This window comes from Salvia miltiorrhiza, chromosome 3, assembly GCF_028751815.1.
Source record: "Salvia miltiorrhiza cultivar Shanhuang (shh) chromosome 3, IMPLAD_Smil_shh, whole genome shotgun sequence".
Lineage (NCBI taxonomy): Eukaryota > Viridiplantae > Streptophyta > Magnoliopsida > Lamiales > Lamiaceae > Salvia > Salvia miltiorrhiza.
The window spans coordinates 50,303,899-50,373,538 of NC_080389.1; the positions used below are offsets into that span (position 1 = coordinate 50,303,899).

Consider the following 69,640-nt stretch of genomic DNA (forward strand, 5'->3'; position numbering starts at 1 on the left):
TTCAAGTGGGACAACCCAAAAAGGAAAACAGGACATTTCAGCTGGGACAGAGGGAGTATTAATTAGAAAAGTGGACTATCTTTTTGGGATATCTCAAAATGGAATAAGGGACTAAAATGGTGGGACGGAGTATAATTTAACCATTGTATTGTCCAATAAATGTATTATAAAAATACTAATTATTATTAAATATATGGATGACACGTGTCATCATCCTAAAATCCTCATGCATTGCATGTCATTCATGGTGGCCTCTATGCTTTTAAGTTTTAAGTCTAATTATTCCCAGTTTACAACAGTAAATCAAGCACTCATTCAAAGATTATCCAGTTCAAATCGGTGAAAATCATCTAAGATGAATAATCAAGCTTATATCTCATCCGTTCGATCAATAATTTTGTGGATCAATATACCAGGTTAAGATTTTTTAGTTGATTTAATGTGTTGAATGAGATTCGTGAATTCAAGGTTTAAAACTTAAATTCACGTACAATTAGAAATATTGTTAGTTGTGAATTCAAAGTTTAAAACTCAATTCACGATCAACATTATTTCTAGTTGTGAATTCAAACTTTAAAATTTGAATTAATAACCGACAATAGAGTTGGTTGTGAATTCGAGCTTTAAAATTTGAATTCACAACTAACACTAGCAATTTAGTTGTGAATTTATCAAATTAGTTGTGAATTCTAGTTTTAAAATTCGAATTCACAAACAAAACAACTAGTTGTGAATTCAAACTCTTAAACTTTAATTCACAACCAACACTAACATTCAGTTGTGTAGACACGATACGATGTTAAAAAAAATGAAAGCGAATTGAAGGAGAATGTGTAGATAAATTTGTGTAGAAATAATCTCCAAATATTGAAAGCAAATTATTAATCTGTGTAATAAATGGTTGAATTCAAACAATTCAACTCTAGAAAGAAACAGAGAGAGAGAGATGAAATGTGCTGCGAAGATAGTTGTAAATGATATGGCCAATTTTTTATTTTTTGTCTTAAGAATAATTTTGTACTTTTACATAAAAAGTAGCCAATTTTTAAAAAAATTATTAGATAGACTAATTTTTGAATTTACCATATAAAAGTGGTCAATTTCATATATTACCTCTAATAGATTATTCTTTAAAATTAAATCGAATTTCCATAGTTTGAATTTTCAGAACCAGAGGGTGCAAGTAAAATAAGAAATTAGTTCATTGTTTTCTTCAGACTAAATTATTGTATCAGATGTTCTCATGAAATAATATTATCAGTATGAAGGCAAATGTTATTTATCATGATTTCGCATATAAGATAATCCTGTAGTAGAAACTGGAAACATGCTGAAATCAATAATATCGAAGAGATTTGCTAATTATATCGAAGCAAGAAATAGAGATAAGGGAAACAATGAATATTTGCAATTGATATCATGGTCTAATGTATTTGTACAACATCATGATTCATCTACATAAAGTGCTGGAAAAACGTCATCAGCTCCGCTGGGCAGCTCGTCAGATACAGCCAAGAAAAGTATTCAAACAAAGCAACCCTGCCAACAAATTAAAACTATTCAAACAATTTTCCTATAATAAAAAAAAACATGACAAAAAATGTTATGTTAATTACCTAAATGCTTCTCTGTTTTCCTTTTCCTTGGGATCCAAGACGAAGGCAATGGATGCCAAGTGGTACCTCTTCAAAAACCACAAACAACACAAACATAAACACCTACACTTGGCATTATTTATTAGGTGATCAAATGCCATGATATATACCTTGAACAGTTGCCATGATATACCATGATCTCCGACAGAGTAGTGAGGTTTGGGGCAGGGGCACGATTGCGGTTTCAGTTTAATGGATTGCTCAGCATCGTGCAAAGCTAGCATGCCTTTACCCACACGCGCATAGCACATGCTTCGGAGTGATAGCCACTTTGGGTTGGTTGGATCGATATAAGTAGCCTACGCATGGCATCACACCAACATTGTTGCAAAACAATCTCAATTTGAAATAAAAGTGCAGCACAAATTAGTGTTACCTCACTGTACCAGTCGACTGCAGATTTGTAATCCTGAGTATCCAATGCAGTCTGGCCTAAATCGTTACTATCTTCAAGTAACGGCATTTGTCTGCCTCTCTCTGCAAGACATGTCATAGTGAGTGAGAGTCCAAATAAGTTAAAAGAGTAATTGGAAAAAGTGGTTTGAGACCTTTGCTTTGCCTGCTGCAGAACGAACGTGCTTCATTATGCCATCACAGTCCATTTTGAATAGCCTGGAACAGGTTTAGTGAGTGGAAGCAAAATCCGAACAGCTTCAACATTTTCAGCGATAGCAGCAATCTCAATTGCTGTAACCGCGACCATGAAAATTATCAGGCTTTGCTCCAGCATCAAGCAAACTCAGCAGATATCTTGTGTCGCGTTCTTTTGCTGCATGTGACAAAGGAGTTAACCCATATAAACACTTCTCTGGGTTAGCCTTAGCCTACAACCAAAAAGGAATACAGAATAAGTTATCATAAATGGGATGGATAATCACTTAAAGTATGTTTCAACCAAACATACCTTAAGTAGACACTTGACACATTCAAATGAGCGAGCCTTGATTGCGCTTATAAGAGGGGACCCCATAATTGATGAAGTATCTGAACTAGGCTGCAAAACAGAAAGCAGAGCACCATTCATAAGCTGCTAATCACAAAATTAGCACAACTAAATTTATGAGATTTCCAACCGTCGCCCCATTTCTCAGCAGCAACTTCACAGCCTTGAGATTTCCAAGAGATGCTGCAATTTGTAAAGGTGTTCCATCCACAGAATCTATCTCCGTAGGAGCACCGTTTGCCAGCAAGATCTCCATAAGCTGCTTGTTCCCTGAAACAAAACCCAATCATTTAGCATACAACAGACATCACAATCTTCTAAACAACAAGTCACGGACCTTTTAGAACTGCATAATGCAACGCTGTGAATCCCTTTTTATTCGGCACCTGATGTAGAGCATTATGGTTGATCAGATATTCCACAACTTTAACATGTTCCCCTTTGGCAGCTTCTAGCAGAGGAGTATCCCCTGAAGCAGTTTATAGTCTTAGTACACCAAGATTAACTGAGGGATGAATGAATAAGAAAAATTCAAGAATCATGTCAAATTAATAAAAGTATCAGAAGCACACAATCCCAAATTATTTCAAAATAACATAAGCAGGTTATAGCGTAAGTATATCAAGATTGACAATTAATTAAACCAAACCCCAGAAGGAAAAAATCAAGAATCATATCAAATCAAGATTATTTGAACAAAAAGAAGCAGGAGAGAGAGAGAGAGAGAGAACCGCTGTAAGACGGGATATCAACAAAGGCTCTGAACTTGTCAACCAAGATTTCGCAAATCACCAAATTTCCCATTTCAGCCGCGTAGTGCAAGGCTCTCCGGCCCGTAGCGAAGTCACTGTATACATCGCAGATTTGCTTTAAGTCTCTGACTGCCTCAAACTTCTTTCTGATCTCTGCGATCACACAACAAAAACGAACATCTTAGAATTAATTAGGCACATAAATCAGGAGAAAGGTCAAGAAAAAAGACTTCACCCCTGAGTTGTTTAGGGTCTCCCTCAGCTGCAGCCTTCGAATCAGAGCACCTGCCATTTTCATCAACTCAAAAATTACTTCTCAATAAACTCAAAACCTAGAAATCATCACACACACAACCATGCGCGAAGAAATCAAGCGTACAAAAAATCGACAATGAAAGTGAAAAAGGAAAAGGATTTTGAAATCAAAAACCCATACACAGATCACGCATGAACAGTTAATCCAGGAAGATATATTTGGAGAAAGTGAAAAACGTGAAGGATTTTCAAAACATACCAATGTCGGAGGGAGAAAGAGAATCCATGGCATTCAAGTCTTGAAAATGTGAGAGAGTAACCGCTCCAGCTAGTTTATATAGCGCCAAAAAAGAGCCGTAAGGAGTTGTTTGGAAAATATAATTTGGAGTAAACAAACAGAGCAAATTGAATAGTGAGTTTCTTTTTTCTTTTTTAATTAAATAAAGACTAAGGCGCGAAGAGGAAGGGCACGTGTCTTCTGTTATGAAGCAAACGGTCTTTTAACAAACTCCTGAGATTTTTTTACTTCTCCACCGGTTATGATGACGTGGCACTTATAGTTCAGAGATACTGAAATTAAACAAATCAAAGAGTGGTGTTCATAATTGCATGGTTCAAATTTAATGTCTAACTTATAGTAGGGCTCTTTTACCCCAATACAAATCAAATGAAACTTCAATGATATATTTAATTTGCTTGATTTTTCGATAATTGTATTTAGTGAAATTTAAAAGAGTTATTGATGCATTAACTTCGAACTAATTTTGGTTTTTAATACGATCTTTAAAAAATGTAAAAAAGTACATTAATTTATTGATTGTAATAATTTTAACATGAATTCGATTTTTACTCAGATTGAATTGATGTGGTATGTCGGAAGGTCGATTGTGGATAAATCGAACGTTTACAAAAAACAACATCGTGGACACATTATCTCAACATCATCGTTTCTTCAATAAATATATTTATCTGTTCAGTTAGATAGGTACCAGGAGATGTCGGCGTTGAGGTCAATTAATTTCATTTATTTTGATCGTACGTGATTGAATTGTGTGTGGGCTTAATATATAGGTGTACGTTGTGATGTTGCCATGCTTGGTATTTGTGATATATTACCACCGCAGGAAGGATGTTTATGATCTGCACCATGCTGTTCTTGGTAATTATATGTGTGTGTGTGAAATGGATCGAAGAAGAGAAGAGAATATGTTTAGCTAAGTAATTGTGATTTGTGATGGTGTTAGGACTTGCTTATTCTGTTCTGGTCACAGCAGTCATAACTGATTCAATAAAAGATGCTGTTGGACGACCCCGCCCAAACTTCTATTTCCGCTGCTTCCCCGATGACTGATGAGGAGTAAATCCTACATCAGCCTATCAAATCCCATCTTTCAAAATAAATATTTAAAGTTTAAAGTTAAAAAGAATTTTAGGATGTCAAAAAGGGAGTAAGAGAAGCTAAGAAGTATTCCTCTGCCACGATGGAAGGGTCAAGACCGGGTCACACAAACTTGCCACGGTGGAGCATGAGCTTCACAAAATGGGGTTTTCTCTCTCTGTCATAATGGAGCCTTCTTTGCCACGATTGGAGCTACATTATTAGACCCTACTTGGCACGGTGGAATGATAAAGAAGGTAATTCTCAATTAGGATCTTGGTCCTGGCAAGGTAGTTCTCTACTAGGATCTTGGTCCTGACCAAGATAGTTCTCAATCGGGATCTTGGTCCTGGTAAGGTAGTTCTCTACCAAGATCTTGGTCCTGGCCTAGGTAGTTCTCTACCAGGATCTTGGTTCTGGCAAGGTAGTTCTCTACCAGGATCTTAGCCCTGGCTGAGGTAGTTCTCAACCAGGATCTTGGTCCTGGCCATGAGTGAAGTCCCTCGCTATAATCTAGCCAGGAAGGAAAGGACTTTATCTTCTTGCCACAGTGGCACTTGAGTTCGAAAATTGAGAGGACCTACTCGGTCTCGGTCTCATAATGCTGCGGTCACATTCCAAATCTGATATATATTCTATTAGGATTTATACTGTTCTTCCACAGGATAAGAAGTCGTTGACTCGCTTCTCAGCCAAGACCATTAGAGGACCAGAGACAAGATTGATGCTATGCTTTAGGACTTGCAGAATCAGTTGGAAGAGGAATGTGAAGGCCGATTAGGGTGCGGAAGCCAGGAGTACATGCGGAGTGCGTGAAGATAGATTTTACTTTTATACCCTTCTTGTAATTTATCCTTATAAATAGAGGAACCATCGTCATTTGTAACACACTATCTCTATCTGAAAAATCAATACAAGTTAAATTCTGGCTTTTCTGCTTTGTGATACTCAGGTCTTAGCTCCATTCTTCTTCTTATTCATATTTTTTCCTTGATGTGTTGAGCGTTTACTCATCAGACGTTAGTGTTGTTGTTGTCCAATATGGATGGTATGAAATTTCATTGTATTTACTACTAAGGTCATTCCAAAGGTGAAAATTTTAGAATTGTGTTTGAATTAATTCATATCATTAATTTCGAAGTTAATTTTAAAATTAATTCATTCAAGTCAGCTATTAATATGACCAAAAATAAAATTTATGTTAAAATTACTTCAATCAATAAATTGGTGTATTTTTTAACACTTGAAAAAGTTAATATTGAAATCAGAATTAATCTAAAATTGATGTATTGCGGTGATTGAGTTATTGAAATCAGAATTAATCTAAAATTGATGTATTGCGGTGATAACTCAATCTAAAATCTTTAGCATCAAATTCACATTCAATCATGACAATTAAATGCAGTTCAGTATGTAAGACGATTTCCTTCAAACTATTAATTTCAGTATTCGAGTCACCACAAAAATGGGAACCATTATTAAATTTAACTTAAGATAGTCTATTTGTTATTTTAAGATAAAATATATTTAATTAAGGAGTAAAGGTTAAATATAATAATTATATTATATTATAAATAAAGATTGTTGTAATAGTTCATTGTAAACTGCTACGCGATTTCACGAAATTAATTAGACTGAAATTATTTAATATTGTTACAAACTTTTATAAATTTGAAATTACTAATAAAATCGTGTTCCATTTTAATTTGAACTGTTACACTATTTCACTGTTTCAACTTTCAAATTCCCTTCAAAATCAAAAATCATGTAATAGTTTCAAATTTCCTTCGAATTCGGATTGCCGCGAATTGTAATTGTATTTTTGAGAGGGGAGGACAAGGTTGATTGTTGAACTAAATAAAATCGATTTGGATCATCTTTCATGTTTCATTTCCTATTGTATTCATGCATAAACTAGTAGGTAATCTGTCAAAATTCGACCATATCTTTTAGCATAATAATTTTAAAGTTTTAATATAGTAAATAAATTTTTAAATAATACAATATTATAAAGTGATAATGTTAATAAATTTAATTAGAATAGGAATTATCATAAATGAAATTATTATTGAAAAATAAATTCACAGTATATTCACGTTTCATTTCCTATTGTATTCATGTATGAGTGTAGAATGTTATGTGTCAATTATATTATTTGCACTTAAATGAGTTAACTATTAGAATGCATTCTCTTCGATGGAAAAGAGTGTAATACAAATATTTTCTCACTTTTTTATTTTTTTCACACATTCTCTTAGTTGAAAAATTTCCCCGGGCAACCCCTTTTTTTATCTTTTTCAATCCAATTCATGATAATATTTTCTCATATTGTATATTTATATGGTCTTTCAATTTAACTCATCTCTCTACATTTCTCTTTCTTTCTCTCTTTTTCACTCTCTATTTTCTTTCTTTTCATAATATTTTTCTATATTTCTATCAGATTAATTTTTCCATCAAAGAGAACATGAGATAAAAGAGTGGGGACTGTGAAAATATGATAAAAAAAAATTCCTTCTTTTCGAATGACTAGCAGAAAGAACGTACGTTGTAGTGTAATTAATGTTATTTTATTTGATAATTTATTATTTTAAAAAATCTATTAATTCATTATTTTTATTAGATGATTTATTTAATGGATATATTTATTTATAAGTCTTATCAATAGCTATAGAAATATATCACATAGATTTAGTGTAATATCTAATGAATTAATATATTCTTATAAATATATAATATATAAAATAATTTTAAAATAAAATACTAATAGGGATAAAATAGACAATCCATAAATTATGCCTTAAGCTCTTTTCCTATTAATATAGATAAACTTACAATCAAAGAGAACACATTCTAAGGGGATTGTGTTGGCGCCCTACGTAAAATTTCCTGCTCCTATTCTGATTCGTCAATTATATTATATTTTATAAACAACGATAGACTAATAAGACAATGGTTTGAAAAGCAGAATTCGTCAAACAATCATTCAATTATAATGTTTATTTTCAAATACCATCGATTGCATATAATATACATGAAGAATATTACCTTGTAGGTAGGAAAGATAAAATAATAATATCTACAATTATTTAATATTATTATATAACTTAAAATATTGATCCATGTATCTGTCACTGAGCATTATGACGAAAACATTGAAAAATAGAACACCTACTAGTTAGATTTGGTATGTTCCTTGACCATGCACAGTTGCACACATACTAGTTAGATTTTTCAGGGCTTATTATGTATTTTAGTCTGTTTAGAGTAACAAATCAAAGATGAAATCAGGGGAGGAAATACTGCTGCACTTTGGTTTTGACATGTATGAAGTGAACCTGTCGACAAGACCAGAGAGATTTGTAGGAACCTTCACCTCTCGCTCATCATACAAGAAGCAGAAGGATATTGACAATGACATTCATCTATAGCTATAGAATAGAAAATCAAGCATGAATGTGCAATTCGAAATAAAAGTGTGCATATAGTAGTATCTGAGAATAAAAGTGCATGTGGTAGTAGGGTGTATTCCTCTACATAAAGTGCTGGAAAAAGATCATCATCTCCGCAGAGCAGCTCGACATATACAGCAACGAGAAGTATTCAAACAAAGCAACCCTGCCACCAAAAAACACAGCATACTTACAACTTCCCTATAATCAAAAAAATATGACAAAATTTGTTAATTACCTAAATGCATCCCTGTTTTTCTCTTCCCGGGGAGCCAAGATGAAGTGAATGGTTGCCAAGTGGTACCTCTTCAAAAACACAATTTTACATTTTCATTATTAGCTACATGTTTTGAGTTTTGTATTATGGTGATCATATTTCATACCTTGAATAGTTGCCATACATCAGCCCCATCATTTTTTACTTTATAGTGAGGTCTGGGGCAGGGGCATACGTGTGGATTCAGTTTCATGGCTTCCCTAGCATCGCGTAGAGCTTGCACACCATTCCCCGTACGCGAATAACACATGCTCCGGATCGATAGCCATTTCGGGTTGCTTGGATCCATAAAGGTAGCCTACGCATCACACCACCAACAATCTCAGTAACTTACTACAGATTAACAATATGCGAGTAGGGAAAAATAGGAGTTACCTCGCTATACCATTCCGCTGCAGCCACGTAATCATCCTTGCTCATTGCAGTCTCGCCTAAATTTTCTAGTATCTCCACGTAACGGATCCTATGCTCCTCCCTCTGTAAGGTATGAGAGAGAGAGAGAGAACAGTCCACAAAAGTAAGCAAAGTAGCACATTATCTAAACTTGTCACCATAAGCAAAGACCTTAATAATTATTGATTCAATTTCCTCCACGATGCAACTCTTCATTCTCACTCTCAACTACATCAATGTGTCTGGATTTTCACGATTAGTTAAGGATATTCTGCCCAACTCAATCTCACAAATTTCGATGGAAGTTGATAGTGTTGCTTAACAGACAAAAAGATCATTGTATGAAAATGTGTACCATCAAAACTTAATGACAGAAAGAAGTGGCTTGAGACCTTTTTCTTAGATATTGCAGAACGATTGTACTTCATTATGCCATCGACAGTCCATTTCTTATACTCATCAATTGGTTTAGTCACTGGAAACAGAATTTCAACAGCTTCAAGATTATCTGCCAAAGCTGCATCCTCAATAGGTTTATTGTTACCCTGAAAGTCATCATCACCAATACAATCAGTGTTTGGTGAGAGCTAGAGAAAGTAAAATCGCATAATTAGAGAGCAATATATTTTAATAAAAATTTGCACCAAATTTGCATTCTTCATGATTCAACCAAAAAGAGAACAGTTAAAAAAGCTAGCTAATCATAGGATGTCTGCAACAAGATTTGGTTCAGTTTAGATAATAAACGACAATGAAGATAAACTCCGGGGTAGTAGATAGAATAAGGTTTGTTTCCAACAAATAGCAGTAAAGAAAAGAGAAACATAGAAACTAACTGTGCTACGTATATCAGCACTTGCTCCAGCATCAAGCAAACACTTGAGAAATTTTGTGTCGGCTTCTTTTGCTGCATATGCCAAAGGAGTTAACCCATATGTAAACCTTTCTGGGTCAGCCTTAGCCTAAAAAGAAAAGGGTGGATATTGTTGAGAAGCAATGCAAAATATCCCAATACAGAATAAGATATCAGAGATATAGTTACAGATGCTAATAATATGAAAAAGCAGGGACGAATCTGATTACACTACTACAGATATAGAGATGAAATAGTACTTCTTCCAGTGAAAAGTTTATTAAACAAAGCACAAGCATGAGCATACCACTAGGTGTTCTTCCACCGCATGCATTTTAGGAAACCATGTAATACGAAATTGGAAACAATTTATCGAACATAATGTGCATGTAGTCATAATCTAACATGCATAAATGGGATGGTAGGATTATCACTAGAGTTCCAACCAAGTAGTAACAAAGTTGTACATAATGGGGGCATTCACACAATCTCAAAATTCGCATGCATTAAGCTCCAATAGTAAATAAGACGAGAAATGATCCTCCGTTTCACCAGCATACCTCAAGCAGGCACTCCATGCATTCAAGCGAGCGTGACTTGATTGCGCCTATAAGAGGGGAGCTAGCAACTACTGAAGTTATTGAATTTGGCTGCACAACAGAAAGCACCATAAGAAACCTAAGTTTTTCATAAGCTTTCCAAGCTGCTGCATCAAAATCATTCACATACTATACCAGTGGCAAATAGTTGCATTAGTTAGTCTATTAATCTTACAAGATCATGTCAATATGATTGGCTTCATTTACCGAATTTGACATGCTAAACTTATGAAACTCTTTTCCACATTCCAAACTTTTAATGATTTAAGATACCACTGATTCACAGAGAATTATATTTCTCCAAAGCCCAACTGGAATCAGTTCAACCTAGGACAAGAAACAGCAACTGAAATGCTAATATGACAAGTGACACCATGGCAAAATGAACAATGATCTAGACAAGAAACTTTTATCAGCAAAGAATTCAAATTATGCAATGATCTAGACAAGAAACTCAAGGTTGTGCTTGCCAACCTCTGCGCCATGTTCCAACAGCAACTTCACAGCCTCAACATTTCCACGAGATGCAGCAATTTGTAAAGGTGTTCCATCCACAGAATCTATCTCCAGAGGAGCATCATTTTTCAGCAACAGTTCCATAAGCGCCATGTTATCTGAAATGAAACCAATCATTTAGCATACAACATAATAAGGATCCTGGCAAAGTGTTCCGCAACATTACAATCTTCTAAATAAAAGTAGGCTTAAAGTAACCTACAGAAACCACTGACCTCCTAGAGCTGCATAATGCAATGCAGTGAATCCTTTATGATCCGACACCTGAATTAGAGCAGTTTTGCGGATGAGATACTCCACAACTTGGACATGTTGCCCTTTCGCAGCTAGTATCATAGGAGTCTCCCCTGAAGCAAGTTATAATGTTAGTATACCAAGATTAATTAATGGATGAATGATGAAACTTGAAAAAACATACATTAATCGAAAAAATTGTATACATAAGAAAACAATTCCAATTAGAAGTATCGAAGGCATACAATTCCACAAATCTACTTTAACGAAACTTGGAGTCACAATTCCAAACAACGTACAAACATACTTAAATGAAATTTGGAGTCACAAAGAAACTTAAAACCCACCACAAAAAATTCAAGAATCATCTCGAATTTAAGAGAAGTATCGCAAAAAGAAGCAGGAGAGAGAGAGAGAGAGAGAACCGCTGAAACTCGGGACATCAACAAAGGTTCCGATGTGCTCAACCAAGAATTCGCAAACCTCCAAATTTCCCATTGAAGCCGCGAGATGCAAGACTCTCCATCCCGTAGAGACGTCACTGTATATATCACAGATAAGCTTGAAGGTTTTGAGATTACCTCCAAAACTCTGTTTGATCTCTGCAATCACACAACAAAAATGAAGATCTCAGAATTAGATACCCAATAAACAAGAAATAGGTCGAGAAATAACAAGACAAAATAGTTCACCCTTAAGTTTTTCAAGGTCTCCATTAGCCCCAGCCTTCAAAATCTGAGCGCCTGCCAATTTTACCAACTGAAAAATGAGTTATCGAAGCCCCACGCATAAACTCAAAAGGTACTTAAGTTGCGCAGCAGGAACTAGAAATCATCAGAAACCCCCCACACACATCCATGCGTGAAGAATTAATAAAGCGCATACGAAAAATCGAGTAGATATGCTTCGATAAAGTGAAAAACGAAAAGAATTTTCCGATCAGCATAGCAATTTCAGAAGGAGAATCCATTGCATTCAAGTTTAGATTAACTGAGAAACACAACCATGCGTGAAGAAATCAAGCGTACAACAAGTCGAAGGATACACATAGAGATATGCTTCGATGAAATGAAAAACGAAAAGGCTTTTGCGATCAACATACCAATTTCAGTAAGAGAATCCTTGTCATTCAAGCTTAGATTAGCTGAAAAACACAACCATGCATTAATAAATCAAGCGTGCAACAAATGGAAGGATATAGACATAGAGATATGCTCGGATAAAGTGATAAACGAAAAGGCTTTTGCGATCAACATACCAATTTCAGGAGGAGAATCCTCGTCATTCAAGCTTGGATTAGCTGAAAAACACAACCATGCATGAATAAATCAAGCGTGCAATAATCAAAGGATATACACATAGAGATATGCTTGGATAAAGAGATAAACGAAAAGGAATTTCCGATCAACATACCAAATTCAGAAGGAGATGCCATGGTATTCAAGCTTTGATTATAGTTGAAAATGTGAAGAGAGTAACCGCTCCAGCTTATTTATATAGCGCCAGAAAATAGCCGTGAGGGGTTGTTTGGAAACCCAGAAAAGGGTGAAAATTTAATTCAAGGAAAAGAAAATTTGTTTTAACTAAAGGCGCCAAGGGAAAGGGGCGGGATGGAAAGTCGAGACACGTGTCTTTCCGTTATGACGCAAACGGCAAACTCCCATTTCTTGATTTTTCACTTCTCCACCGGTTATGATGACGTGACCAAAAAGCTTCACTCTTTTTTCTCTTTGAGAAACAAATTTTACTCAATTTCAACAATATTTATTAGCATAAAAAAGCATTATATACAGTGACGTAACCAGGATTTTGTTTCGAGGGACCCATCCACCCGTGGAGCTCCGCCTCATTCTCCGGTCATCGTCGCTTCGTTCGGAAACCACCGCGAACCGCCGCTACCCCCTTCATTTGTACAAGGCCACGTCGCCTTTAAGGGAGTACCGCCGGTCCCGAACGCAAAGTGGCAGGAACTCCCGCGAGCAATCCCATCGCCTTTCCGCGATCATGATCGCCGGAGCAACAGCAGCCGCCCCTCAGGGATGCCCCACCTCAATTTTTTGGCAAGAGCGGCGGAGCTAAACATCCGGCGAAAGAGGGGAAATTGTGGGCTGAGAAGTATACCAACTAAAATTTGGGTCACCAATGCCACTAATTGATTACTAGCCCACGAAATGGGTTAAATTTTTTGTAAGTTTGAGCCAAGTTAATTAGGCTATGGGCCATTAAATCGTGAAGCTCAAATTAATGGGTGATTGTATTCATAGCCCCTTTTTACTTTTCGGCTTTCCCAATTTTAAAATATTAATAATAAATTAATTAAAATTTTATTATTTTACCCTATGTTATATAGCCCTCAAATTATATTAAATTTTAAATTAATTCATCATTTTAATTTCTTTTTACTAATATCGTGTATTAATTCGTAGTCCCCATTTGCCCCAATCCCTAAGCCCCTCCGCCGCCAGTAATGGCGCCGCCGATCAACGAAGGTATCGCGAACCTCTGCATGCAAAAACACCAAATTGTTTTTTATAAAAAAACATTATATACACCACCTTAATTTTAGATTCTATATGACGTTTTCTTATATCTTTATTCATATTTTTTTAAATTCACAACCTTTGCTTTTAATAGTTCTCTAAATTTAAGTTTCTTATTTTTCTTTTTCTTTTTTTCTTATTTAATGATTAGTTGATAAATTAGAATCAATCAATTATAAAAAAGACAGTTTTAAAGATTATTTTTATTTTTACTGCAGCCTATTTTAGTAAGCATGCAAATTCAGTTTATCGTTCCACTCCACTCTCCTTCTACTCCATTTTTTTTTTTTTTTTATTTCTTTATTCTTTTTCTTATCTTTTTCTTATTTCTAAAAATTATGTAGTTTGACTAATGATAAATTATTCCATATGACTCAAACTGAACTTTTATCTTTCGGTTTATTTTATTTTCTATATTTTCTTTTATATTTTTATTTTATTTAAGTAGCTTTATTTTCTTTTGTTTTTTAAATTTTAATTTCTTTTGTTCATAGCAAAAATTTGACATTAATCTATATCTATATAATAAAATGACAGTTTTAACTGGTATTGTTTAGTGTCATTTATAATGCATATTTTTCTTCCACAATTCACACTCAATACTATATTATGTTTTTTTTCTTTTCAAATATAATATAATATGACTAATGATTAAATATTTAATATATAGATCAAATTAAAGATTATGACAATAATTTTAATTTAATACATATTATATAAAAATCAATTTAAGATTAAAAAGATATAGCAGTTAGATATTTTAAACAAAATTATTTTCTTAATTCTCCCTCCTATTCTTTTTGCATTCTGTCTTTTTTATTCTATTTTGTTTATTTTTTATTATATACCATGATATAAAAATAATAATCCTATAGTTTTTATATTCATCAAACATATTTTAAAAAAATTAAATAAGGGTCTTCCTGATTTTATTAATGAAAATTTAGTTTATTATATCGTTTTATTTTAAATTTTAAATTGGTGTAATCTAATGAAAAATCAACGTGAGATTCAAAATTTGTTAAAATAGACTGCATAATATATAGATTGTGAAGTTACTATATACAGAAAGAGAATTGTCTAAATAAGTTAAATTATAAATTTTGTAGATTAATTAAAAATGATTAGAATATAATTGTAATTATTATTAGAAATAAAATATAAAATTAAAAGCAATAAATAAAGTATGTGTATAAATAAAAATACAGGATTATGGAAATGTCATATAAGGCTCCAAATAAAGCTCCAATCAGTAATCGTATTATATAGAAGATAATACTCTATCCGTCCCACGAATCTTGACACGTTTGGTTTCGGCACGAGAATTAAGAAGTTATAAATTAGTGTTTTAAGTGTGTATGCAATAAAGTATAAAAGTGATAAAGTAGGAGAGATAAGGTGATAAAAACATCCACATTGCCATTGGGGTTACATGATAGCCTACATGATAGCTTACTTGATGAGGGGGGATCACATTGTGTAAAGAGGTTGCATTGGGATTACATGATAGCCTACATGATTTTTTTAGTTTTGATTTTTATGCTTTTCACTTAACTTTAATTGCTCAAATTTAAATAACACATTTTACTAATAATTAAAATTCCATTAAAATAAAAAACCTAAAAATTACATAAAAACATAATTAAAATTACATAAATTAAAATCATAGTCTAGATAAGTCCACGACGCTTGAGCATTTCTTGGACCATGTGGTCGTGGGCCATCCTTTGTGCATCGCTCATATGCGTCGTATCCAAACTGATGAGTTGCATATCGAGCTCCCTCTCTTTGAGCTCGTTTTTCTTGGCATACTCGGCTGTGATATTTTTCAAGTTCTGGGCGGACCGCTCCAATGCCTATTTGTACTCCGATGATTGCTCGGAGCTTGCCGTCTTCCACTTCCCCTTCGCTTTCGCTGCCGCCTTCGCCGCCTTGTTCCCAATCGGTCGGGCAGACGAGATCTCCTCGCCCGACGCCGAGGTGGTGAAGGCGCCCTCCTCTGTAGTCTTTGTCTTCTTGGAGGAATGCACGTCTCCCTCGAGGTACATCGACTTGAACTTGTGGTTGTGCCGGAGAATTTTCCACGCGTTCCAGTAGTTGAAGGAGGCCTTATTTGCGGTCCGACTTTTGAAAAGGATTTGGGCCTTGCCCCGGAGCATATCGTCAGAATGGCCGGAAGGCCACCGGGTGCGCGTCTCCACCCAAATACTCCCCCAGAGTCGCACATCTTGGGCCACTCGGGTCCAGTGCCCTTGAATCTGGCGATGCTTGAGGTTGGCGCCGATGAGGGGGTTGACACGAGCGACAATCCTCTTCCAGTATTCGTGCCCCTTTTGATTTGTCCCACGGATGGCGTCTTTTGTCTCCTCCGTCCAAATTTGGACAATGAGGTCCGTCTCCTCAGGGGTGTAGGTATGACGGACAGTCTTTCCTCCGTCATCTTACTCCTCCTCCTCCTCCGCCACTGGCGCCTGCCTGTCATGCCGGATCTTGTGGGCGATTTCCTTCCTCCGACTGCCTTTCTTCGGTTTGGCGGCACTATGGACTGCCGAAGGCATCTCCTCGCCGGTTGGAGGAGCATCCTCCAAGTTACATCCCGACAAATCGGGATGATAGTCGTCGGATAGATCGGGGCATCAATTTAGGTCATAGGAATTTGGGTTGTGTAAATCCATGGAAATTGTAGAGAGAGAAAGAAAGTGAGGAAGATGAAGAAGGTGAAGGAAGAAAGTGAGGAAGAAGAAGAAGAAGAAGAAGAAGAAAAAGAGAAGATAAAGAAGAGAAAAAAATAAAAATAAAAAATAGAAAGAAAAAAACGGTCAAAAATTGCACGGTCGAGGCAATCAAAGCTGCATATTCAAATTCAATTTTTTTAATGGCGCATGTGAAACACGCGCCTAAATTAAAGGGTCGAGCGGGCTACACGTTAGAACGTGTAGCCCTCGTGTAAGGGAGGGCTGCATCGCCTTACACGATGCGAGCTCTACACGAGTAGGCCGCCATCGTGTAAGCGATGCGGATGCTCTAAAGTAGGAGATAGAAGGTAATAAAGTGATAAAGTAGAAGAGAGAAAGGTAATTAGAGCATCTACATTGAGGTTACATGATAGCTTACTTGATGAGGGGGGGACCACATTGTGTAAGGAGGCCGCACTGGGGTGACATGATAGCCTACTTGATTTTTTTAATTTTGATTTTTATGCTTTTCATTTAAATTTAATTGCTCAAATTTGAATAACACATTTTACTAATAATTAAATTTCCATTGAAATAAAAAGCCTAAAAATTACATTAAAAAAAACTTAAAAACTTAATTAAAATTACATAAATTAAAATTCTACTCTAGATAAGTCCACGACGCTTGAGCATTTCTTGGACCATGTACTCGTGTCCCCTCCTTTGTGCATCGTTCATATGCGTCGTATCCAAGCTGAGGAGTTGCATATCGAGCTCCTTCTACTTGAGCTCGTTCTTCTTGGCGTACTCGGCGGTGATTTTTTTCAAGTTCTGGTTGGACCGCTCCAATGCCTCTTTGTATTCCGATGATTGCTCGGAGCTTGCCGCCTGCCCCTTCCCCTTCACCTTCGCCGCTCTCGCCGCCGTCTTCGCCGCCTTGTTCCCAATTGGCCGAGAAGATATCTCTCCTCGCCCGACACCGAGGTGGTGAAGCCCCCCTCCTCTGTAGTCTTTGTTCTCTTGGAGGAATGCATGTCTCCTTCGAGGTACATCGACTTGAACTTGTGGTTGTGCCGGAGAATTTTCCACGCGTTCCAATAGTTGAAGGAGGCCTTATTTGCGCTCCGACTTTTGAAGAGGATTTGGACCTTGTCCCAGAGCATATCGTCAGAATGGTCGGAAGGCCACCGGGTGCGCGTCACCACCCAAATACTCTCCTAGAGCCGCACATCTTGGGCCACTCGGGTCTAGTGCCCTTGAATTTGGCGGTACTTGAGGTTGGCGCCGATGAGTGGGTTGACACGGGCGACAATCCTCTTCCAGTACGCCTCCCCCTTTTGACTGGTCCCACGGATGGCGTCGTTGGTCTCCTCCGTCCAAATTTGGACGATGAGGTCCGTCTCCTCAGGGGTGTAGGTATGACGGATAGTATTTCCTTCCTCCTCCGTTGCCAGCGCCGACTTGTCATGCTTGATCTTGTGGGCGATTTCCTTCCTCCGGCTGCCTTTCTTCGATTTGACGGCACTATGGGTTGCTGGTGGCGTCTCCTCGCCGGTTGGAGGATCATCCCCCAAGTTACATCCCTCCATATCAGGATGATAGTCGCCGGATAGATCGGGGCACCAATTTAGATCATAGTAATTTGGGTTGTGTGGATCCATGAAAATTGTAAAGAGAGGAAGAAGATAGAGAGTTGAAGGAAGAAAGTGAGGAAAAAGAAAAAGGAAAAGAATAGATAAAGAGGAGAAAAAAGAAAAAAATAATAATAATTTTCAAACGGTCAAATGGACCGCATTTCAAAGCAGTCAAAGTTGCCAAATTTTTAAAATTCAAATTTATTATTATTATTTTTTTAATATGGTGCGTGTAAACCACTCGCCGAAATTCAAAGGCTATCGGGCATAAACGATAGAACGTGTAGCCCTCGTGTAAGGCGACTCTGCAACGCCTTACACGATCTCACCCTTACTCGAGTAGGGTGGATCGTGTAAGGGCGTTGCAGATGCTCTTAAAAACCTTATTGTTTAGCTAATTGCTACTATATTTAGAAGTGTGCCAAGATTCGTGGGACGGCCCAAAAAGGAATATGTGTCAAGATTCGTTGGATGGAGAGAGTATAAGATTCCATACATGATATTCTTATAATTGTTATAATGCTATTATTCCACACTTATTTCAAGTGTGTGTGTGTGTGTGTGTGTATATATATATATATATATATATATATATATATATATATATATAGGGGAGGGCTACAGTAAAAACACTTCTTAAAATATAAATATAAACGTTTTTTAATGTACGAATTTTATCCAACAGGGTTACGAATTCATCCAACATGGTTACGAATTGTGAAAAATAAATTTTTGCTACCTTTGGGATTCGAACCCAGGACCACAAATTCATCCAAAAGGGTTACGAATCAACCGTAGATCTTGATGATCTAAGGGCTGAAAATCATTTATATTTTATACACTTAAGAGTGTTTTTATTCTAGTCCTCCCCTATATATATATATATATATATATATATATATATATATATATGGTGTGGTTTTATAGACAACTACATTAATTGTGAGAATGTGAGAACCATCAAATCTAATGCATCCACTGTAAAAATTAATGTATTCGATGTTAAAATTAATGCACTCAAAAAAATAAAAAAAATTGCTCACTTCAGGATTCGAACCCAGGATCTGCATTCATCCAACAAGATGATGCATCCACCGTAGATCTTGATGATCGAATGGCTGAAAATAGTTTTACGTTCTTCTTTTATTTAGTGGTTATTTCTTGAACCTCTCCATATATATATATATATATATATATATATAGGGAGATGTTCAAATAAGAACCACTAAATAAAATTAAAACAGAGAACCATTTTAAGCCATTCGATCATCAAGATCTACGGTGGATGCATCATCTTGGTGGATGAATGCAGATCCTGGGTTCGAATCCTGAAGGGAGCAAAAAATTTATTATTTTCGGATGCATTAAATTTAATAGCGAATGCATTAATTTATATAGTAGATGCATTGATTTTAATGGTTCTTATGTTCTCACGATAAGTGTGGTTCTCACTATAACCGCACCCTATATATATATATATATATATATATATATATATATATATATATATATATGGATTAATTATAGTTTATAGCATGAGCTTTCAACAAATTTTAGATTATATCATCAACTTTAATTTAGTTTTTCTATAGCCTGAACTTTGAGAAATTATTTAATTATAGTCACAATTGTACCAAATTTATATTTGTAGCCTATTATTTATCGTAATTATAACTAAAATGAAGATCAATTTTCACAAAATTAGAATCTAGTGTATTTTACACGAAAAGGAATTTTCAACGGTAGATAGCACATCGTCATCAAACCACAGGTGTTGTCGAAAATCGCACCAAAAAGTTAGTGCACGATGCCAACTTTCTGACGTGATTCTGTCGCATCCCGACCTCTAGCCAGTGATAGCGTAGACCGAGTATCAATACGACTAAATAAAAGAATGAAGTAAAGAAGAAAGAACTAGATCAAACAACAAGCGGAAGCTCACAACAAAACATGCAAAGATGAACAACAATAACATCATCTCAAAGACACAAATATTATCGGCTTCATAAGTTCAAAAGTATAGGGATCTCGACAAAGTTTACAAAGCGGACATAGTTAAATATTTACAAAGGTTTATAATTTACAGAGTCTCGCAGCAAAACGTGATCAGACTATATGTATGAAGACATATAGCCGGAAGTGTATTTCCTGATTAAGTTCAAAATATAAACATCCAACCTCAAAAGGCTACCGTATGAAGTAGAAATACGGTAAAAGAAACAACGTCGTCCAAAATAAGTCCCCGCCATCACCAAACCGATCTCCCTCCTCCTCGCTTATCATGCACGTTTAGAAATACATGCAGGGCTGAATACAATGTACCCAATGGACATATGCCAAAAAAAAAAAAAGCCTGCTCCTAGAGTTATAAATTGAACTTGCCACATCTTATGCAATACACAGGGATTTTAGTTTAAAAGAACATGTGTATGCAATTTCACAAATCATAAACATTATAATTAAACGATTGCGCAATCAAAATACTCATCATGTATGTACCACATCTACAACTCATCATCATCAAAGGTACTGAGAAGTAGGCCTCCCTCTCAAGTACCGTGATCGGCCGACCCGATAGACGGCTCACAGTCACCTCTGTGCACAAAATTCCGCTTGTGGCAGGACCGAATTCATCTCATCAGTAGAGTGTAACATACAAGCTCATCATCATCAAAACTTGACAAGTCAATTAGTTTCAAACATTATTTCATGTCAAAAATTTAATTAATAAACTCATAATCATCCTCATCATTTCAATTTAGAAAGGTCGTATAATAAGTATATTCAAAATAATGCCCACCTGACAAACTTAGCTTACTCTCGTAGTACTTGGGTGATCTTACTTTCGTCCTCTGCTCGTATCTTCAGATGTCACAACATCGAAGTGGTTCATGAGATAAATGAAACTAGTCATGAAATCCCTTATTATGTATATCATTCCTATCTCAATGCTATCTCATTACTCATCTTCTATGTACTCCAACTATCTCAATCTCCTCAGTATATACATATATCCTAAGAAATCACAAATCATATTCTCGACTTATCACTCAAGTAGGGCTAGACTAATAACAATCAAGCACATAGACATACATAGGCACATAAGGCACATAGAATCACATATATAAGTTATCACATTCATACTCCATTCTGCACTGTCCTAAACCAAAAATTTAATCTGTTTCACCTCAGACCTCTCCTAGGTTTGAGACTCATATTATTGGAAACATATTTGAGTCTAGTTTCATTCAAAAAAAAAGTAGGTTTAAAAACTTCAAGTGGTTTAAGAGATATGACTGTTCTCCTACAGTCTGCCATATTTGGCAGTTTTGTGCAACCGAAAGTTTTTATTTTTGAAAAATAGTAATTTTTTTTAAATGGATTTAAATTTGGTGGGTAGCTAGCTAACACAATAATTTCTTTACCATAAAAATTTGGAAGGTAAAAATTTACGGAAAGCTACTGAAAAGGGTGACTCTTCTATTCTTCGAAATTTTCGGTAGAAAGTCGCAGTTGCAGTTCTATATTTTAGAAAAATAGTAAATGAAGTCTAACTGACTTTAAATTTTACAAGTATAATAAAGACTTTCATATATACTCACCATAAAAGTTTCAAGACGTTTGGGTAATAAAATCCCATCGAAAACAGCAGGTCAGTAGGCTTTTGAAAGGTCTCAAATTAACTCCAAACTTGAACATAAAGCAATTATACCTAAACTTCGGACTTCTTCGATGAAAAAAATTCTCAAAAATTAAAATTAAGCTCTTATAACACCCAAGAACATAAATACATGATCAATCGACTTAGAAGAAAAATTAAACTCGACTTCCCCTTTTTTCATCATACTCGGTTCTCAACCAATAATTTAAGGAATGATCCGTTTCATCTCTTATCACACATACATGCTCATATAATCCTCAAATAGCCATATATGGTCACATCTATCTCATAACTTAACACATTAGGGAATACTCCACTTATACATGCAAACTAAACTCGGGGAAAAATCACATGTCAACGAAAACTCTCGATTCAAGGATGGCATAATCTTTATATAATATCCAAATAGCACATAGACATCCTCAACCCAATTATTGACCTCATAGAATAAGAATATCCAAAACCTATGTAAACTAAACTCAAGCAAATTCTCATATAGGCAACAATTAACCAATTTAATCATTAATAAACACTATTAGTATGCTCAATATCATTTATCCTAAGCCAATTCAAACAATTAACACAGAGACATGAAAGCCCTAATTTTTTGTTAAACTAAACTTTTTGTGAAAATTCACAAATGTGTATGAATCATTAATCCAACCTTAGGTCTATCAATTTAGGTTACTTAATAACATATATAAACCATCAATTAACAATTTAAAGCATAGAGACACATATACCAAATTCTCATTAAACTAACTCTCATCAAAATTTTACCATCAACTTTAGCCATCAATCTACTCCATCAAATATCATATCAGTCATCTCATAAGCTCATATTCGTCATCAATTCATCATTTAATCCATAGATTCAAGAATTCCTAATTTTAGACAAACTAACCTAAATGGAAAATCATATCTCATGACAAAGCTTCACAGTACACATAAGAATCATCTCAAAACATCTCAATAAACATAAATCTCATGGCGATTTAAGAAAAGAATAAGATTTTTTTTTGAAGAGGAAGACCCCTAAATTTTCGAAAAATTATAGAGAAAGAGAGTGTGTGTTTTCTTGCTTCAATCATACATATATACACATATATAACACCATAGGGTTTAGATCTATGAATTAAAGGCACTTACTCAAATGTTTTGAGAGAAATGGAAATTTCTTCTCTCTAACTTTAAGCTTCAATCTCCAACAATCTTCTTAAATTCAAGTATATAGAGTGTTTAGGGCTTGATTTTAATGGTGGATAATATCATAGAATTGATTTATGAAGCTTGGAAGGTCTTCTCTTATGGAGTTTCATGGAGGAAAGAGAGATGAGAGAGAGAGGGGTGTGAGTGGCGAATGAGGGTGAAGGGGAGTGAAAGGATTTGTTTTGATTTTGTTTGATCCTTTAGATCTTAAGTGTATTTGCATTAAATGCTTTGTCCCCTAATTCATTTACACATATTTAATGCATGTTAATCCACTTGCTCACTTATTCAATTTAAGCACATGTTATAATTAATAAAAGGGTTAAGGTGCAGATAGGTCCCTTAAGTGGAGGCCCTTATAGCGTTTTGCTCCCCTTACTCACTGTGTGTGCAATTTACCCCCTAAACTTCAAAAAATCGCACATTTAAGCCCCTCTGACCTAACTCCGTTAGTCAACGTTAGTTAGTAATTTTTTTTATTTATTTTTAATTCTAATTGTGGGGCCCACCTCCATTTCTTCTTTTTCTATCTTTACACTAATGGTCGCCGACGACGACGATGATGGGGAGCTGGATGCCCGTCGACTCTTGGAAGTAACGGTGGCAGATCACCTACAGACATCGCGTTTCACGGATGCCCCGAAGCTAAGATGTCATCGGCTCCGTCGAATTTTAAAGGGTGCGGCGACATTTATGTCGTGCTTCCAGCAAAAGAGAAGGATAGAGGGGAAGCTGTTGCTGCGGGCCTAGGAGGAGGTCATTGACGGAGGCGTCCGCCGAGAACAGGAGGAAGGTGGCAGAATTTTGTTGGAGTTTTTTCTTCCCCTTCTATTTTGTGTGTGTAAATGTGTGGCAGAGGGAAGGATCAGCGCCACTGATTCTAGGCCGGTGTGATCCCAGCCAAGGTCGAGCGGCGAACGCGGCGCCATTATACCTTTCTCCCGCATAAACCCTATCTCCAGTGATGGGTCGTGCGCGAGTCAGAGAGACGAGCTGACTGTTCATGTGTTGGCAAATGTGTTTTAATTTTATTTTGTAATTCTCTAATTGGAGTGTAAATTCCCCAATCTTTGTTTTTTGTGGTTTTCTGATTTTGTGATAGTGATACAATGGTTGCAAAGATAGGTCCGGCGGATATGTCCGGGGAATTTTGGCTATCTGAAAAAGACGGTGGTGTCTAGCTACGGCCGAGGCCAGAGAGCAGCTACAGGGGGCTTTTAGAATAAAAAAAAATAAATAAATTACTAACTAACGGTTGAATGACGGAGTTAGGGCGGAGGGGGTTAAATGTTCAATTTTTGGTACTTTAGGGGCTAAATTGCACACACAGTGAGTAAGAGGAGTGAAATGTTATAAGGGCCTCCACTTAAGGGGCCTATCTGCACCTTAACCCTTAATAAAATAAAGTGTGTGAGTGTAGTATTATGAAATAAAAGTTTTAATCATGTATATCACTCTTTAATTAAAATAAAATTATACTCTATACAATCATATGGCCAAAATAAAAATAATAACACTAATAATTAGAGCACCCAATCACTCCACTATACTTCTATCTCATATAGATAAATCTCGGAAAATACTGTTAGGAAAAATTTTAATATTAATGGTACTTTACTACTTCCCGATTAAAATTAATCTCGTTCGCTAAAATCTTAAAATAAATTTCACGTGCTATCATTCTCAAGAAAATCATAATCACTTAATCATAAATGCACACGTAACAAATAGTCACATAATTAGTCAGACAAATAGTCTCAGATAATGTCACATCAAGAAAATCCACATTCATCGTCAAACAGATCATCTCTCAAATCGACTCTTCTCTATAGGGATTCTCACTCATTTTCCTTAACTTTATTTCTAACCAAATGTTCCTACGAACATAATAAGATAATCATTCTCGCAGATAACTATGTATCCGTTATCAAAAATAAAATATAATCTCTTCTCAATTCAATCAGCATCTCTAACGAAAGCTCATCCTATCAGAGATTCACCCACTAGTTCTATCATCAGCTTCTAAAGTACTCACATCTCAATCTTATATAAAAAAAAATCTCATCCCTAATAAGCTAATGCCGGAATCTCAATACTATTAATAGCGAATCCTCAAAATATAATAATAAGGAAAACTGCGAGGTGTTACAGATTCCGACTTTATCGGTGGTCCAATGACGATGGACTATCTATCGTTGAAAATCTCATTTAGTATACATTATGATATGATTTTGTGGCATTGGTCATTGTTTTATACTCCCTCCGTCCACGAAAGAACTTCCTATTTTTCTATTTCGGGACGTCCACGAAAGAACTTCCTACTTTTTCCTATTTTGGGACAATACCCCACCACTTAAAAAATACTCCCCTTTTAAGACAATTCCCACCACTCAAATAACATTAATTAAAACAACACAATAAATTATTAATACTTTTTCACAATTCCCAATACACTTTACAACTTTTTCTCCACTCTCAATACACTATACAACATTTTATTAAAACCCGTGCCACTCCCTCCTAGGAAGTTCTTTCATGGACGGAGGGAGTATGTAATTTCGATAAAGAAGAGCTAATGTCATAATTTTAATATGATTGTAACTATAATTAATAATTCCTCAAAGTTCAAGTTATATAAAAAATAAATTAAAGTTAAGACTACAAATTCAAATTAGCTGAAAATTAAGGTATAAACTATAATTAACCATATATATTTTTCAAAAATATCTAATCTATTACCACGTTATCGGATGTAATTCGCGTTCTTGGTAACGTTGTGGGTCGGATATCAGATCCGGATAAACCCGGATTCTACCGTATAAACTGTGAAGAGGATTTAGGGTTTTTGGCAGCTTCGAATATAAAAAAGACATTACAGAAAAGCCGCCCCGAGGTTGGTCTTCTGCATTTTCCTATCTCGGTACTCTCTCTCTATCTCTCAGAATATTCTTAATTGTTATTTCGTTGTTTTCGTGTGTCTTTTCTTCGTTTGATTTACTGTTTTGAGGTAATATTACTAATTTCGACTGCCGCGAATTCTGACGCTACCTTGATTGCTTGATAGTTCACATGTTCGAAATCGAAATCTTCTGAATGCTTCGTTGTATTGCTTTATTTTTTATTGTTGGTTGACGGTTGTAGTATGGTTTGTTAGTCTTGATATTTGGTATTCATTTAGATCTTATCGATTTATGACTAACTGCATCAGTTTTTTTTTCTTAAGATTTTTAGTATTATATTTTAACATAGTAATTTTCATATGTTAGTGCCCGCAAAATAAGTACAATTTGGACCAGCAAGTCATTCTGTCATTTTTGTTTTTGATTTACTTCCCTAGAAATAATTTGATTCGATTTTACTTGATATAGGTGATTTGAGATTAATTGGATTGTATTGAGTTTGGAAGACTCAGCCAAGATGCAGAATGAGGAGGGGCAAAACATGGATCTTTATATTCCCAGGAAGTGGTGTGTATATCATTGGACTCTTTTTTTTTATTTGTTCATCCAGTTTGGGTGCAAAAGTAGGGAATTGTGTTTAGAAATAGGGCTGTTTAACACAGCTCAGATAAGCTCTTTGGTAGGGGATATATCTGATTGTCTGTTTTTTGGTGGTGCAGCTCTGCCACCAACAGACTGATCACTTCCAAGGATCACGCATCTGTCCAGATCAACATTGGGCATGTGGATGAGAGTGGCAGATACACTGGGCAATTCTCAACCTTTGCTCTTTGTGGATTCATTCGCGCCCAGGCATGAAATCTGCATTTACTTATTTTTACATATTAGTGTTTCATCAATTCAAGTTCTCGTGGGTTGTTCGTTGGTTTTCTTTAATGAGTTAAATGATATATTATAATAGCAATTATGGAGTATTATTTGGATAGCTTTTTCGGTGTTGGTAGAATAATTTGGTAACGAGGGTTTTGGAAATCATGATGTACTTGGAAGAAAAAGTGTTGAGAAACATGGAATTATTTGTTTGTTCTTCGAGAGGAAGAATTCAGATGGAACATGTTTGGGATTATATCATTAGTCATTGTTCTTGTCTTGTTCTCAAAGGTGAATAACAAATTTAAATTGTGAGATGCATCATCTTCACTGAGAATAGGTACAAGAGTAGAGATCAAGTTGATATCAATCATCTAACCACAAAACTTAGGTTAGAAGGCCTAGTCCACTTTGCACCACTCTATGTCGTCTAGTTCAACTTTGAGCTAAAATAGTCCCGTGTCATGTGTTTAAGCTGTCGTACTGTTGCACAATCATTGTAAAGTGGTCCCGAGGCTTGATCTTCAATATTGTGGCGGTTCAGTTATCAGCAACTTTTCTGCTGGTTATGTTGGTTGATTTGTTCTGTGTTGGCAAGGCATGATGATATCTGATGCTTGCAAATTCTCTTATGTAGGGCGACGCTGACAGTGCACTCGATAGGCTCTGGCAGAAAAAGAAAGTTGAAGCCCAACAACAGTAATTGAGCTTTGCTCATCGTAGAGGTTGAAGTTGTTCTTCAATGGTTTTTCCAGAGTACTAAGGATTAATTTAATACTTTATGTGAGGAGGCCATATTTTTGTTAATGGTGAAATTTTAGGAACAAATCAGACATCTATCTACAATCTACATGTTTGCTCGTTTCGTGGCCTATTTTACCTTGGCTGTTCTACAGTTAAATTATCATTATCATCATTTGATAATTAATAATTAAGAAGTATCTTCCTAAAGCAATTTCATGCACCATTCTTTCTTGTGTTTCATATGAAAAAAAATGCACGTCATATATAGTGGCAACAAGATCAACATACCATGCACAAACGAAATGAATTCAAAATTAGATGAAGATAAGAAACTTAATCAATAAATCTGAATCACGAAGAAGATATAACTTGGGCAATACAATTCTATTGATAAATCCATCTACAAACTAAGCTGTGCATGCTAAGTGTGTTATCACATATCATGGAAGAAGCTGTATGTCTTAGTATCTTGGATGATGAATCTGACTGCCCCTACGCAACCCAGCACTGCAACTATTGAAAACCAGGCAGCAATAGCAGTGTTGAAGAGCATCAATGGGAGGCGAAGTTTCCTGCTCCTCGGCATCTTACCAGCCTTCATGTAAGCTACAACGGGGAAGACGAAATCCAACGGTGTAAAACCAACAGCTCCGCATATAGAAACGAAATCCCCAAAAAAGGGCATGGCTGAGGAAACAAGGGTTATGAGAGCAATGTATGCAGAGGTGTAAACAAGGCGATAAAGATAGTCACGGAGATTGCTATTCTTAGCCTTAGGCTTCCTAGATGCCACCCTCCCTTCAAAATATGCATATGTTGGCCTGCAGTAAATCTGGATTGCGATAAACGAGAGATCAAAATTTGAATAGTCTCAAAATCTTGAAGATCAACAATGAGGATTGCAAATTCATTTCTTGTTTGTTGTTTCTCTGTGCAATTTGATTACCTGAAAGCATCCCAATATTTGAACGACTGCAAAGAGATTGGCCACGACGACTGTCCACTTAGGCGTCGTGAGAGAAGCTACAATATAAGGCTCAACATCTGCACCAAACGCCCAAAAGCCCAGAAATGCAATCTGCCAGTAGGTCACAGCAATGATAGAGTATGCCGATGATATACCTTTATACATATTCGTCTTCACCGGGTTCCTCACCGTGCTCTACCAAGACCAGCACGAGACAGATAAGTTGGAGACTATGGAATAATGCATAAACAAGTATGAAGAAGACATATGGTTATAATGTACTTGTATTTCTGGGAGCATTGCATCTCCAAACGAGAAGGCGATTGCTCCTAGAGCATTGAAGAGCCTAAACACCTTATCCGATGAGCTGCCTTGCAAACTATACGTGATCATGCTCCGGTCTGCCTTCTTCCCTACAATGGCCAAACAACACTAGTAAAGCGCGTATTCCCTTCAAAAGAGACGTGATGGGAGTTGGGAAGAGTCGAAGCTACCACTATACACGGTCACCCCAATGACCGTGCTGGCAAAGCCAATGGTGCTTAGAGTGCAGAGTGCATTGAGCCATCTGAGTGAGTGAATGTCTGGGAACTGGGAGAGAGCAAGCTCGAATGCCCCGAAGAAGATGATGAAATGCTGCAGCGTCATGCCACCATCTGGATCATAGTGTTTGTATACCGCCTGTTGATAGAGAAGAGATAGATGAGCATAGAGCATCATAACATAACATGTAACTAAATCTCCATTACCTTGAGGCTGCTTCCTGCAGCAATTTGAATGGCAATGTTGTTTCCAAGAGAAGCCACCTGCTGAAAAAATGCAATAGACCAGTAACCCCAAGATCCTTCAATGTCCAAATCAGACAGCCAATCAATATCAATCAATATTGTCCAAGTAGAAAAGGAAATTGAATATTCCCAACCATAAATGCTTTTGGCAAGATGTCGATAGGTGGTGTGTTTGTTGCCATCCCATCTCCAAAGGGAAGCAATGAGTAGACTTGAATACCATGTGCAGAGAGTCCCTCCAACTAAACTGCTCACCCCTGCATCACACAACACAAATTCATTTAGGAGATATTTACCTTGCATGATCGAGTATTTTTATTCTCAAGATTAGGATTTCTCCAATCCCACCGTTTAATGAGGTATAAATCAAGTAAATACTAGTTCAAATGATTGAAATAATCAAAGGTTTTGGTATATTCCAAAGTTTCAATCCATCTAAGCAAACAAGGCCTTACTATATTTTTTATCTATTAAGACTCCTCGGAAAGCAAACGTTTTGTTAGTATTCTAAGAATTACGTGATCGATTCAGGAGAGAAATTCAGACCGAGCGGCCAGCCGAGAGATGCGACGGCGAAGGGGAGCGGAGCGTATGCGGCGGGGGTGGCGATGGTGGTGGCAACGTGGAAGGCGGCGTGCGCCCAGCTGCCTTTAGATATTTCCACTTCTTCTGCAGCTTCATCTTTCGCAATGTTCTCTGCCATTAAGGAAGACAAGCAGTAGCTCACTTGTGCTTTCTCAGAATCATATGTACAGAACAAATTCCAACACTATTTTTTACTCGACTACTACGACAAGTCAACTTTGAGACAAAAAGATTTAGTGGATTTAAAATAGGAAAATTGGTGTATAAATACATAAATATTACTCATTATTTTATATTTAATATGAACTTTAAATTTTAATTATAAATATATAAACTTTACTTATATTTGGTATTTAACATGAACTTTAAAATATAGTTATAAATACATGAATTTTAAACTTATTCATTTTTTGACCCGTTTATCATTTTTCTCAAATTAAAGCTGACTTGAAATGCATGAATCTTGACGTGGATAATTCGGCGTTGAAATACGACGACTTCGTTTTTGGTTAGAGGAAAATAATTCAAAATTAAAATATGAAAGTGAACGATTAAAATTTGTCTACAAATTTCATAAATTCAAAAAGCGAATTTTGTCTTTAAAATTTGGGGACTCCGGAAAGCCAATTTTGTCATTCAAAAAGTCAAATTCGGAAATTGTTAATAGAAAAACGGGCCAAAAATTGAACGGTGAAGATTAATTTTAATTTTATAGCGAGAAATTGTTCACGTCAAGATTCAAACATTCCAAGTCAGCTTTAATTTGAAAAAAAAAATGAAAAACGAGTCAAAAAATGAATAAGTTTAAAGTTAATTTATAACTATATTTTAAAGTTCATGTTAAATACCAAAAGTGAGTAAAGTTCATGTGTTTATAACTAGAATTTAAAGTTTATTTGAAATACCAAAAAATAAGTAAAGTCCATGTATTTATACACCAATTATCCTTTAAAATATGATTAAATCGAAATAGTAAAAATAAAGATTGTTTATTAAGATAAAAAAAATTAAAAATTAGTCATATTTATTATTTTATTTTTTACATAATTTTTTAAAAAAATATTAATTAATTTTTTAGTTGTGAATTTGAGTTTTTGACACGAATTCACAATTAAGACTGTTTCTAGTAATGAATTATAACTTGAAAATTTGAATTCACAATCAAGTATATTTTTAATGAGAATTCTAGTTTTAAAGCCTGAATTCACAAATAAGATTATTTCTAGTTGTGAATTGTAGCTTTAAACCTCGAATTCACAATCAATTTATATTCGAGTTGTGAATTTTAATTTTAAAACTTGAATTTACAACTAAAACAACTAGTTGTGAATTCTAACTTTAAAACTTGAATTCAGAACGAATCTATATTCGAATTGTAAATTCTAATTATAAACTCTAATTCACAATCAATTTATATTCAAGTTGTGAATTATAATTTTAAAACTTACATTCACAATCAAGATAACTACCTACATTAATTATTCAATTATAAATTTATCGAATTCACAGTGAATTTAAAAACATTAACTCACTTCTACGACAATTTGATACCTCACAATTTCAAATCGGTTTTTTAAATGCAAAGTCAATTTCAATGAGAGGTAGAGAAGAGAACAGAGAGATAGAAGAACTGAAATTCTAAATTATATAATGTTCATTTATTAGATTTGTTGCTCGACTAAGTAGTCTTAACTCTTAAGTAGTAGTAGATTTATTTTATAACTACAGGCGAATGCAATTCTCATTATTGATGTATATTTCATCTGTCTCATTTCAAATGTCTCATTTTCTATTTTGGGTTATCCCACTCCAAATATCTCATTTCCTTTTTTGACAATACACTCTCTCTTTATACTTAATATTTAAACAATTTCCACCAACTCACTTTATCTACTTTATACATATTTTTTAATCTTCGTGTCCAAAAGAAATGGGACATTTGGAGCGGGACGGAGGGAGTAGTTTTTATCTTTAAATTTTTTATTTTTATTATATAAGAATGAATATTTCGATACATCCAGTCAAAATATTTTTGGCCATATAAGTCAAAATCGGTGATTCGTTTTGGCCATATAAGTCAAAATCGGTGATTCATTTTGTCAATAGTTTTATTACAATTAGGCAAAGTTGGCAGCTATTTCATTTCTCAGTCGAAATTTGAGATGCTTTATAACATCAATTAGAAGAGAAAAAATATTAAGTTAAAAAATCTATATTAAATGAAATTATATATTGATATAGTAAAAAGGAAGAAAAAAAGAGTTACTATTATTTTGCTAATATAATAATATAATCAGCCAACAATTCTAATAATTAGATACAATTCTAATTAAATTAAATTAATTTAATAATTGTAAATATATATAATAAGCCAATATTTTTTTACAGAAATTACAAAATACCATTCAATTTAGTTTGAAATGAAAATTCAAATTGGAAGTTGCTATCTTCCGTAGATAGTGCTCTTTCCGTTCATAAAAAACTTTTATAGGAGAGAGTGGCACGAGTTTTAAGAAAAAAAAATCGTTAAATGTATTGAAGGTAAAGAAAAAGTTATCGAGTATATTGAGAGTTGTGAAAAAGTATTGTAATTATAATTTAGGGTAAATATCATGAAAATTCATGAAGTATACCTACTTTATCAAAAATACCCTGAAATTTTCAAAATGTTCTACTAACTCTCAAACTATCGGGTTTTTATCAAATATATCCCGCATCTATTTTTCGGCCACCAAAAACATGATGTGGCTTGCCGGATGGCACAATGTAATTTATATTCTATTTTTTTTAATGCAATGACAAAAACGACGTTGGTTCGTACCATATCCTTTAAAAAAATTCACTCTGAAATTTAAAATTCACTCCTATTGTGTTTGAAATTCACGCTAATAACCTAGAATTAGGGACAAACACGGTAGAATATGGTACGAAACGAAGTCGTTTTTTCCATGTCATTTTTAAAAAATAGAATATAAATTACATTGTGGCATCCGGCGAGCCACATCATGTTTCTGGTAACCGAAAAATAGATGCGAGATATATTTGATAAAAATCTGATAGTTTGAGGATTTAGAGAATATTTCAAAAATTTCAGGGTATTTTTTATAAAGTGAGTATAATTCAGGGATTTTCATGATATTTACCCTATAATTTATTTAAAAATGAATAGAAAGTTTTATTGTGGATGTACGTTGAAAGTTTTTTGCCGGACTAATATAGGATTATATATAAGTTGATTGTTTATGAACATACAGTATATGATTGTGAACTTTTGAGATGGTAAATGTTGGTATATTGGACCACCAAACTAAGTTGTTCATGAATATGCTTTATTGGGATGTAGTGTATGATGTGTAGATTCACGAATCATTCGTGAGCACAGATTTTCTTTGAATCTATAAAATTAAAGTATTTTACATATACTTTGGCATGTTTGAAATGTCATCAAAATTGAAATTCTTGCTACATTGAAATTGACGTTTGCATTAAAAAAAGAAAAAGAAAAAAGGATTACGTTGAAATTCTTCCCTGCGCCGGCTTCAGCACTTCTCTATCTTCTCAAGCAACACAAATCCCTAATTTTCTCAAGCATTTTAATATAAGGAAAATGATAAATAAAAAATAAGAAAATATTATCTTTTTCTTTCTTATAATATATTTACTAGAGATGAAAAAAAATTAGAGACTGTTAAATTTGATGGAAAATGAAAGAATACATATATTTTCAGCATTTTCACTTGTTTACTATATATGAAAGAAAAAAAATAAAATCTAGAGACCGTTTACTTTGATAGAAAATGAGAAAATACATATATTTTCACTCATTTTTTTCTCCATTGTTAGATAATATTATCTTAGGTACTAGAATGAAAAATATTCGTCAATATTTTCCAATATTTTTTCATCTCTAATAAATACTATGATAGAAATAAAAGAAAACATAATATTTTATTTTCCATCATTTTTCAATGAAAATTTTACAAATAAAGTAAACGCACCCTTTATCATATAGCACTACATTTATCCTATACAATTGTTTATTTTATTAGAAATGTGTGGATAAATTATTAAATTTACCATATTGTTCTCATTATAATGTTGGAAAATATTTTCACACTACTAGCAAATGATAATACCCTCTATGTCCCTAAAACATCTTCATTTATTTCTTTTCTCATCTGTCTCCAAAATGTTTTTCTAATATATTTTTGGGAACAATTCCACTAACTATTACCTTTACAATTATCATATAATTACACTAACTGCCACAAATGGACCCACCATTTTTTATTTTAATTAGCCCATTAGTCACTAACATCACTTTTTCTAATTTTTGGGACCACATCTTGACTCATCAAATACACAACTTCCTTTTATTAAAATTCGTGTCGCCTCCTTACAGCAGCTCGATCCTGACATTTCATATGCCCTATGCAAAATGAGAAAAAAATGCAATTTGTATAATAAATATAGAAAAAATGTTAATATTATAAAAAACGGTTTATTCCAATTTTTGCAGATGCAAAATCGTTAATAATTACATTAACGTTAATATTTTCTAACATATTTTTTTGAATAGTCAAAATTGTCAAATCATTCAATCTTTCTTATGATATTGATGACCTCAGGTAGATTTTTATTAATCTAATAAGTTTTGAAAAGCTTATTTCAGTCATTGCTACAGTCACAGGCACAATTAATAAAATTTTATAAGCAATCGAGACATTTAAATAGCAATCTTTAAATTTGATAAATGTAAGAAAAAGTAGGTGCCAGTGTCAGTGGTGAAGAGAAAAGGCAGAGCACTGGTGGGCCGCCATTTTCTTTCGGATTAGAAGTATGGGAGCGGATCCCCTACTGTGGAATAAACACAGCACCAGCTACTGTGCTTTAAAACACAGTCGTTTTACTCCAAACACAACAGCTTTTCAATTTTTTATAATTCCTTTAATTAAAGTCGTTTTTCTTCTCAATAAGCGTGGAACCCATTTTAATTTAGGAGTAGTTCTTTCCACATACAGTACAAAGCGTGGAACACAATACAAAAATGATTCATTTTTCTTTTGCAAAAAGACGATCTTTTTTTTCCCTCCTTTTTTTGTTCTCTGCATACAAGGAACTACATAACCTTTTCATCTCTCTTTTCACATTAGAAGTATGTCATGGTTTCATTGAGGTTTTCATATAGGGAGAAAAAGAATTATTTCTGTATTTTTTATGTATTGATCTTTTCTGAATTGTTCTAATGATACTTTGATATTGATCATATACAGAAGGAGAAAACAAAAGCATGGAGTTTTCTGATTTTGATCTTTTCTGAATTGCTCTAATGATTTTTTTGTATTTTTTGTATTGTGTTTGGAAATAATTATTTTAAATAAAGTAATATTGAGAAGAAAAAGAAATCTTGGAAAAAGTAATATTGAGAAGCTTGCAGCAGTGGAAGAAAATATATTGCATTAGAAGCATTACAATGTTGCTTGCTTAAGAAAGAGAGAAGCTTGCAGATATTGAGAAGAAAAAGAAATCATTTTGTACTGTATGTGGAAAGAACTACTCCTAAAATAAAATGGGTTCCACGCTTATTGAGAAGAAAAACGACTTTAGTTAAAGGAATTATAAAAAATTGAAAAGCTGTTGTTTTAGAAAAACGACTTTAGTTAAAGGAATTATAAAAAATTGAAAAGCTGTTGTGTTTGGAGTAAAACGACTGTGTTTTAAAGCACAGTAGCTGGTGCTGTGTTTATTCCACAGTAGGGGATCCGCTCCCACGTCTTAAGATAGCTCAAAGGCATTAGACTATAATTCACTGAGACGCACCCAACCACTTTGTGAAGTTCTCAAATTCTGTGTAGTCACTATCCGAGATCATAGTCTTGTACCATGATTTGCTAGCCGACTTGATCGCTGAAGCTTCCTCCTGCAAGAGACAAATAATGGAATGAGCAAGTCACAATGGGCAACTAAATGAGTTAAGGAAGCTCTGCTTCAGTGAAATACTAGTATTTATTTAACTTGTAAAGTTACAAACAAGAAACAAGCCATAAACTGGAAAATGGAGTATTAACTAATAAACTTGGGATCTCCTCACATAAATAAATATACAATCAATAACTAAGCAATCACAAAAATAGATATTCTATTAGAAACACTTAAGTCTCAGCAAACAATTACTGCAAAGTATATGTGAGAGAGAAGCCACTTAAAGATCTGATAAAATAACAACTACAACATGGAGAATGATGAAATAAAGAAATCATAATCAAAATCACACGGGCAACCAAAATCAGATGACATATATACTCTTGAAAAACACAAGCGAGAAGCCTACTACTACAAAGGGACCCTAAATATATAATCCCATATGAAATGAAAGATGAAAGTCTCTCCTGTAGTAGGTATTATCAAAGTGATAACAAGTCTAAGCTGAAACACAGACATGATATGCTACAACCAAAATAATGTCCTCTTAAAGGTAATTCTTCTAGCTCAAAATATAACAAAGTTGATTGTAAGATACAGGTCAGATAGAAAGTGATTTAAACAAGACAATTTGCAATAGGCCCAGATAGAAGCCATGAGTTAAAACAATCAACAGTATTCACTCCAAGTATACTTGTGAATTCTAAGGCAACACAACTAAGTAATCAATACTACATATACCACCAACTATCTGAAACAGAAGCATACACATGAGCAGAATCATACTTTAACAAAACATTGACAAATACCGAACAAAATTGGGAATTAAATCAACAAAACCAGGAACACAAGTGTAAATGAAAAATTATATATTGATTAGTAATGATATTGCAAATAAAAAACCGCAGACAGAAAGAATTAAACACATAGAAACTCAGCATTAGAATTACCTTAGAGATCGGCTTCCTATTCTTATCAAGCTTCTCCTGCTTCGCCTTAACCCTCTGCGCCTCAGCCAAAAGCGCCATCCTCTTAGCAGCCTTAGAGTAAGGGTTCAACTTCAACATCACATTGAGATTCTTCAATGGATTCTTCTTCAATGGGGCCCTCTTCACCTCCTTCTTGATCGGTTTCACAACCGACTGCACCTCATCAGAGTTAATAATCCTAGCTAGATCGGCATTCACCATCTTCGCCCTCGGCAGAACGTATCCATTCTTCTTCTCAGAAACCTTGTCGAAGGTGCCGTAAATCTCATCGAGTTTCTCGAATGCCGACTTGGTCCAGATAACAAACCTGCCTAGGTGGCCTCCCGGTGCGAGCTTAAGGAGATTAAGGCGAGAAACATGAGCAACCTCAACTCCAGGAATGTTCCTAAAGGCCTTGACAAGCTTCGCCCCCTCATTTCCATAGACAACGAGCGGCCCCTTCCTAGAAATGTATCTACGATTACGCATTTTTCCCTTACCTGCACGGATTCCCTGGCTATCCTTTGCCTTTTCCGCATCTGGATGAGCTCCGATTTGCTTCAGAACTTTCAGTGCCGCGCTGGTTTTCTCGACAGCCTCAGCAGTGTCGGAGACAACCAAGGGCAACTCAGGAACCTCCTCAATCTTGTGCCCGCGAGCAAGCACCAGCGAAGGAACAGCGGAGGCGGCGATCGCCGAGACGACAGCGTGGCGCTTCTGCGTGACGTTAACCCTCCTGTGCCAGCGTCGCCAGATCTTTGTCGGCGCAAACATACGCCCTCCGCGGCACATGTTTCCGAAGGCTCCCTGTCCGGCACGGTGCGTTCCGCCGCCAGGCACACGGGGGATACGTGATACGGCACGACCGGTTCCCCACGACTCGGCGGAGGTCTGGTGGCCGGCGCGCTTGGAGACGGCGTATGGTTGGCGGGAGTTTTTGAAGATTTGGCCGTCCACGAATGTAACGATGTCGGGGCGGATCGCCGCCTTCATGACATCAGGAAGAGGCACGGAGTTGGCGTCGGTGGCCATGTCGCTCTCGAGCGAGAGCGACTGCACGGTGACGAGAGGGCGGGCGGCGGCAGCCATTTCCTCAAGCTCTGAGTTTAGGGTTTTGAGTGGAGTGAGAATTTAGGGTTGAGAATGGAGCTAAGGAAAAATATTTATAGATTTATATACGCTGAACTTTACTTATTTACACGTTAAATTTGTTAGGGTTTCAGCCCACTCTGATTTGGACCATTTAATTGGGCCCTCACTTATCCATACACGATTTGTTCCATTGAAACTAATTACAATTTTTTAATTATTATTATTATCACTATTATTATTAACTGTATTATTTTAGGGGGAAAAAATGTTATAATTAGCTATGATTTGCTGCTCATCCTTTGTGATCACTGTCCCAACCTATATGACACGGTAATAATTATTTAACTAAATTAGATAAAAATATAAATAATCTATCTTTATATATTATATAATTATAATAAAATTAGTAATGTTTTTATAACTTAAAAGATAACATTCATAGTTTTTTTTAACTTATTATAAGACAAATCTCACTCATACTATAATTGTTCAAATAAAAGTGACTTTTTATAGTTGTATGTGAGTCAAATTAATGATTAATATCTCAATTAACAACATATTTTTATTAACGATCATTATTATCTAGTTAAAATGTCCATCCAAATATTCATCTATTTTTTATTTTAGGTTTCTACTAAGCAAGGAAGATTTTCTAAAACTTTTTTTATGCATATTAGTAAAAAAGATTTTCTAAAACTTCCTAATATGCCCATATCAGCACAATAAACATGTGAAGAAATTGTAAGTACACTAAAATTTATACATTTTTATCGGTGTGAATTTAGGATTTTTCTGAGCACATACATATATATTTTATATTTTGAAATATAGAAATCGGTAAATTGTATAAGCAACAATAATAAAAATATGTATCAAAAGTTTGATGTCCACTAAATTACAAATTAAGAAGCTTTTAATTTCAGTGAATTTAAAATTATAGTAAACTCTATTTTATTAAATTGTATAATTAATTTTTGCATATTTATTACTTAATTTTGAGTAGAGTTTATGGGTCATATTTTTATAAATGATATTATGAACGGATCAAAATAATAAAAGTGGAAACAATAAGTGAATATATTTTATCATTTTCCAATAAATTAAACGAACCCTAAATAGTTAATTTGGGAAAATTCAGTTTTTTTGGCAAGTGACGCGACACCTTTATTCTATTTTCTAAACCCCCCTTTTAGATTTTACCAGAGTGAATTAAGCCATCGACCAAGTAGAAAACGACGTCGTGGTTTGGAAGAGCTCTGCGGTAAAAATTTGAGGGACGCCCAAAAACGTCGCATAATTCTCCCGGCGATCGATCCATTCGACCGCGTCTGGGTTTCTGCTCTTACATATATATTATCTGAAACCCTAGACTCAAGAGGAAAGCTGAATTTTCATTTTTGTGATCATGGTTTACATTGAATCTTGGGATGATTTCGTCGAGAAGTCCGTCCAATTGTTTCGATCTGATCCCGAAAAGGTATTTCTCTTCATCTGAACTATGCTGCATTCATATGATTTTGATTCCATGATATCTAACTGACGTCTGTTGTTTTACTGGGTGGCACAGACTCGTTATGCCATGAAATACAGGCACTGTGATGGCAAATTGGTTCTCAAAGTCACCGATGATAGAGAGGTGAAGTGTCTGAATACTTAACATTTATGTTTGCTTTCGAATTTCTGGAATACTTTTTGTGTGATTTTTCATCGGTTTAGCGAATTATAGAACATTAGAACGTTTACCTGTTGATAGTTATTCGATTTTTGAATTCAAATGAATGGGGATGGAATTTTCATGCCTTTCCTTCTGGAGTTTTTGATATATTACTTTGATGTTTAAGATTGATATGTTTTACAGTAAATATTCCCAAGTGAATTGAATGTTTCCTTGTATTATGATTTGAATTCTCGCATTGCTGAAACTAGTAGATTTCTATGATTGTCATGTGCTGTCTATCTCTTTGAGTGATGAAGTTATTCTTGAAGATATAATGAGTGGTGAAGATGTTTGGGGAAGTTCTTACTTCTTATTAGCTATAAGTTATAATCTATAAGTTTTAGCAGCATAACTTTGCAGTTAATGTCGCACACAGAAGGTTTTTTGAGGTGTTTTTATATGCATAAAAGAAAGTACATCTTCAACCAGCTTGTCACAATTCAGGTTTAAAATATTTTCAACTATGTTTAGCTATGTCCTTAAAAAGTCAAGATCTAGTTGGTATATTGAACTTTGAACTTTACTTTAAAATGAGACTAGCCTTTTGGCTATTAGCATGCTATAATGTAGATTCTAATCACCTTATGGTCAAGTAACTTACCAGCTAATTTAAAATGTAAGTGGGCTCTGGTGCTTAGACTGTTAGACACACCAATTTTATACGTGCAGTACGTTATATATAGATTTTAAAAAGTCAGATGATCAAGTAAATTACCATTTGCTTCAAAATATAAGCTGGCTTCTGGTGCTTAGGCATTTCTATTTCTTAGCACATGTTATACGGTATGTTGTGGATGTCATGATTGGCTGACCGGTAGCTCGGCATTTATACTTTCTATTCACAGTTCACACTAGAAGTGTCCGCTGACAGGGGTTAGTTGAACCTCAGCAGCAGCATGCCAAAATTGTGTTGGCCCATGACATTCCAGTAGGAGTTCCATGAATCAATGATTCAATCACGCTGATAGGATTAGTTTTCAGCTGCACTTCAAATGTTAGAATTGTGTTGCATACCAGTATATCAGTCGTACCTAGGGATGGAAGAGAATTAGTTGTTTTTAATCTATTAGTTTCAATCTTATCTAATAAAGTTGTTAGTTTATCTAATAAAGTTGTTAGTCATATATACTTAACATTGCACTTTATAACCTGTTAAAAAAAAGACACTTTATAGATTTGTTAAAAAAAGACACAATTTTAGGATTAGAACTTATTGAGTCAATAGAATGTGAAATCTAAGTCAAGAACGACGCTCAATAGCTTTCTTTTTTTTTCTTTTCTTTTCTCTCAGTGTATCAAATTTAAGACAGACCAAGCACAGGATGCAAAGAAGATGGAGAAGTTCAATAACATCTTCTTTACTTTGATGGCTCGGGGACCTGATGGTATTGTCTTGACTCATTATTTTTCATCTGTTTATGCATTTCATTTCCATCTTAATGTAAGGAAGCAAACAAGGGGGGTTCACTGTTATCTAGCTGCCTTTATCTAGGGTTTAGGGTTGATATAAATTTGGAGTGTAGGTGCATTCATTACACATGTAAGTTACTAATTCAGGACAGAAATTATTTGCAATTTATGTAGATTATGAATTCAGAGGTGGTATCAGAATTAAGATTGGAAATTATATTAGTAGCTTTACATGATTATCCATTAAAAAGGCACATAAGGTCTCCTAATCAGCAATTGTATGTATCTTCTGAGAGTGTGTGATAGAATGAATTGCTTTCTCCCTACCTAATGGTGCCACAGTCATTGCTAACTTTTTTCGTGGAGAAGTCTTCCTTTTTTTTTGGGGGGGGGGGGGGGGGGGGGGATAATAAGATATAGGGATAAGCAGGCTATAATGATCCAATAACTAATGTGGAGGTAGGAAGATAATGATAGCTTAAAATTTTATTGGCCTGTGCTTTGCAGATGTTGGGATGTTATTTTCTTCTCTATTGCCCTTCAGCACAAGCAAAGAATATGTTTCTGTACAGATAAATAAATAAACTGAAAACATATGTTGAAATCCATGGAAAATGCCACATAGAAATATAGAATCAAGATTGATTATGCCAACATTCATTGGGTAGAGGTAGAAGTTAGGTCTTTGATAGTCCCCTTCACTTCAGGTGGAAGATTTTGTGCCAGAACTTCAACTACATTTTAATATTTTGCTCTACTCTGGTAAAAAGTGATTTGGTGAAATTTATAAGATACTGTGATCTGTTCTTTATTTAATTCTGGAATGTGTTATGGAGTGTGATAAATAGGTTGTTTCTTGTTTGGAATATTGTGGAGAAGGAATAACAATGTTTCGGAAGAAACTATTGAAGAGTGTGTTTCTGTTTATTTATTTTTTTTCTTTTTTTCGTGGTTGTATTGGAGATTGTGGCTTAAAATTTAGTGTTTCTTTTTTCAGGTGAATAAAAACGATTGAAAAAAATGTAAAAGTAACTTCTTCCTGATTGAAATATATATTTAGACTCCATTCTCATTTAATCTCTTGTCAAGTAAACAGAGCTTTGCTTTTCTGAAGATCTGCTAATATTTTCCTTGAAAGCACATGTATTCACATGCTTAAATATATATTACTCCCTCCGTCCCAGCTTTTTGTATCCACTTTTAGTTGTAAATACAACTAAAAGTGGATACAAAAAGCTGGGACGGAGGGAGTACTAATTATCTCGCCAGAGTTTTCTTGTTAAACCAATTACTTTTAGTGTTAATTGCAATTTGCATTCTGATTCATATGGACAATGTCTTCTCAAGATGCAATCCTCTAAATGGTATGCGGGAGGTTGTAGTAAAAATTGCCGTCCCATTGTGATACTAAATTGCATGTTTTTTAAAGTTAAGGAATCTTCTATATCCCCTTTTTACACATTATATTACAAGTGAATTTTAGAAATATTAAAAATGAAAAGAACTCGTGTATTTTAAAAATGAAAAGAACTTGTGTATTTCAGTGCTGGACTGCTTGCTATTTACAATTACACTGATTCGTTGATTGGCTTTGAAAGTTTCGACTACTTCGCCTGAACCACATTCGTGTATAAACATATCTATTGCCTGAAAGTCTTGAACTATTAAATAGAGATTTTGGGGATGGTGAACTGTTCCCGGGTTCCCCTTTGATTCATTGTACTGTTCAGTTCCTTACTTAGTTACTTCATATTCGTATGCGTATGTTTGGCGTGCTCTGATGATGTCCGTTTCATTCATTCCCATTATCCTTGATGAGTTCTCTAATTTGTAATTGTTTTAACTCTTTTTTCCAGCCGACATATCTGAAGGTGGTGGAAAAGAACAAGTTGAAGCACAGCCAGCTCGGAGAGGAAGGGGAAGGAAGCAATAGTATTATAATTCTGGCCAACATAAGAACCATTTTCTGAGACATGGTTTAGTTTTGTTTTTCTTTTCTTTTTTTTTTGAGGAAGGTTTAGTTTTCTTTTTAATTTCATTTCAGATGCAAAGAATTTTGGTTTATTCCTAGTATTGAAGGTAACAGTGCGTGAAATGTCTTTGCTAACTTCATTTGACTATAGTACTTTTGTTGTGGCAAACTCTACCCCATGCTTCACTCATCTTCTTAAAAAATACTACTAATTGAAAACCATTTCGTTGGTTTGTTGTTGTTGGATTTGTTTTTTGTTTTTTTTCCTTAAACCTGGTATTGAGAAGAATGAGATGATAATTCAATCAATTCTTGTACAGAACTCTTCATGAATATTAAGGGTGAGAGGTAATGCCCCCCCCCCCCCCCCCCCCCCCCCCCCCAACTCAGAAAAAAGTATGTATGGTAATATTATTATGTATAAACTGACATGTCTATGATGAACCATAGAGTTATAGTATTAATTCATCCAGATCTGCATAAATCAAATGTTACGTGAAGCATAGATTAAGTATTATTGTCTCGGGTAAAATATCTTAGAATTCAAATGATTATTCTTGTAATGATAGAGCTTTATTTTATCCTTTATGATTGAACAAAGGTGGGTAAAAGGAAAAATGTCTCATGTGTAAATATCTTAGAATGATAGAACATTATGTTATCCTTTATGATTGAACAAATGTGGGTAAAAGTGTTTCCTTTTTCTCGTTGATGAGAAAAACATGCACCCATGATTGAATCTCCCCCAATAGTGTCTCTAAATCACTGTCCTTTCCACCCTCTCATATCCCTATCAAAGATGTGACAAAATCAATGGATAACCTCTTGATTTGAAGAAAAAAGGATTAAACAAAATTATTCGAACTAACTTTAATGATCTAACTTTGCTGTTTGTTGTGACTTTTAATGTTCTAACTTTTTTTTTTCCTTTAGTTTATAAGAAGAGTAATGCTAAACAGCCATATTGCGGCCACCCACAATTTACCTAAATAGAAAATAATTTAATTTATTTTTTAAAATAAAAATAAGATTTGGTTATTTTATCATATTCTCTACATTGTAGTTATTTTTTTGCAATTTTTTGATAACTTTTTTATTTTTATTAAAATAAATTTAAAATAAAAAATGTAAAAAAAATTAAAAAATAAGTACAATGTAGAGAACATAATAAAATAACTAAATCCTATTTTTATTTTAAGAAATAAATTAAATAATTCAAGATTTTTCTTATTATACTAGTTTGTGGGTGGCCACAATGTAGCTGCATAGATTTATTGTTAGAGCATCTACAGTGGGGATGACCTGATAGCTGACCTGATAGAGGGGGGACCACATTGGGTCAATGAGGCTGCAGTTGAATGACATGATAGCTGACCTGATTTTTTTAGTTTTGATTTTTATATTTTTTATTTAATTTTAATTGCACAAATTTAAATAACACAATTTACTTCAAATTTAAATTGCATTAATTTTAAAATCCTAAAAATTACATAAAAAAATTACATAAATTTTAAAAATTTAAAGACATATCCTAAAATAACTATTCTGGCTCTAGAGGTCCGAAACGTGCCCAAATGTGCTCGATCAAATCACGTTGGAGTTGAACGTGTATCTGTCTATCTCGAAGAATTGCATCTCTTTACACGTATTCCTCGAAGCAAACCGGTGTTACTCGAGCACTCTCGGACGAGTCACTGCTAGATGCCTCGTGTCCTGCGTCGTCATCTCTCCAATGGGCAGCTTTTTCACCTTCGTTCTCAACAATCATGTTGTGGAGAATGATGCAACACATCATGATTTCCTTGAGATTGTCGACGTACCAACCTCATGCCGGACTTCGAATGATTCCCCATCGAGCTTGAAGCACTCCAAAGGCACGTTCGACATCCTTCTGTGTCAATTCTTGCATCTTCTTAAACCTCGCTTCCTTTGGATTGGTCGCCATCGGCGAACTATTGACGAAGCAGCGCCACTCCGGATATATGTCGTCGCACAAGTAGTAGCCCATCTTGTAGTAGTGTCGGTTGGCCTCAAATATCACCGGCGCCGCCGTTCCATCCAACACGTCGGAGAACAGAGGCGACTAGTTCAGAACGTTGATGTCGTTGTTCAAACCGGCAACACCGAAGAAGGCATGCCAAATCTACAGATCGTGGGATGCAACGGCCTCCAAGATCAAGGTGGGCTCCCCTTGATCACCGTGTGTATATGCGACGTGCCACGTCTTTGGGCAATTTTTCCATGCCCAATGCATACAATCGAGACTCCCGAGTATCCCGGAAAATCCGTGTCGCGCCTCGTGCATTTGAAAAAGGCGTTGGATGTCCGCCTGCGTCGGACGTCGAAGATGCTCGCCTGAGTAAGCTCGGATGACATCCTTGCAGAATCTCTTGAGGCATAGACGCCCCATCGTGTCGGCGACCTTGAGATACTCGTCGAAAGTATCCGCACTGACGCCGGTGGCTAATTGGCGGATAGCCGCCATGCATTTCTGCAAAGGCGTGAGAGGGTCCCGACCTCATGCATCATGGCTCATCTGAAAATAAGTATCTTCACCTTGAACAGCATCGACGACGCGCAAGAACAACTCAAAAAAATGTAGGCCCGTACGTCGGATTATCGTTGAAGTAGTCTTGCATAAGACGTAAATGAGCAGCCTCACGATCACGGTGGGCGTATTGTCGGTGATGAACAACATGTTTCGGCGCCGGTTGGAAGTACATTTGAGCAAGCAATTGTTTCTGCTCCTGGATCTCATCGATGATCACCTACGCTACCTCGTCGGAGGAAGACGACGAATTATCACCGAACCATTCCATTTTTTTGAAGAAAAAGAGAGGAAGATTGAAGGAGAAAATGGAGGAAGATTGAAACAGAGAATTATTTGTGTGTGTGAAGGAATATTGAAATGAGTGGAGGTACTTTATAGAAGGGGGAAGGGGGGGGGGAGAAAACGACATTGAAGCCGTTTGGAAAAAAAAAAAAAAAAGAGAGAGAAAACGGCTATATTGCCGTTAAATTTCATTTTTTTTTTAAATATTGGCGTGTGTAATACACGCGGCCGCAAAAAGGGAGATCAGGCCAAGCATGATAAATCAGGCTAGACTCGAGTGGGGAGGGGGTTGCAGTGGGCAGGGGCGGAGCCAGACTTTTGATTTAGGGGGGTCCAAAATTTTTTTAACGTAACTTTGAAAGTGTAGCGAAGTAAATCACTCATCTTTTTTAATTTTTGCAATTTCATCCACCAATTTTTTCGATTGTCGAATTGTTGACTTGAAGTTTGTGTGAATTATTTCTCCATGTAATATTCATGTTACGATGTATTTTGCAATAAAATTACTACATATTGAAAATTATGGTGCAAATACAAGATACAGTCTCTTTCTAATTTGAAAAAAAAATAATTGAAATTGTACGAAACGACGTCGTTTAGGCCTCACAAAAACGACGTCGTCTTTACTAATCCACGTAAGCTGCAATTTAACACTCTGACGATCGAAAAAAAAAAATAGGGGATGTAATTGAAAAAATTGAAAAAATAGTGATTTAATTCGCCACAGTCAAAAGTCACATTAAAATTACAAATTTGAAATAGTTTGTGATTTTATTTGCAAAAATCTCATAAAACTTTGTAAGACAAAGTAACTTTCAATATCAAATTAAAAAAATAAATCTCTAGAATCCAATCCAATCATGATATGTATAAATTAATTATGTGTTCACTTCTTCAAAACGTCTTAACTCTAAATATTGCATACCAATTACAGTTTAAAATAGCTCAACATAATAATAATGCAGACAAAATTATATATTTTTTATTTTTAATATAAAATTATGAAAATACCCCTACTATTTTTTAAAATCCCAGGGGGGCCCAGTGACCCCCCTGCACCACCCCTAGCTCCGCCCCTGGCAGTGGGCGACCCGATCTCAGGGGTGACTCGAGTCCCCCCTATCGGGTCCCCACTGTGGGTGCTCTTATAAGAAAATAGAGTTTAATGATGCAATTAAATCAATCATATGCCGAGCATTTACTAGTTCTACTATTTTAGAATCTTTAGGTTTTGGTTTTTCTGAACTACTCTGATCAATTGTCTATTTCTTCATTTATTTGTTCCTCTATCTTCTTCTTCTTCAATGATAAGTTGTTCTATTTTTTTAGGATACGTTTATTTTGATGGATAAATTTATCACGAGAAAATGAAGGATAATAAAAATTTATGTCTTTAAATGCTTTCTTTTTTCCCCACATTTTGTATAAAAAAGAAGTTCACTATTTTTCCTTCTTTATTTTCACTTCAAGTATGAATAATATTATCCATCTATTTTTGGTAAAATAATAATGATAGAATCTACTTTGATCTACACAATAACCGTAACATAGTGAGATGGAAAGAGGACATGCATATTGCAAATCCAAGAGATGAAGATAGTTTTCTTGGAGCACAATATTAACAGGTACATAAGGATGTTTGTTGTATTTTAATAACTTGGAGAATAATCTGATTACAAGAGACTATGAGATATTTATAGACATTACAAGGGAAAAGGGGTACAAGCGTCTTTTTAGCCTTCTCATGCGCTCCTCATGCACGAACATATTCCCGGTGTCACTGTCACCCTTGATTGTCATTTCTTAACGATCTTGCAGTTTTTTCGTCTTTAATAGAGGGTAGTTGATAGTCTGCGCACGTACACCTTCGGATAATTGCGCAGGTTCTTCTTTAAGGGTCTATTCAAGTTCTCCTTTGAGGTGCCGCGCAGGTGCGTCTTCAAAGTGTTGCGCAGATCTTGAATAGGCTTTCGACCTGCGCTGCTCAGGTGCGATCCGCCTTTATTACTTCGGAGTTCATCGTCCACCTGCGCTGTTAGTTTTTTTCCCACACATAATAATAAATATCATGTATCAATAGACGTCAAGTGTAATATCTTGCGCTGATGAGGATCTTACCCCTCATCAAATAATAACCTTTTATCCAAAATGTGGGTAAAGGGGTGCCTGCCTTAAAAAATATCTCTAGATATTATTTATATTACTTTTATGTAATGATATAATCCCTCTTTCCGTCAAAAATATATCACTTTCATGTACAAATTGCAACGGAGGGAGTATAGTTTCTTCTCCTATGTCTAGCTGGGCTTGATTTTTTTTTTTCAAGTCTACGGTTAATTCTATTTCTCACTGGTAAAAGATTTGGTATAAATAAAATTCGTTGTATTCTATGGGTACCATAATCTTAAGGTAGGATTTATCGTTACTTATTTGTGAAAGCTATTTTATGTCCAACGTGTTTACATGTACTATGATATATATGAATGAATTATGATGTGAGTATATAGTAAAATGTCAAGTTTATTGTTCCTGTGCACAGTTGAAGTGATATGTTCCATATGTTCATACTTCCTTATAATGGCGGATTCAAATTTTTAAATTGGAGGTGCAATAAATAATTACATGATCATAAATTTATATACTAATATAAAAAGAGCTTTGGGCACAACATGTGAATAGCCTATTTTATCCTTATCACATGTTTTATTTTAAGGTTATTTTAATTTTTAATTTGTGACATAATTGAGGTGAAGAATACATATGTTGAGGTAAGGTAGATATATATTTACTAAAAATAAACAATGTAAACAAAACGGACCTATTTTACTTTCGAGCTTGAATAAATAGTTAAATACATATATATAAACTACTAAAGATATGATACGCCTATTTCAACTCTGAGCTGCCACAAACATTCTGGGTCTTGGCTATTGTGCACTAATTTGTCATAAAAGAAGTGACATTGTTGAAGAAAGGGTCAGCCATTATGACAATATGTGAAGTTTTTCTAGTTTTTAATAATATGATTCCGATTATATTTATGATTGATCATAACTGGAAGCAATGTTGTCAAATCCATGTTAAAACACTGAATCGGTCACTTGATTGGAGTTTTCGGATTGTTTATAAGAAGATTGGATGACCACCCGTGAAGCTGAAGAGGCACCTTTCACAATAGGGGCTTCATAAGATGGCTCCATGAATTTTTCATTTCAGTTTTAAAAATCAAATTTTAAATAAAATTTTAAATTTTATTAAATTTTAATTTAAAATTACAGTAATCTGAAAAAATTTATATTAAAACAAAATTTAAAATAATATTAATTATAAATATATTCTAAAAATCAAACTATATGTCTCATCCTCGACATCTCGCGATCTCCTTTACCATTCAGTTATGTATGGCTAATTCTTTAGACTCATTCGCCAGATGTCAGTGTTAGAAATTTGGAGGTCGAGATCGTCGCGCTTCCATTGTTTTATATCGTTGAGGTGGTCAACGACCTTTATCATTAATTGGTCCCATATTTTCTCCTTGTCTGGAGTCGACGACGACTCAACCTTTTTCCCTTTCCCTTTAACGTGTGCTTTGTTGCCTTTTGGGCTATACACGTAGTCGTGATGCTCGATACGTAGGACGTCTTCGTGTATACCTTGTAGGTATTATTAGTCCTTGTTTGTTTGACGTTTTTTTGGGCTTGTTGGGTGATTTGATCATTGCTTATGTCGCTCTCCCAATTACTTCGACACTTATCGCAGATCACCCCCAAGCTTTCACATCCTTTTGGACGAGTTGAAAGTGTGATTCAATTTGCTTGTTGTTGCATGCCGGCATGCCGGGAGGACAAGAATCATTGTAGTGTTTCGTGATTTCGCTCCATAAATAAGCATCTTTTGATCGATGCACTTGACCGAATTGAGGGTTGTCTAGACCCATAGGGTGCAAACAAGCTCGGTATCCGAAGAGGTGTAACCGGCGCTCCTCAGTGTCGTCTTCGAGAGTTCAAGAATTTCGACGATTTCGTTATCTTGAACGAATTGTGTTTCGTTCAAGTTAATACCCTCAAGACCTTGAAAATTGAATATGTTGGTGGACGAAGAAAACGGCGACAAGCCGAGAGAAGAAGATTTTGGGATCAGTAGTGAAAAGTAGAAGAAGAGATATGAATTTGGTGTGAAAAATAAGTGAAAGTAGGATACTTTTGACGAGTATCTGAAAATCACTGACACGATGGGCCGGCTATGCCTAAAGAGATTTTGTAAAGCTGTCATACGGGCATACGGTGCCGAGTATCTTCGGCGTCCTACAACGGGGGACGCCCAACGACTGCTTCAAATGCACTAGGCGTGACATGGATTTCCCGGGATGCTTGCGAGTTTTGACTGTATGCATTGGACATGGAAGAATTGTTCAAAGGCGTGGCATAACGCATTTACACGTGGTGATCAAGTAGAGCCCACCTTGATCTTGGAGGCTGTTGCATCTCACACGATTTGTGGATTTGACATGCCTTCTTTGGTGTCGCCGGCTCAAACAACAACATCAATGTTCTGAACCAGTCGCCTCTGTTCGCCGACATCTTGGGAGGAACGTCATCGCCGGTGATCTTTGAAGTCAACCAGTATTACTACTAGATGGGCTACTACTTGTGCGATGACATCTATCATAAGTGGCCAACGTTCGTCAAGAGCCGATAAAAATAATGGGGCATATAGAATACTCCATCCTTTCATGAAGTAACTTCTTATTTTTCATTTTTGGGACGTCCATAAAAAAACTTCTTACCTATTTTTGAATTATATCCCACAACTTATAATATTTCATTTACCCTTACTTTTCATCACTATTAATACTAATATATCAAATTTTCACCACTTTCAATACATTCAATAATCTCTTTTAAAAAAAAAAAACATGTATCACTTCTTTTTGAGAAATTCTTTTATGCATGGATAAAGTATTATTTTGATTACATCACCGACTTTAATGATTAAAATTCTTTAAGAAAAAAAATCCAATTTGAAACATCTCAACATTGATCCTCCTCTACCGAAAGAAAATACTTACAAGGTGAATAACTTCGGCTTCTTCTTGTTTCTTTCTTGCATATTGCCACAGTCGAGTAACAATGGAACGAGAAATAGCAAATTTCTGCATAGCTTCCAAAAGTATCCCTCGTCGCCTTTCCATCGTTGCAACCTTGGAGGATGGACTGAACCACTTGATTTCTTATTGACGTAGTGAGATCTTTTCTTATTTTTTAGTTTGTTTGGTGTTTGTGTAAGACTACAATTATCAATGACTTTGGATGACCGGTTATAACTAAAAGACAAAATTAAAATAAATAAATAAATGTTAAAATGAATAAAAATTGATGACCGGTGATATAAATGGGCTGCAAACCAATTTCTGACAACTCTTGTCAACCTCTTCAAAATGAATTTTATAAAAATGATTATGACATGTGGCATATTATTATTGGATGAATAAATTGATTATTAAATAAAAAAATATATATATATATTTTAGGTTGTAGTAGGTTATTGATAAAACATAAAGGTTATTGAATTATAGATTATGTATGTAGAAGAGAGAGAAATAAATTTTTTATTAAAAAATTAAGTTGGTGTAGGTTATTGATAAAAATAGTCTAATGGCAGCTTCTAGCTAGCATTAAATAGATGTGTAATTTAGATTTTAGAGGGAAGTCACTTGTAATCTACTGCCATTCTTTTTGGCCAAAATTGAAAAATTTGAAATTTTCAGTTTGTAAAGTACCACCATGCTATAAAGTTTGAATTTTGATTAAAATTATTGCCAAATAATCTGCCTTTCCGGATTTATGTTTCCTCTTTTATTTGGTTAGTTTAATTATTTCAAATTTTTGATTATTTTAATAAGATTTAATTAATCATAGTTAAAATAATTATAATAAAATTAAAGTAATTTCAGAGTAAAAATCTAAAATTTAAAAGAAAAAACAATAAAAATAACTAAAGCAACACTTATTCATTTTATTATTAAAATACACTTGAATTATTAAACACACTCTTCTTAAAAATTGTGTCGGACAAAAGTTGCTCATACTTCGCGGAACGAAAAGAGTATTTAGAGCATCCACAATGGTGGTGTCTTAGAGGGGTGTCTTAGGAGTGGGCCCCACCTAAGACACACCCCTCTCCAATGCATTGTGTCTTAGGTGGGTGCTTAGATCCCCATTTCCACAAAATTCATATTTCTACACTTTTATTTTTAAAATTCAAATTTCATTAAAATTAAAATTCTACATTACAATAATTTAAATAAAATTAAAAACATAATTAAAATACGCTAATAAAATTAAAAAAAAAAACATAATTTCCTAATTTAAATAAGCCCTCGACGCTTGAGCACTTCTTGGACTAGGTGGTTGTGCAAAGCCAATTGTGCATCCGTCATACCCGTCGTATCCTTGTTCAAGAGCTTCATATCCATCTCCTCCCGTTTCATCTCGGCTTGCATTTTTTTGGCATGGGCGATTTCCCCCGTTTTGAGAGCATGCTCCTTCATGCTTTCGGCAACCTTCTCGAGGGCGTCGGAGAACGCCGATCCTCCTCCCGAAGACCCTTCTCCCTTCTTCGCCTTGCCCTTGTCTCGCTTTGCCGCTTTTTGGCCTTGGGGTCTCGCTGTGACACTCGGCTCCGAAGAAGTAGTGGTTGCTCCACCATCGGAGCCCTTCGACTTTTTGGCGGAGTGGACATCCTCGGCTTGCGACGTGAATCTTTGGCAGTCACGAAGCACTTTCCAAGCTTTGACGTAGGAGAATTGCTTCTTGAAATTCGCCTCGAACATCGTCTGGGCTTGTTGGAAGATTTGATCGTCGCTCATACCACTCCCCCAATTCTCCTTGCACGTGTTGTAGAAGCCCTCGAAGAATTTTGTCTCCTTTTGGACACGGGCGAAGTGGGACTTGAGATGCTCCGACTTTCGCGGCGGCGCTCCCGAAGTATTGAGCGCGTTGAACTTCTCGGCGATTGCTCCCCAATATTGGAGCAACTTTTGGGAGGTCCCCAAAATAGGATTGTGGGTTGCCTCCGCCCACAATATTGCCACGAGCTCGGTCTCCTCGCTAGAATATGCAGCGCGAGTGCCCTTGGCTTTCGGCTTCACCTCCTCCGGCTCTTCTTGAACGTTGGCGTTCGCCGCCGGCGTAGGAACATTTCCTGTAGCCAAGACATTCGAGGCTGCTGAAAATGGAGCAAACCCCATCATTGGAACCCTCGATCCGCCTTGTTGCTCCATGTATTCATCGAATTCACGATCCATCTTTGGAAATGTAGAAGAGAGAATTTTTTTTGGGAGAGAATTATAGTTGAAGGTGTTGGTGAATTTGAAAGAATGGAAGGAAGAGTAGTATTTATAGAATGGAAGGAAGAGTAGTATTTATAGAAGGGGAAAAAAGAAAAAAAAATAAAAAATCAAAATAACCGTTGAAAATTTACAACGGTCGTTTTTTTTTTTTTTAAATAAAATAAAATTTGGAAACGGTCTAATTCATTCAAAATAGCCGATTTTTGTTTTTTTTTTTTTTAAATTGCGGACGCGCCATCTCATCTCCTCTCTCGCCTCGTGCCGTAGCCTCGACCCCGCCTCGCATCTGGGCGCCCCTCCAGCGCGCGGCCGCCTCCTTCGCCCCGGGTCGACACCTCCCTCGACATGGCCGCTGTGGATGCTCTTATGATCTCAAATAAACAATGAAACTATGTGCTACAAACTTTTGCCCATTGCCGACTTCATAAATCATTATCATATGTGCCAATATAGTCCTGCTGCTTTGTATGACACTTTTCACTCTTTATGTATAGTTTTTATCCAACAGCATCATATTCTCTTCCTTTACAAAAAATAATTTATAAAAAAAATGATAATGAGTTTTAATAAAAATTATTGAATGTATAGAAAATAGAAAAATAATCTACTTAAAAAATAGTGTTAATAATTAATTATATCATAAGTGAAGAAAATACATATTATATAATATTTTTTTTGAAAAATAGGGAAAAAGTATTAATTTTTATGAATATTTTGAAATAATATACGGAATTATTATACTTGCAATAATTTGTTAGTAAAAAAAGGGTGCTAAGATCTCACCTATGCAATTGCAATCTGCTGCTTTTTTATTCCTATTTGTTTGTTTTCTGGGTTTGCGCCAATTCTCTGACGAAAGCTAAACTCTGAAAGTCTTCTCTTTCACGCCTTTCAATCCGTTTTTCTCTTTCGTCATCTAGGGTTCTACACCATTTTCTACCAAAAGTCTAACTAAAGGGCCCTTTTTCCTCGCTTTTTCCTTATCCTTCACTCCTCTCACTTTTTCTTCCCCATTCTCTCTCTCTCTCTCTCCCTCGCCATGAATTCTGATTGCGACGGATAGCGTAAGCTTGTTTTCTGCCGATGATGAGGTTTTGAGTTCGTAGGATACCGTGTTTAGCATCTTTATGATTGCTCAAGGTAACATTGAATCATCACTTTGGAGGTTTCGTTTCACCCTTTCAGTGCTAATGTCGTGCTGGGTTTTGTTCTCTTCTGATTTGGGAACTAGGGTTTTATTACATTTTGGTTAGTTTATTATTTCATTCCCTATTCTTGGGTTGAAGGAGTTGCGATGGAAGAGGTAGAAAGGGCAAATAGTGCCGCGGTTGAAAGTTGTTATAGAGTGATTCATCTCTTGTCCCAGCCCCAAATTCAGAATCATTACAGAAATCTCTCAGATCAAACAGGGGATGCTGTAAACAAGTTCAAAAAAGTTGTGTCTCTCCTTAATTCTAGTAGTGGTCATGCTAGAGTGAGGAAATTCAAGAAAATTCAACCTCCACTCCCCCAAAATATATTCTTAGAGAATCCAATGACTAGAACAGAGGATCAACATCCAAAACCGCTTTCGCTTATTCAAATTAATCCTTTAGAGAGTAATCCGCTTCAAGAGCATGGTTCCACCATAAAGAGTGCACTCACATTGGCATCCCCTTCTTTGGAATTGAACTCACTCGCGAAGAATCTACCTCAATTTGCGCAGCAAGCGGCGGATTATCATCTTCTCCAGCAGCAAAAGCAGCGGAGGATTCAGCTCCAGCAGCAGCAGCAGGCTGAGGTGATGTATCGCTGCAACAGTAGTGGCATTAGCCTAAATTTCGATGGTTCTACCTGCACTCCGACCATGTCATCTTCTAGGTCATTTATTTCTTCGTTGAGCGTAGATGCTAGTGTTGCGAATATGGATGGGAGCGCGTTCCATTTGATTGGTTCGTCGCGCTCTGCAGATCAAGGCTCCTATCATCACAAGAGAAGGTGCTCTGGGAGGGGAGATGATGGAAGTGTGAAATGTGGGGGCAGTGGTAGGTGTCGTTGCTCAAAGAAGAGGTGCTTGTTTTGGCTTGTCTCTTTCTTGCCGTTCGATCAAATTGTATACCAATCATCACTTGGAATATTTTGGTTCCTCCTCTAAATTTGTCCCCATTTTTGTGTCATTTTTTTGCAGGAAAAACAAGATTAAAAGGTCCATCAAGGTACCCGCTATAAGTACTAAGTTAGCTGATATCCCACCTGATGAATACTCGTGGAGGAAGTATGGTCAGAAACCTATCAAGGGATCTCCTCATCCGAGGTATGGTGTCATAATAGTTCAAACAAACTTTACTTTTGATTGAATGTCTCTAACCGGTCTTCCAAAACCTCGGGGATATGCAGTTATTGAGATCATGCTATGTTAATTTATCATTGTCTCGTTTGAAACTCAACTGTGCTATATTTCATCGCTCTCATAGTCTTGTGGAGGTGCACAGTGTAGTTAACTTACATGCTACTTGTTTTGTCCCTTCTATTTTGGCTTGTAATAGGAAGAAAAGAAGGATTTGCTTGGATTAGATGGTACTTGATGGCATATGATGCTAAATATATATCTTATGTTATTAGTTAGTAGTTGCATGTTTTTTTCGTTAGCATCCTCATAGTAGGTGGTTGGTGGACTAGATTATATCTGTGGTTCACTGGTTCTAAAGCATTTCACTATTTTTCTTGTTCTACGGAAAAGCAACTAGCATTGGAAGAAATGGTCTCATGTATTGCCATTTGCTTGTTCTCTTCTCTTAGGCGTAAATGTTTTCGCGGCTTCACCTCTATTGTAGCAACTGCAATGAATGTATTGGGTCTTTGCAGGGGGTACTATAAATGTAGCAGCATGAGAGGCTGTCCTGCTAGGAAACATGTTGAGAGATGCTTGGAAGATTCCTCGATGCTAATTGTGACTTATGAAGGTGAGCATAACCACCCAAATTTACCTTCACAGTCGGCTAACACTTGAATTTTACCAGAAAAAAAGGGTCAAGATTGTAATTGTGTACATATGCGGGTTGAAGCTTTGGCTGGTACATATACATGGTGTTAAATTGTGGTTTAGACCATTAGTTTCGAAGCCTTGCTGTCCAAATGTTTAGATGAAGCAAAACAAGTGTTGAGCTGGAATGAGAAAATCCCCTCGTATTGCGCGACTCATTTACTTTCTTAAGATTGCACTCTCTGCCATTACTATTCTTTATCTAGTTGAGTTCTGCATTGATCAATTCTCATAGAGCTTGCATATAAGGAACTAGAATCTGCTGCAGCATATCATTCATCTTTCATGTGTTTGCATGTTGATTTAGTGAACGATACAGTAGCACTGCACCACACATTCCTGAGTTCGACACTCGTAAGGATTGTCAGTGTTTATAAAGCTTGCTCATTGCTTCTTTTAGGTGTCTGTATTAAGTTTCTTGTAGAACTAGCAAGTAATTGATGTTACAATTCCAAGGACCAGAATATTTCGCGTGTTGAATGAATGTCTGTAAGGATTCTATACTTGGAAGCACTTCAGTAACTGAATCCACTCCTCTTTTCTCTCACACTATGTTTCAATCCTTACAATGCATGCATTTTACTTGTAAGCATGATGATCTTATGTTGTTTAGGTTCGTGAAATATAAGATCGGAGCACAACTGAAATATATGAGACTGTTGTAGGTATGATTGATGAATTCTTGAGTTACCATATCGATCCTGTTGCTAGATAAATTTCACATTTGTTAATCTCCCACTTCATCCTCCCCCACTGTCTTTCTCTAACAACCGTCGCCACTGCCACCTCCGACCACCTCTTGTCTCTTTATCTCTTACTGTGTTCTTTGCTGCCCTTGCTAAATAACGAAATATATGGTGACAAGGGTTCTTGCCTTGGCAATACAGAGATTACTTGTGAGCCAGGGTCTATGAAGATTTGAGTTTTGTGTTGATATTTGTTATTTCTTGAAAACTTTGATGAAATGGGATTTGAAGATTTTGTAAATACTTGAAATTTCAATATTTTCTATTCTTGCAAATAATCTTTTTCTTTCTTTCTATTTGTAAATGCATGATCTTTAAATTTGTATGGAATCTCCCGTCAAATTTAATTTTCTCTTAATCAAATCTGATGTGGTTATAAAACGATATCGTTTTGATTTTATAAATGAAAGAAAAAATAAATTTCCACCTCATTGTCTCTCCCGAGTCACCCTTGCCATGTCCCTTTGTCTCACGTCTCTCCTCTCTTTCACGGAGCAACGACCAATATCACTCTCTGACAACAATGTAATTAAGGGCTCGTTTGATAATAATGTTAGGATATGATGAGATAGCTTAAGTCAAGATTTTTATTTTGAAGTAAATGTAGTCCATTTATTCGCAATCGCATGGTAAAGCAAGAAGACCCATCACAACCATCGGGGGTTTTTCCCATGCATACGACAGAGAAAATCAATAGCCACTCTAGCTAATCTGTGAGCAGCTAAATATTCCCATGAGAGACATATTTGATTCTAAAAATTTGAACATCACTCATAATAGATCGACAACTTCTAATAATAGCTCCAAGTTCACAACTATCTACACCTTGGGAGGAAATTGCATCGATCACCAACTTATTGTTAGAACAAAACTCCACCATTTGAAAAATTCTAAAAGATATCCATGTCGTGCATTGCACGTGATATAATACTTATGCAAAAGAAGTAGAACACTGCTGAAATAGAAATTTTATTGAAACAAAAAAAAAACGAAAGCAAGAAGCGCCTAAAAACCCTTGAAAGCACAGGCGCATACTAAGGGCCGAGCCTCGTTAAAACCTCTTTAAGATAAACCCAAAGGAAAAACCCTTAAAACACAATGACAACAAATTAGAGGTACTAGCATCAAATATAGAAACAGATAACTTTGCATATCATGCATCTAAATTTTGTTCTTCTCTTCACAATAAACATGGTGGTAGGCTTATAGCAAAATTCTAAGAGTTAACAACTTAGATGATGATGATGTAACACATGGCCGGAGCTCTGAGGCAGGCGGAAGAAACCATTAGCACAGAGCATTTGGTAAACTGGTTTTAGTCTCAGTGCTCGTTTGGTTCAAATAGAGGAATGGAAATGGAATGGAATCAAATAAAGAAGTGAAATGGTAACAATAATCATTACTTTTATTGAGTGCTTAGTTTAACAATGAAAATAAGTCATTAGTAAGGGATTTTCTTTCTTTTGTTTCCCCTCTATTTTGAGGGGTAACAAATTGGGTGATTGAGTCACCCTCAAGTAAGGGTAATGATTATCTCATTACCCAAACCAAACAACAAGTAATGGATTCAATTATTTGATTCCCTTTCCAACCTCTTAAAACACCCAACCAAACGTGGGCTTAATGTGAGAACTACGCTGAACAAAGTTCCCATGCCACAAAGCCCCGCCAAGACGATGCTTAGTAGCCTTCGAGTCGCATACCTGACCAACAAGCCAATCGGAGAAGAGGATTTCCCAGTTGAATATTATACCAAAGTTTCTCAACCCAAAGAGTTCTTGGGATCATTATACCAAACTGGACGCCGTAGCAAACCCCTAGTTATACTAATACCAAAGTCTTTTACGAAAAAATTCCTGCAAAACACTACAAGAATATAAGGGTTTTAGCCACACATCCATGTGTGGCTAAAAGTATGTTTATGTGTCACCATTCCTTTTTACCCACACACAAGTCAAATGTCAACATGTGTGGGTAAAACTTTGTAAATAAAGGGTTTTATCCACACTTATATATATGTGTGGGTAAATCACTAAATATTTACCTACACATATATATGTCACGAAAAGTATATTTTATGTGTGGTGAGTATTAATATAATAAAGTGATGATGTGGAAATGACATGGTATTTACACGTGGAAAATTTTATGTGTGGGTAATTCATCAAGCCTTTACCCACATATATATATGTCACGGATAATTCATTTTTTGTGTGGGAAAATATATTTTTGAAATAATGCAGTGATGACGTGGAAATTACGTGGTTTTTACACGTACCTTTTGCGACACATATATGTGTAGCTAAATCTTATAAATTATGTATAGGTAATTATTTTTTAATATTAATTTTAGAAAAAATATTATTATTTTTTAAATATATAAAATAAGCGTGGATAAATGTTATTATGTGTGAACAATATTTTTATCACAATTTTATAAAAATATAAAATAGCATATCATACATTATATGAATCAAATATAATGAATTATGAAATACAATCTTTTCATGTATCGCCTACAATGATAGATACATTGATAGACATATAATTCGAAGTGTCTTCCTATAAAGAAAGAAAATGAAAGAAGGAAACAAGTCCTATTGTTTACATCCTATGCTCCATGGGTTGATGAGCATCCTTTTACCCTGCAACTTTTTTGCAATCCTCGATTTCACAATGGGGTCCGTACCACCAGTTAGCAAGTCCTATAATATCAAGTAAAGAATACAAAAAATTCAAGTAATAATTAAGACATTATCATGTAAAACAATCAGTGTTGAAAGGGCTACGAGAAGCAACGTACATTTCAATATAAACTTTTATTATATGTATGTAATTTCATCACAACAGATTTTATGTATGTATGTATGTATGTATGTATATATATATGTAATAGTATTCTTAAATTCAACAAATACATATGTGTAGGATGGTTTTTTATAATCTTACCTACTAATGCTAGAGCCCTCCATATCAGCAATGTGCCTAGGATGAATGATACAAATACTCCAGTACAAATTATAAGCTGCATAGTTTGAAGATTAAAAAATGGCCTTAAAGGTGTAACTATTGAAGCGAGAAGTCTATTTATCTACCTGATTTATGGTTGTCAAAGCTCCTCTTAAATTCTTGGGGGCAATTTCAGCTATGAATACCAAAACCTATAAACCAAACGCGCATTTAGCTTATGTCTATGGTGTCAACATTGTGTTGCAGAATTGCAGCAGATTTTAGTTTTACCACATGAGAAATGACTCTCATCCCATATCCAGTTTCCAATCTCCCGATGTCAAGAAGCAGGGCATTCTGTTAAGATTATTACAGTTTGCTACATGAAAAAATTGGTTTATTACAAAATAGTAAAATATAGTAATAGACCAGAGACAACTCCAGAATAACATGGAGATGCTACAACAGGAATGGCAAGAGTGTGTACTCTATGCCAAACAAGCTGGAAGGATGCAGTCGGCTGATGAAGCCAAAGTGTCTGACCGTATACGAGAATGCCTTAAGAAGATGATAAATCTTCATAAAGCAACCCAAGGACCGCTCCTGCGCGAAATCATGGAACCCTTGATTAAAGCAGGCATTACCGTACTGACCGGATTACCGGTAGCAGTGGATTCAAGTACCCCTAGCACAAAAACTGAGGCTAAGGTTTCAAAACCGGATCCTCAAGGAAAAGATGTTGCTAAGGAATCACTTCCTAAACCAACATGTCAACCCTCCACCTCTGAAAAAAAAAAAAGGAAGAGATCGGCCTTAGGCCGGTGACTGACAAATCTAAGGTTGATACTGATTTTGTTGAAATGTCTTCTTCTTGGTAGCTGTACCAGAGCAGATGGGAGAAACTCAACACAAGGAAGGCCATTGTTGGGTATCTTCGCCTAGCCAGGGTTCACCACTTGATTCCCGAACCTCCTGTCTCCTCCACTCGTGCTCAAGCACTTGATCTTCCTCTGCTCTGAAGTATCGATCCCTCTGCTTTGCTCCTTCGACTTCTCTATTCAGCGGGGAAGCGATTTCTCTGTCAGCGGGAAGCAACTTCTCTGTCAGCGGGGAAGCGACTTCTCTGTTCGGCAGAGGATTCACGACTTCGCTGCTCGGCAGAGGATTCACGACTTCGCTGGCCTTCGACTTCGTTGGCCTTCTTCACTTCTCTGCAACACACAAAGACAGACAGCAAGTAAAAGAGAAACAAGAGAAAGTCAGAAGAAAGAAAGATAGAAATCAGAGGAAACTCGATGTGGGAAAAATGTGTCCTCGGGACACTTTGGCTCAGATTTTTCCCATAGTAGGCAACGGCTTCTTCCGACAGCTCAATGATCACGGCTCAAGGGGAACAGGAGAAACTGATCAACACCCCAATCTCGATTGCACAGCCACCAGCAGCAGGAATCCGATGGACAGGATTCTGATGGCCTGCACACCCACAAAGTATCACCAAACCAGGAAACCGATGGACAGGAATCCGGTGATACAAGCTCTCAATCGAAGCGAAGTTCACACCCTCAGTCACCAATCAGGAAACCACGAATAGGAATCCGGCGACACTTCAAGAAGGAATAGCAGAGCCTTCTGAGTCAACCAGTGTGTGAAAACTTTCTTACGATTGAAAGACTTGCAGCAGGGATAAAAAGGAGTGGAGGACATTGGGAAGGAGGGTGAAGCATTGAAGTCGGAGGTGGGGATCGAGGAGACGGGCGGCGGAAAGATGGAGCGGCGCAGATGAGTCAGGATGAGGGGAAGAAATCTAAAGGGCAGTGGGCTTAGGGTTTGGGAATGGGCTGGGTAGCAGATTTGGGCCAGAGGGGTTAATGATAATTGGGCCAACTCTCCACATTCCACCTTTGGCACAATGATCATCATGTCACTAGGGAAGAGCCTGCCTTTGAATTGAGCTTATCATCACAGCCATTTTTACTATCATCCTATCACAAAGACAAGACAATAGAGGGTGAGAAAAATATTATACATATTTAACTCAGTCTCAACACCAGAGACCAACCCAGGGGAAATCACCACATTCTCAAACCAGGAAGGTTATCATTGAAGACACAACAGACTCAACAGAACACACAACAGAACACACACACATGCAGAGAAAAGAAAACAGACACAGGACAAGACACAAAACACAAGAGAGACAGAAAAAACATCCTGAACAAGAAAGAGCAGAGCAGACACACAGACCAAAACAAAGCTCAACAACATAAACAAGGACAACACAAGAAAAGAAAAGTAAAGAGACAAGCAGCCACAGAGGCTAAACTTGCCACACACACAAGTACAGAAACTAAACTTTAACCAAAATCAAAGTTCTCAATAGGAGCAGAAACCATATTGCAATCAAGGCCAACTTTTTGTGTGAAATCCTTAACAACAAGTCTAGTTTTGTATCTCATATTATCAGTTTCATGCTTGACTTTAAACAACAATTTGGACTCAATAACAGAACATTCAGTAGTCTTTACCACTAGTGCCAAGTTTCATTATTCATAACAGGCTCATCATGCATGATAGGTTCAATGTCAACCTCAGGGTTTGCATCCAAATTAGGTTGGGGATCCACCTCAAAAGGAACAGTGGGGGTAAACACAAGCTCATTCTTGTTTTGATAAAAATCATTCAGTTTCTCCACCTCACTTGGAGCAGCAGATTGTGAGGATTCAATCAAACTTGGAAAGATAAGTTCATTAAGCACCACATCCCTACTGATGCAAGTTTTAAACCCAGGGACAGACCTATCCCACAACCTATAGCAGTTGTTCATGATGACAAAAAAGGCTCAAACAGCTGCAAGCAGCAAAACTCAAGACAACAGTCTCACAGACACCAACAAACAATGGTCAACAAGCAACAAGGCACACAAGCCACACTAGATAAACCCCTCTCTTTCTTACTTTCCAGGATACTCGCACGAGGAGACTCCTTTAAAGGAGAATCCAGACGAACTGGACCAAAGCAAGGGAGATCTCACTCGGCTTGAAATGCCAAGGGTTTATCGAGATTTTAGGCAACACGCGGAAGCACAAAGCAAGTCAGGATCGCAAGATACCAAGATCTCAACAAGTAAAACATGCAAAAACTCAAAAACAGCAGCAACACCAACCCTAAAATCTAGGAGTTTCAGGTTGTAAGCCAATTTACCAGAGCCGCCTTCCCAGGAAGGGGAGAGGCCGGTCCTACCTTGTTCCTTGCTCGTCGGGAGCGACTCGGCGCAGCCAAAGGGCGGCGGGATGGGTAAGATGTGTTCGGAGGGTGCCCTGGCTAGGTCACCGTGGCTCTGATACCACTGTTGGGTATCTTCGCCTAGCCAGGGTTCACCACTTGATTCCCGAACCTCCTGTCTCCCCCACTCGTGCTCAAGCACTTGATCTTCCTCTGCTCTGAAGTATCGATCCCTCTGCTCTGCTCCTTCGACTTCTCTGTTCAGCGGGGAAGCGATTTCTCTGTCAGCGGGAAGCGACTTCTCTGTCAGCGGGGAAGCGACTTCTCTGCTCGGCAGAGGATTCACGACTTCGCTGGCCTTCGACTTCGTTGGCCTTCTTCACTTCTCTGCAACACACAAAGACAGGCAGCAAGTAAAAGAGAAACAAGAGAAAGTCAGAAGAAAGAAAGATAGAAATCAGAGGAAACTCGATGTGGGAAAAATGTGTCCTCGGGACACTTTGGCTCAGATTTTTCCCACAATAGGCAACGGCTTCTTCCGGCAGCTCAATGATCACGGCTCAAGGGGAACAGGAGAAACAGATCAGCACCCCAATCTCGATTGCACAGCCACCAGCAGCAGGAATCCGATGGACAGGATTTCGATGGCTTGCACACCCACAAAGTATCACCAAACCAGGAAACCGATGGACAGGAATCCGGTGATACAAGCTCTCAATCGAAGCGAAGTTCACACCCTCAGTCACCAATCAGGAAACCACGAACAGGAATCCGGCGACACTTCAAGAAGGAATAGCAGAGCCTTCTGAGTCAAACAGTGTGTGAAAACTTTCTTACGATTGAAAGACTTGCAGCAGGGATAAAAAGGAGTGGAGGACATTGGGAAGGAGGGTGGAGCATTGAAGTCGGAGGTGGGGATCGAGGAGACGGGCGGCGGAAAGATGGAGCGGCGCAGATGAGTCAGGATGAGGGGAGGAAATCTGAAGGGCAGTGGGCTTAGGGTTTGGGAATGGGTCGAGTAGCAGATTTGGGCCAGAGGGGTTAATGATAATTGGGCCAACTCTCCACAGGCATTAATCCGGGAAATTGTCAGGTTGATGTCGGAGGAAAATATCCTCGGGTGTGGATGACCACCGGCACCCATCTACATGATGTTAAGGAATGGTATGAGTTTGGAGCTCTAGCTTTGGTTTATACCATATCCCCATCATTCACCAAAATTAAGGGTCTACCAAGATGGATCCAAGAAACGGTGTATGATGCCTGGACAAATAACGAGTCCCTCAAACGAGGGGATGTTTTGGAGCTATACTTTTTCAGTGCAGCGCCAGAACCTGCAGGAAAGGGGAACCATGAAGCTTTCCATTTCATAAAGCTTCGAAGACCCGACAACCAGGCCTTGAACCGAATCAAGGCCCCTGATTATCAGTCCTCAATCGTCGCTACATACAAGGAGGATCAAATCTCCACCAGACGATGGGGATTATGGGTCTGTCTCAAAGAGATGGACAAGGTCAAGTCCAGATTTAAGTTATTCCAGAATTCAAGTCTAGGATCGTTCCTATTAAACACTATGACCGGAACCACCACCAAATTTGCCGAAAAGGCCTTTGAAGAAAAAAAGGCTAACACTTTGGCAAAATAAGATCGCGGGGAGCAAGGAGACTCGTCGCAAGTTCTGTAACATGGCTCACTTGGGTCATTGGATCGAGCATATCTGCGCGGAATGTCCAACGTAGAAGGAACCGGAGTTCGGAAAGGGTTTCCTCCCAAAACCTGACCGAAGGAGATTCCGATCTGATGAACACGAGGAGCACAAAAATTCACGTGGACGAGCACCTCGGGCACCAAAAAAGTAAGATGTCCGACAGAGAAAATGGAGTCATGTGACTCACAACAGGAATCCCACTCACCAAAAAGAAAACGACAAAAGTGAGTGGGTCATCATACAGGCGGACAACTCATCAAAAGCAGACGACAGAAGTGAGTGGATGATAGAAGTAGCCGGCCCCTACCAGCATTGTCACAAGATAATAAAGAAATGGTCCAACCTCATCTGAGGGCACTAACAAAGTGTCGGCAATCATGGCCGACAAAAGAAAATGGCTATCACATTCAACACAAGTTGGCCACTCGGAAAAAGAATCCAAGGCCAATCACCAAGGAAGATAGAGGGTATCAGACCTCTATATAAACCAGGCTCTGGAGAGAAGAGGGACATCGGAGAATCATCACAACTTCACACAATACATTATCTCTCTAGAAATCTATCTCTGTAATATTTATATTTTAGTTTTCAAAGTTTTAGTTTTAAAGTTTTTAGTTCTTTTAATTTTATGTACACAAGTGTTAAGCTACTTTTTTTTTATAAGAAAAAAAACTTTCATTAGGGCACCAGAGATAAGCTACTAATGAGTAGCTAAACAAGTTGTCTCATCCCTAAGGGAGATTTTATAAAATAAATTAAATATTTTATAATTCCTCTTTAAACGCTTTGTTTTTGCTCAACTTTCCGGTTTAGTAAAAAAAATTCTTTTATTTTCCAACAAAATATTATACGTCGGAACTTAGTAAAGGAAGAAGGTTGCAACCATCCCTTGCGAGCGCGTGGTTGGACGGAGTCTTGGGGGCAGACGGTCCGTAAAACGCAACAAGTACTGACTCCTGAAGAAGACCATTCGACTAAAGGTATAATGTTGGTTTATGTTTAGAATAATTTTAAATTGTTACGGAAGCATGTTGGGCCTGATAAGTCTTTACCGACTATTTCCGATTTGAACATGGAATTGTATTATGATGAATTACTAGAGGATTTGTTAAAGGGTAGTTTTGTCATTAATTGTGAGTTGAGTAGGTTTGATATATGTTTTATGAAAGTGGGTATTTTTGATAGATAAGTTATAGATCGAGGTGGGTATTTTAAATTTTGACTCTAGAATATATATGAATTTTAAATTACACATAATATTAAATCATAAAAAAAAGCCTCAATTTCTTTTTAATTTCTCATTTTTATCGGGCAAAATGAAATCAAAGATTACTTTTGGCGCTAGAAAAAAATGATTGTTTTCCTTTCCACCACCTCTATCGAAGGGTTCCTCTCCAGACCAGTGTGGAATTCTTCATGTCGAGGTCTTCCAAACTAATGGCGCCAATTGCTGGCGCCGATTGTTGGCGCCGGTGTTCGCCCATTGGTGGCGTTGATTGTTGAAACGAGGATTTTTATGTTTAAACTGAAACGCATCGTTTAATTTATTGAAATGGCGTGTGCCGGCGAGCCACATTAGCGCCACGTCAATTCCGATTTGAGGGTAAAAAAAATTATGGGGAAATTGAACAAATGTCAAAGTATTTGATAAAAAAATGAAATTTTTAAAGATCGTGGGAAAAATGGATTTCGGGCAAAGTTCGTGATATTATATGTAATTAACCCTAAAATTAAAGCAATCGAACCATGTTGATTCAAATACGAATTACATTGTTGGAAAGACATGATTCTTTTCTAGGGCATACATCCAATATTGATTCAATTGATTAGAGACTCGTCCAATTGATTAGAGACTTGTGGTTAGAGATTCGTGCTGATAATGTATTATAAACTAGAGAGAATAGAAAAGAGAATACGAATTCAGTGTATTCAATATGAGGGCCAAAAGTCTCTATTTATACAAGTAGGAAGTTAGGGTTTTAAGGAGATTTCTTGGTCAACACATATAAGATATATATATCTAGAAGATATATTTACAATATTGAAATACTTTTAAAGTTTTTTTTTTAGGTAAAAAAACACTTTTAAATTGAGTCCTCTAAAAATTGAGATTTTCTTATAATTTGTTAGTCCACACTTTGGATCACATTCCAATGAGAAACTTGTATAACTTGAAATTCTTCAATACTCATCCCATTTTATTAATTTGTTAAGATGAGATATTAAGATGAAGACTACAAAATTCGTTAAAGTTGTCGCATGATGCACACCTATACCTAGCTAATATATAATGCAATATGCTAGGAAAAGAAAAATCCATCAAGGTGTGAGGTTGGTTTTCCAAAATTCAAAAGTCTTTCCCTTGTATATTCAGTCGATGAGATGATGACATGATATAATTATTTCATTGCAGATTAATATCACAAAATAATGAAAAAGCAAACACATATATCATGTTACACAAGATTGATAGAAGAGACACGAGATATGAGGTTAGTTTTCTAGTTTTAAATTTTCTTTGTTTTATAACTCGAAGCTAATAAGAAATTATATACCGTCTCACAAAAATATCATGAACTTATTCGAATAGAGTGTTGCGATAATATGTCACGTGTATTGCTCTCTATATATGAAAATATATTGCGAGGGAAGAAAGCAAAAGCAGAATTTTCTGGAGCTTTGTATGCTAATAAGGTGATGGTGAGTGAGGTTGGAATCTTCAACCAAAGCATTTAAACAATATTTTGTTGCTATTGCAGTAATTTACTTAGTCTTACCTAGTGCTTATGTGTATATCGGCGAACGAGTTAATTCTAGGCTTTTTAATTCAACACAAGATTAATATTGTGGTTTTGATTTACTATATGTTGATGTGCTATATGTAAATTAAAGTGTACATAGATTAACCTTTGACTTTAATTACTTGACAATATGATGAATTAGAGCATTGGCAACGCCTTACACGATAGCATCTACTCGTGTAAGGTGTTGCTCGTGTAAGGCGTTGCAAGGAATTGCCTTACATGAGGGCTACACGATAGATCGTGTATGCACGATAGCGTTATTTCTTTGGCGCGTGTTTTACATGATCCCTATTTAAAAATATATATATATTGAAATTGGATTTTAATTATGTTTTTAATTTTTAATTATGTTTTTAATTTTAATTTTGTCGTAATTTTAATTATGTTTTTAATTTTTTTTTATGTAACTTTTAAGTTTTTTATTTTAGTGGCATTTTAATTATTAGTAAAATGTGTTGTTTAAATCTGAGCAATTAAATTTAAGTGAAAAGCATAAAAATCAAAATTAAAAAAAATCATGTAGGCTATCATGTAATTCCAATGCAAACTCCTTACACAATGTGGTCCACCCTCATCAAGTAAGCTATCATGTAGGCTATCATGTAACTCCAATGTGGATGCTCTTAATAAGAAAATTTAGACAAGTTTGTTCATATATTTTAGAAAAAAAATCATACTAAGTGATCATTCTTAGAAATTTGAAAATATAGACAAATATTATGCCGAGTGTAATGTTTTTTTTTTTTTTTTTAATTATTATTGTTATTGTTATTAGACTAATTTGATATGTGAATTAGTTCTATAGCATGTATAAGTTATATTATGGTGTGCTAGAAGCATATGCACTGTGCATAATAATGATAATATGATATGTATGCAATTCATTAGGTGTTTTTGAAGCAAATTTGGATCATTAGGTCTTTCTGAATAGATGGTAGCAATTAAAGATGGTGTAAAATTAGAGCTCCTGGAAAAAAATTGAGTTAAACTCAATATGATTTGATGGTAATTTTTATCAAAATGAAATGCAATTTTTGTTTATAGCTACATGTAAATGGTTTTCCATATTAATAAGGTAGTTGCACATTTTGGATTGATTATCGTCGGAGATCACGGAAGCATAAAATCCGCTACCACAATCCACTACTAGAAAATCTTAACCGTTAACGGAAACGTCACACGTGTCAGAATTTACGTTTATAACTTATTTTATGTTACGCTCACGACGTGTTCATGCACGACGAATAATTTTTTTTTAACATTTTTTTGTGCTTTGATTTTCGACCAAGGCTCAATAATACCTTCTATTTCTAATCCAAAAAAACAACAATAGTGAATGAGAAAATCATAATAAAGATGATTTTATCACAAAAACTTATACTACATGGATTGAGACTACTAACAATAGACTAGCTAAGAATGTGTTCATCTTCCATTCAATTAAAATCAACATTTCCCCAATCAAATCTCAACGGATTCACGCGATTCTTGTTTCTACACACTCCCACGTTAACCTAGAACAGCATCCAACATCAAAATTAGCATTCCATCCCAAGCATTCACACATAATGCTCCGAAACCATAGCACGCTCCGTGAAAATATCCGTCTCGACCACTCTACCTTTAAAGTGCAATATCTTCCTAACCCACGATCCCTACCGCACAAACGAACATTCTCCAGAAACCTTACGAAATCCCCTACAAAATAAACCAAGAATCACAAAAATCCAAAAACCCTAGCTCGAGTTATCCCCAAATGAATCAAACATAGAAACACACCCAAGCCCCCTAAAACAGCCAACTTTGCTAATGCTTTTACAATCCGTCCTACTCACCCAGCGGGGCAGCCGTAGATTAGATAACATCACACGGCCCAAATTCAAAATTTCTCAACCCTCTCAATCCGCGTCGGCTGCCTCTCCACCAATCAGATTGCGTCTTCTGGATATTAGCCCACTATTTAAATCCGCCCATTTTTCGCCTTCATACTCACACCAAACTATCATTCGATATTGGGAATTCATAGCTTTACAGCATAGATCTT

General features: G+C 36.0%; 9 protein-coding genes across 13 annotated transcripts in view; 4 read left to right on the plus strand and 5 right to left on the minus strand.

The window, feature by feature from the left end:
• Positions 1-1,402: 1,402 nt before the first annotated feature.
• Positions 1,403-2,144, minus strand: LOC131016381 (uncharacterized). The gene is made up of 4 exons (XM_057945073.1): positions 2,032-2,144; positions 1,766-1,954; positions 1,617-1,684; positions 1,403-1,539 (listed from the first exon to the last, which is right to left on the minus strand). The coding sequence occupies exons 1-4, from the start codon at positions 2,116-2,118 to the stop codon at positions 1,455-1,457; spliced, it is 429 nt and encodes a 142-aa protein (XP_057801056.1). The 5' UTR covers positions 2,119-2,144; the 3' UTR covers positions 1,403-1,454.
• Positions 2,145-2,335: 191 nt separating this feature from the next.
• Positions 2,336-8,404, minus strand: LOC131018946 (uncharacterized). Its single transcript, XM_057947629.1, has 7 exons — positions 8,322-8,404; positions 3,586-3,635; positions 3,330-3,503; positions 2,936-3,067; positions 2,729-2,868; positions 2,560-2,649; positions 2,336-2,479 (listed from the first exon to the last, which is right to left on the minus strand). The coding sequence occupies exons 1-7, from the start codon at positions 8,402-8,404 to the stop codon at positions 2,336-2,338; spliced, it is 813 nt and encodes a 270-aa protein (XP_057803612.1).
• Positions 8,273-13,509, minus strand: LOC131016382 (uncharacterized). The gene is made up of 14 exons (XM_057945074.1): positions 12,721-13,509; positions 12,566-12,607; positions 12,410-12,451; positions 12,000-12,050; positions 11,733-11,909; positions 11,289-11,420; positions 11,032-11,171; positions 10,519-10,608; positions 9,942-10,067; positions 9,498-9,650; positions 9,088-9,189; positions 8,819-9,010; positions 8,674-8,741; positions 8,273-8,601 (listed from the first exon to the last, which is right to left on the minus strand). The coding sequence occupies exons 1-14, from the start codon at positions 12,740-12,742 to the stop codon at positions 8,517-8,519; spliced, it is 1,422 nt and encodes a 473-aa protein (XP_057801057.1). The 5' UTR covers positions 12,743-13,509; the 3' UTR covers positions 8,273-8,516.
• A 12,301-nt stretch (positions 13,510-25,810) lies between these two features.
• LOC131016385 (40S ribosomal protein S21-2-like) lies at positions 25,811-27,675 on the plus strand. Of its 3 annotated transcripts, none has more exons than XM_057945077.1 (4): positions 25,811-25,946; positions 26,395-26,493; positions 26,646-26,778; positions 27,434-27,675. In XM_057945077.1, exons 2-4 carry the CDS (start codon positions 26,444-26,446, stop codon positions 27,497-27,499), a joined length of 249 nt encoding a protein of 82 aa, XP_057801060.1. In that variant the 5' UTR covers positions 25,811-25,946; positions 26,395-26,443; the 3' UTR covers positions 27,500-27,675. The 3 variants fall into 3 exon arrangements, with proteins under 3 accessions (XP_057801060.1, XP_057801063.1, XP_057801062.1); XM_057945080.1 differs by having other exon boundaries at positions 25,879-25,919; XM_057945079.1 differs by having other exon boundaries at positions 25,936-26,033.
• Positions 27,676-27,854: 179 nt separating this feature from the next.
• LOC131016384 (GABA transporter 1-like) lies at positions 27,855-30,119 on the minus strand. 2 transcript variants are annotated; one of them, XM_057945075.1, is made up of 7 exons: positions 29,842-30,119; positions 29,430-29,552; positions 29,257-29,351; positions 29,002-29,188; positions 28,790-28,920; positions 28,487-28,702; positions 27,855-28,372 (listed from the first exon to the last, which is right to left on the minus strand). In XM_057945075.1, exons 1-7 carry the CDS (start codon positions 29,996-29,998, stop codon positions 27,974-27,976), a joined length of 1,308 nt encoding a protein of 435 aa, XP_057801058.1. In that variant the 5' UTR covers positions 29,999-30,119; the 3' UTR covers positions 27,855-27,973. The 2 variants fall into 2 exon arrangements, with proteins under 2 accessions (XP_057801058.1, XP_057801059.1); XM_057945076.1 differs by having other exon boundaries at positions 29,257-29,316; positions 29,842-29,866.
• Positions 30,120-35,320: 5,201 nt separating this feature from the next.
• On the minus strand, positions 35,321-37,949 carry LOC131016386 (60S ribosomal protein L4-like). The gene is made up of 2 exons (XM_057945081.1): positions 36,753-37,949; positions 35,321-35,800 (listed from the first exon to the last, which is right to left on the minus strand). Exons 1-2 carry the CDS (start codon positions 37,857-37,859, stop codon positions 35,687-35,689), a joined length of 1,221 nt encoding a protein of 406 aa, XP_057801064.1. The 5' UTR covers positions 37,860-37,949; the 3' UTR covers positions 35,321-35,686.
• A 1,067-nt stretch (positions 37,950-39,016) lies between these two features.
• Positions 39,017-43,183, plus strand: LOC131014148 (signal recognition particle 9 kDa protein). Of its 2 annotated transcripts, XM_057942025.1 has the most exons (4): positions 39,017-39,339; positions 39,430-39,498; positions 40,871-40,964; positions 42,846-43,183. In XM_057942025.1, the coding sequence occupies exons 1-4, from the start codon at positions 39,268-39,270 to the stop codon at positions 42,920-42,922; spliced, it is 312 nt and encodes a 103-aa protein (XP_057798008.1). In that variant the 5' UTR covers positions 39,017-39,267; the 3' UTR covers positions 42,923-43,183. The 2 variants fall into 2 exon arrangements, with proteins under 2 accessions (XP_057798008.1, XP_057798007.1); XM_057942024.1 differs by lacking the exon at positions 42,846-43,183 and having other exon boundaries at positions 39,056-39,339; positions 40,871-41,175.
• A 10,710-nt stretch (positions 43,184-53,893) lies between these two features.
• Positions 53,894-56,338, plus strand: LOC131014149 (probable WRKY transcription factor 21). The gene is made up of 3 exons (XM_057942026.1): positions 53,894-55,194; positions 55,313-55,438; positions 55,990-56,338. Exons 1-3 carry the CDS (start codon positions 54,440-54,442, stop codon positions 56,132-56,134), a joined length of 1,026 nt encoding a protein of 341 aa, XP_057798009.1. The 5' UTR covers positions 53,894-54,439; the 3' UTR covers positions 56,135-56,338.
• A 13,233-nt stretch (positions 56,339-69,571) lies between these two features.
• The window catches only part of LOC131014151 (histone H1-like), a 1,261-nt gene continuing 1,192 nt past the window's right edge, over positions 69,572-69,640 (plus strand). The window contains exon 1 of the mRNA XM_057942030.1: positions 69,572-69,640. This exon is cut by the window's right edge and continues 252 nt beyond it. The gene's annotated coding sequence lies outside the window, so the exon portion shown is untranslated.

Bases quoted from the DNA above. Each gene is read 5' to 3' on its own strand.
- LOC131016384 (XM_057945075.1), bottom strand. From the start codon at position 29,998: ATGGCAGAGAACATTGCGAAAGATGAAGCTGCAGAAGAAGTGGAAATA. The intron at 29,553-29,841 runs GTCTGAATTTCT...TGTGTGATGCAG, and splicing joins ATCTCTCGGCTGGCCGCTCG to GGGTGAGCAGTTTAGTTGGA. The intron at 28,921-29,001 runs GTAGCTTCGACT...TGGCCATTGTAG, and splicing joins TGGGGTGACCGTGTATAGTG to GGAAGAAGGCAGACCGGAGC.
- LOC131014149 (XM_057942026.1), top strand. From the start codon at position 54,440: ATGGAAGAGGTAGAAAGGGCAAATAGTGCCGCGGTTGAAAGTTGTTAT. The intron at 55,195-55,312 runs GTGCTTGTTTTG...ATTTTTTTGCAG, and splicing joins TGTCGTTGCTCAAAGAAGAG to GAAAAACAAGATTAAAAGGT. The intron at 55,439-55,989 runs GTATGGTGTCAT...GGGTCTTTGCAG, and splicing joins AAGGGATCTCCTCATCCGAG to GGGGTACTATAAATGTAGCA.
- LOC131016385 (XM_057945077.1), top strand. From the start codon at position 26,444: ATGCAGAATGAGGAGGGGCAAAACATGGATCTTTATATTCCCAGGAAG. The intron at 26,494-26,645 runs GTGTGTATATCA...TTGGTGGTGCAG, and splicing joins CTTTATATTCCCAGGAAGTG to CTCTGCCACCAACAGACTGA. The intron at 26,779-27,433 runs GCATGAAATCTG...TCTCTTATGTAG, and splicing joins GTGGATTCATTCGCGCCCAG to GGCGACGCTGACAGTGCACT.
- LOC131014148 (XM_057942024.1), top strand. From the start codon at position 39,268: ATGGTTTACATTGAATCTTGGGATGATTTCGTCGAGAAGTCCGTCCAA. The intron at 39,340-39,429 runs GTATTTCTCTTC...TGGGTGGCACAG, and splicing joins TTCGATCTGATCCCGAAAAG to ACTCGTTATGCCATGAAATA. The intron at 39,499-40,870 runs GTGAAGTGTCTG...CTTTTCTCTCAG, and splicing joins AAGTCACCGATGATAGAGAG to TGTATCAAATTTAAGACAGA.
- LOC131016382 (XM_057945074.1), bottom strand. From the start codon at position 12,742: ATGGCATCTCCTTCTGAATTTG. The intron at 10,068-10,518 runs GTATGCTGGTGA...TTTTCTTTTTAG, and splicing joins GCATGGAGTGCCTGCTTGAG to GCTAAGGCTGACCCAGAAAG. The intron at 9,011-9,087 runs GTAACTCCTATT...TGTGATGCGTAG, and splicing joins CAGCGGAATGGTATAGCGAG to GCTACCTTTATGGATCCAAG.
- LOC131018946 (XM_057947629.1), bottom strand. From the start codon at position 8,404: ATGTCATTGTCAATATCCTTCTGCTTCTTGTATGATGAGCGAGAGGTG. The intron at 3,636-8,321 runs GTTCACTTCATA...TGAAAATGGCAG, and splicing joins CTCTCTGGTCTTGTCGACAG to GTGCTCTGATTCGAAGGCTG. The intron at 2,650-2,728 runs GTTGGAAATCTC...TCTGTTTTGCAG, and splicing joins TGCTGAGAAATGGGGCGACG to CCTAGTTCAGATACTTCATC.
- LOC131016381 (XM_057945073.1), bottom strand. From the start codon at position 2,118: ATGCCGTTACTTGAAGATAGTAACGATTTAGGCCAGACTGCATTGGAT. The intron at 1,955-2,031 runs GTAACACTAATT...TGCCATGCGTAG, and splicing joins CAGTCGACTGGTACAGTGAG to GCTACTTATATCGATCCAAC. The intron at 1,540-1,616 runs GTAATTAACATA...ATTTGTTGGCAG, and splicing joins GAAAACAGAGAAGCATTTAG to GGTTGCTTTGTTTGAATACT.
- LOC131016386 (XM_057945081.1), bottom strand. From the start codon at position 37,859: ATGGCTGCCGCCGCCCGCCCTCTCGTCACCGTGCAGTCGCTCTCGCTC. The intron at 35,801-36,752 runs GTAATTCTAATG...TGTCTCTTGCAG, and splicing joins ATAGGAAGCCGATCTCTAAG to GAGGAAGCTTCAGCGATCAA.